The 72,089-nt window shown below is 32.7% G+C and overlaps 2 protein-coding genes, 2 long non-coding RNA genes and 2 pseudogenes across 7 annotated transcripts; 4 read left to right on the plus strand and 2 right to left on the minus strand.

The window, feature by feature from the left end:
• Window positions 1-6,942: 6,942 nt before the first annotated feature.
• LOC101263723 (methionine--tRNA ligase, cytoplasmic) lies at window positions 6,943-16,667 on the minus strand. The gene is made up of 17 exons (XM_004242783.5): window positions 16,395-16,667; window positions 16,157-16,301; window positions 15,231-15,384; window positions 14,908-15,063; window positions 14,380-14,610; window positions 14,036-14,179; window positions 11,861-11,951; window positions 11,613-11,719; window positions 11,398-11,512; window positions 10,610-10,728; window positions 10,064-10,129; window positions 9,764-9,892; window positions 9,478-9,621; window positions 9,269-9,389; window positions 8,160-8,398; window positions 7,980-8,081; window positions 6,943-7,326 (listed from the first exon to the last, which is right to left on the minus strand). The coding sequence occupies exons 1-17, from the start codon at window positions 16,537-16,539 to the stop codon at window positions 7,096-7,098; spliced, it is 2,439 nt and encodes an 812-aa protein (XP_004242831.2). The 5' UTR covers window positions 16,540-16,667; the 3' UTR covers window positions 6,943-7,095.
• A 6,998-nt stretch (window positions 16,668-23,665) lies between these two features.
• On the plus strand, window positions 23,666-32,204 carry LOC138337189 (uncharacterized; annotated as a pseudogene).
• Window positions 32,205-32,519: 315 nt separating this feature from the next.
• Window positions 32,520-37,811, plus strand: LOC138337190 (uncharacterized; annotated as a pseudogene).
• Window positions 37,812-45,063: 7,252 nt separating this feature from the next.
• Window positions 45,064-52,436, minus strand: LOC101264025 (WEB family protein At5g16730, chloroplastic-like). 4 transcript variants are annotated; one of them, XM_010325055.4, is made up of 15 exons: window positions 52,208-52,436; window positions 50,886-51,013; window positions 50,662-50,733; window positions 50,476-50,589; window positions 50,286-50,354; window positions 50,154-50,210; window positions 49,600-49,653; window positions 49,457-49,519; window positions 49,261-49,323; window positions 48,781-48,945; window positions 48,548-48,703; window positions 46,272-46,352; window positions 46,078-46,139; window positions 45,839-45,961; window positions 45,064-45,394 (listed from the first exon to the last, which is right to left on the minus strand). In XM_010325055.4, the coding sequence occupies exons 1-14, from the start codon at window positions 52,350-52,352 to the stop codon at window positions 45,880-45,882; spliced, it is 1,311 nt and encodes a 436-aa protein (XP_010323357.2). In that variant the 5' UTR covers window positions 52,353-52,436; the 3' UTR covers window positions 45,064-45,394; window positions 45,839-45,879. The 4 variants fall into 4 exon arrangements, with proteins under 4 accessions (XP_010323357.2, XP_025887680.2, XP_004242832.2 ...); XM_026031895.2 differs by having other exon boundaries at window positions 45,064-45,725; XM_004242784.4 differs by having other exon boundaries at window positions 45,839-45,964.
• Window positions 52,437-59,159: 6,723 nt separating this feature from the next.
• On the plus strand, window positions 59,160-60,571 carry LOC101264339 (uncharacterized). Its single transcript, XR_742223.3, has 2 exons — window positions 59,160-59,269; window positions 60,145-60,571. It is a non-coding gene; the product is annotated as an uncharacterized lncRNA (long non-coding RNA).
• A 7,531-nt stretch (window positions 60,572-68,102) lies between these two features.
• On the plus strand, window positions 68,103-68,727 carry LOC101267035 (uncharacterized). Its single transcript, XR_011210552.1, has 2 exons — window positions 68,103-68,194; window positions 68,367-68,727. It is a non-coding gene; the product is annotated as an uncharacterized lncRNA (long non-coding RNA).
• The last annotated feature ends 3,362 nt before the right edge of the window (window positions 68,728-72,089 follow it).

The raw sequence follows: 72,089 nt of genomic DNA on the forward strand, positions 1-72,089 counted from the left end.
TCGATGTATAATATCTGTTGTTGTTGGTGATCAATGTTGGATATTTGTTTTATGTCAATATAGATAAATAGTCTTGAGAATTTTTTTTATTCTTTGTAGTCTTTGGCGTGAGAAAAACTTTCACAAAATTAATTATGATATCACATGACAATTTGCATACATATAATCATGATTTAAAATATAATTTTAAGTTCAAATTTCTTTAAATGTATAATATGAATTTTAAAAGTTATATAAAAAATAAGGTATCAAATTATCATAAGATATCACATTAATAAATCATATATTTTTACATTTCTTTTATAAATAAATACTTGCATTATATCTATTATATAGTTTCAAATACACATAAAATTACAAACACTCATTTTGGTAGAATAAATCGACCTTATCAATAACTAACTACTTAGTATATGTCTCTAACGTGGTGTATACAATTTCTTCACGTCGAACATGATCACCTTTGCAGATAAAATTTAAAATGATAGGTCATTTTCAATAGGGGTGGACATAAACACCGGAAAACCGAAACACCGAATCGAAACCGAAATTTTTCGGTTCCGGTTTTTCGGTTTTCGGTTCGGTATTCGGTTTATTTTTTTGTATTTTCGGTATTTCGGTTCAATTTTCGGTACGTATTACTTTGGAATTCGATATTTCGGTTTAAATCGAAATATTATATTTTAATTTATAAATTATATTATATTTAACAATTATTAATATTAGATAATTTTTTTTAAAAAAATAAAAAACCCTAAATCCCTTATACCCTATCCTCTTCACTCTTCAGCACAACTTCTTCAACTTCATCCTCTCTCTTCAACTTCATCCTCTTCCTCTCTCTTCAACTTCATCCTCTCCTCTTCACTCTTCAGCACAACTTCTGCCTTCTTTTCTCCTCTTCCTCTTTTACTCCAGCCGGCGTCCACCGCCACCAGTAGCAGCGCCGCCAGCCGCCGTCCTCGAGCAGCAGCCAGCAGCAGCAGCAGCCAGCCGCAGCAGCCAGCAGGTCAGCAGCCGCCCGCGAGCCGCGACAGCAGGTAGCAGCAGCCAGCAGGTCAGCCGCAGCCAGCCGCCGGCGACAGCAAGTCAGCAGCAGCCAGCCACCAGCCAATCCACTAAACAGGCCCATTAAAAAACCGAAATAAAAAACCGAACCGAATTAATAAAAACCGAACCGAATTAACAAAAACCGAACCGAACCGAAATATTTCGGTTCGGTATTCGGTACGTAATTTTAAAAAACCGAAAATCGAAAAAAAAAACCGAACCGAACCGAAATACCGAATGCCCACCCCTAATTTTCAAGAATATATAATTCAATTTTTTTTTTTAAAAAAAAAGTCACAAATTTAAAATTCAAATTCAATTTTCAATTAATTCAAATATCGTAAACAAATACTACAATAACAACAATACTAACAATACAAATCCAATATAATTTCTAAAGCAAGGTTTGGAGAGGATAACTAGAATGTACGCAAAGAGCAAACATCAGATCAATACAAAAGTAAATAGGACAAAAAAAATAATAATAAAAAACTTAATATAACATACTAAAAAAAGGACAACGATTATAACCAATTAATTAATGTGATAACTAAAACACAATAAATAACAATCGAAAAAATAACAAAAAATTATAAATAAATATCAATTTCAAATCAAAACTTCAAATTTGAGCTCCTAATTACCTACATAATATGAATCTTCCCATGTGGTGAGACTGAAATTGCAATAGTTGGCAATGGATCTAAAATAAGCATAAATTGACAAAGGCCAATTTAGTGCAAGTCATGATTTACAATTTGAGATTTTATAGTGTAATAAAATAATTAAATAGACAACTCACCAATCTTGTCACACTTAGTAGATAACAAAATATATTAAATTTAAGTAGATATTTCAGCACAATCTTTTAATTAGATTTTAAATTTATGTTTAATTTTATCCTTCAAGAAAGTAAATTTCAAAATACTGTTTATTTTGGGAAAATCTTGGTTTTAAAGTTTTTTTTTTTTTTTTGTTTCACAGATTTATAGTATTGTCCAAAATTTTAAAGTGGATTATTATTAAAATAGAAGAAGACAAATGTGCTTCATGCAATGGAAACATGGGTAATCCACTACAATTAATTAGTTAAATATTGAAAAACAAAATAAAGAGCTGAGGTACTTTTGTAGAAATTTATCTAGAAATCTCACATCTAATCATAGAGAAATTAAAAATTGTATTAATTATATTGATATGTTGATCAATATTGATGTATTGATCGTATTAATCAAATATTGGTAGATTGATGAATAATAATGTTAAGTACATAATCTGAGTAAATTATAGTTGAAATATAATTCTAATTAACATGGTAGTCTAATCCTAGTGCGACTCGAATTTTTCAGCAGTGTAAACTCGCCATTTAGCTTCTTGTTTCTTCGACATTTTTCAAGTTTCAGCCTTCCTTCTTCATTAACACTTGTTGTAGACAAATCAGTCAGTATCGTCAACTTCTTTCTTCTTCAACACCTTTTCGCGGAAAGTATTATCTTTTTTTTTTTGGTGTTATTTAACTCAACTCAATATTTATTTATTTTTAGGAAACATAAACAAATTTAAGATTACATAAACTCAATATTTATTTATTTTGTGTAAAATCAATAAATGTATGATTTACGTATATAAATATTTTAAACATTTCTTCAAACTAGAGATAAAAAATTATCAGGTTATTTTGTCGAAATTCAGTATTTAATTCCCCTTTATAAGATTTTATTTTTTCTCAATTTGATAAATTTTGTAGATAATTGAATATAATTTTCTTGATCGTAGAATTTATCAGAAAAATATTTAATGGACTTTATGATTGAACATTCACTATGGAAGCAAGTAAAAAAATCAATCAACTTACATTTAAGCAATTAGTTAATTTTTTAAGTGCAAAATATATGTGTGGACAAATATCATTGCTCAAAAAATATATTTTTGAGGTTAAAAAAGATTCTATTCACTTATTCCAAAATGTATAAAATTATTATTTTTTCCCCAACAAATTGAACACGTTTTTGGGGGTAAATCCATACAATTAATTATTCTTACCAATGTCATTAATTGAATAGAGGTAGGAAGGATCATAGATTTAATTAGTGAAACTTATAATTGTGGTATTAATTCGTAATATGAATTATTCTATCATAATAAATTATAGATTGTTTCATTATATATCTATAATTGCACTTCTTAATTTAATTTAGGTTATTTTAATTCGGTGCTACAATTATTAAGAATATTCAAGGTACTTATCCAAATTCATCCTTAAATGTGGATATAATTTATAAATTATAAGAATCAATAATTTAATATTACATAGATGACCTGAAAAACACCGTATAATGTATTGTCTACTACATAAGTAAATAGATTAGCACTCATGAAAATAAAATATCTATTTATAATGAAACTTTATTGCATTCTAAAATAAACAATTGTTTCTATAAAAAATAAAACATAATACTATGGCTAAATCGTAAAATTAATAGCGTAAAATTTCACTGAATATAATATTATTATAATTAGAATTTTGAGGGTGGCCATAATTAGATTATTTATAAAGGTTAAAAAGGACTTTTTAGTAATTGTCATGTGAAACAATTTTGTGGCTTCACTCTTAAATAGTTCCTTAAAAAAAGTTTCAATTTATTTACTTATAGTTATCATAATTTTAATTGAATATTTATCCATTTTGGTTCAGTATTTTATCACTCTCTTCGTTTTATATTATTTGATTATTATATTTAATTTTCAATTATTATGATTATAATATTTTAAACAAATTTTTAAATAATATATGTTACTTTTCCTGTTTCAATTTACATGGAATATGTAAAATTTTAATCAAATTTTGAATATGTCTTTTAAACATTTTAAGTTGATAATTATTGCTATTTATATTACTTGTTATGGCGTGATTTTAAATTAATTTGTATTACTCCCTTTGACTTGATTTACATGCACAACTGAAATTTTTAGAGTTAAACAACATTTAAAATATTTTATTTTAGAAAAATATTTTAAGTTGTTAGCGGGTTATTTTTACTATGTAGTTTGCAAGCTATTGTATATGAGTGGGGGTTTTACACTGTGTGCATCCAAATGTTAGCGGTTATGATTTCCCTAGTTATTAAAAAAATACGACTTTTAACTTACTAAAAACAAAAATAAGACAAACAAATTGAAATTGAGAAAATATTAAATATAAATAGAGGAAATTGAAGTAGACATACAATTACTCTAATATACAATATAGCGAAACAAATGTTGAACAACTCAAAATTTCATCCATGCCACATAAGTTAAAACATAGGAGAAATATATATTATGTGAGACTTATGCAAACAATGGAATATTTTAAAACCATATAATTTGATTGATTCTCCTAAAATTAATGTGTCATACAAATTAAGACAAATAAAATAACATATATTTGGCTCGTGCTTGCACGAGCTACGTTATCTAGTATATATATCATATATACTTAAGTATTGAATTACCAACATTGGTTATGGTGTAGTGGTGAGACTTAAGTATTGAACTACCAACATTGGTTATGGTGTAGTGGTGAGACTTTCTCATCCTTAACAAGAGGTCTCGGGTTTGAGCTTTTAGTAAGGAAAAAATCATGTTGGAAGCGTCACTCAAAATGAGTCCTGCAATGCGCGATTTGAATTTAATCGAGCTCCAGTGTAAACTCCAGATACCAGATGAGATAGAAAAGTATATACCAATATTGGTTATGGTACAGTGGTGGGACTGTCACCCTTAACCAGAGCTCTCAAGTTCTGGCCTTGGATATGGAGAAAATTATATTAGGACCGTCACTCCTAAATGAGGCTTGTACTGTGCGATTTGAATTTAATCGGGCTTTAATATAAACTCTAAACATCGAATGAGAAAGAAAAAAGTATATTGAACTACTAGTGGTATGGTAACTTTATCTTCTAAGTAAGAAGACTAGGTCTAGTAGTATAATTACATTCCAACATTACAAGGAATCTAGGTTGACATGGTCAAATGGAGACACTATACCAAAAAGCATGGGATATGGTTGTTTGGACATGTTAGATTTAATAATTTAATGCAAGAGCATAGTACTCATGTAGAGTAATTTTATTTTTTTTCATTCACATAATTACCATTCATATTTTTTACTTTTAGAATAGTCATGGATTTACCAGCCTAGTAATTTAAATCTTATTTCTGAAATAGAAAAAGTGAAAAAGCTAAAAGTAAGTAATAAGATTTGAGCAATGAAAGAGAAAAACAAAATAGAAAATTTTAGAACAAAAAAAATAAAGAACCACAAAAAAAGTTAATGGACCTATAATTAATTGCTTCAATTCATCAAATAGCTAAAAATAGGAAATTGGGTTGACCCCAAATGAAAAATGCTTCCTCATAACATAGGAAAAACAAAAACACTAAAATAATTAAGACAATAATAGAAAATGAAAAGCTTATATTGTCAAAACAAAAACACTAAAATAATTAAGACAATAATAGAAAATGAAAAGCTTATATTGTCAACTTTTGGTCTAAGAAAAGGAACCATCTTTTAGTATAAAAATATGACCATATTTTATCTAGGTCATGGCTGAGCATGGAATAATATATTTGAGATCATTAGTTTTATTATATTGTCATTGGGTATATAAAATAGTTAATTAGTTAAAATTAGCAATGTTTGATTTGTTAAGCAAATTTCATCATCGATGGATGATACTGCTTCTCTCTTAACCACAAATCTCATATTTAAATTCTGAATATGAAAAAATCTTTGATAGGAAGCGATTTCATATGAGACTCTAAATAATTAAACAATCCTCATTAATCAGACTGTAATATGGATACCAAATTAAAAAGAATAAAAGCATTTTAAATCCATTTCATTACCTAGTACAGAGTGATTACTTATGTGGTGTAGGGCTATCCACATAATTATTAGCATTTTGATCTAGTTTAAATCAAGAATCTAGACACTATACATGTACTAGGCATACCAATTATTGACATTAAAATAGGGATGGGGATTAGGTGGCAATAATTTTCCCAAAAAAATAAATTCCAAGTGAATATTCTCACCAAGATTTCACTCAAGGTAACCCACAACATCTTTATGTGAAGCAGCCTAGTAGAACCATTAAAGTGGGTTTGACCCATTAGGTCAGTACAGCCCAATTGAATAGGTGAGGTTGAGCTGAGATTTTCATCCCCATTTAAACCTGAGATTATTAAGCCCAACCCATGTTAGCCCTCCGACCTCGGGAGCCTGGGCTCGCAGGCCAAAAAATTAAATTAATAATGGGCAAACACCACAAATTTCACTAGTTTAGGAGCAAATTACTTCCCTTAACGTGAGTTTCTTAGATGTAACATATTTCAAATGTAGCGCATCCAAGTGAATTCAAATGTACCCGACTCTCTCCTCTCTTCCCATGTATATGTATATCAAAATGTATCTGATATACTAGATACGTGTACATATATCTAGGCTATATCTGACTTGAAATTGATATGAAATTATTAATTAGTTAATTAGTGAGACAATATGTAACCATCTCAACCATAGTTTTTCCTAATAATTGACTATAGGCAAGAATTGATCAAGAACATAAATTACAATAGTAAAATCCCAACAATAAGAAAACTCAACTTGAGGATTATTTTCTGTTTATCGACAACCTCTCTACCCTCCAACGCAATAACATTTAGATCTACCTACATCGTACCCTCTCCAACAACATGGGATTACACTCTAATGTTGTTGAGGATTATTTTCAGACATCGATCGACCGGACCACTTGTAAGTGAAATATTGAAGGTAGGGCAGTTTAGATTCATCTAAATTGTGCAACTTATGTAATTGAACAGAAAATCAGACACATAGCAAGAGACGAGAACACTTCAAATACTCATTTCCCTTCCAACTCCACTCAATCATAGTGGAAAGTTTGATTGTATAACATTGTGTAGAAAAGAAAAATGTGAAAAGAATTAAAACAAAATCCTTAAATCCCTCTCTAGTTCATCCGCCAAAGAAAAAATTTACCTAATCGATCCTTCAGAAATGGATGTGACCTTGCAAACACCAACAGAAGTGGTGAGTGGCAAATCTTTATAGCAAGCAACCAACTCCTTATTTGTGTGCAGATCCACCTGAAGAGTTTCCCAAACCTTCTTCTTAGGATTCAAGACATCATCCGCCTTGCCATCAAACCCAGGGAACGTAACTCGTTCACCAATTGCAGCATCCTTAGGCGGCTCAACTAGTTCAACCTGACATGCAAATCATCATATATTTGCATCACTTCACTTTTCAACTTTTCCTCTTTTGGTCCTCCAATAGTTTTTCTATGTTTTCTCATCTCAACAAAACTTATCTATAGTTGATGCATTAAACAATAGGTGTTATTTTAAATAAAAGAAACAGATATTTGCAACGTCTGAATCAAAAATAGATTGTGGTGATAATCAAGGAGGTCTATGCATACGAGACATCATGAAAAATGAAGAATCTTTTCTTGCTTTTCCTGAACTAGACTTTGGAAGCAGTAGGAACAAAGTACGCAGTTCGCGGGTAGAAGGTGTTAGGAAGGGAAGCACGAGGATTGTGTAGTAGGAGATGGAGGAAGAGAAGCAACGAGGAAGAATAGAAAGCCCCTACCTAAAAAAAAAGAAGAAACAACTGCACATTCTAGAGGAAACCAAAGCAGTTAGAACCAGGGTTAGCTATTAGACAATAATAATTTACAGTTACTAAAGCAAAAGCTTTAAAATCCTAAGGTTAAACCCGACAACATATTTTGCTATAGGAAAGTGGGACCCCCTAGCATTATGTCCTAAAAATTCTCTCCTTTTATGTAGCCTTCTAGCAAGGTATGTAGGCAATATGTCGATAAACAGAATAGAAGCATTAGGCTGCCACTCACCTTAGTGTGATCACTATTAGAAGCAGCAAGAACCATTGCCTGGGATTTTATGCCCCTCATGCTGGCTGGTTTTAGGTTGCATAGAACACAGACCTTTCGATTCTGAAAAAAGATATAGTTGTGAAAATTGCTAGGTATGACAGTTTAATCAACATGTAGACAGATTACAAAAACGCAAACCTGCATTTCCTCCAGAGGAATATATTTTACGAGGCCACTAACGACAGTTCTGGGCTGAGCTTCACCAACATCAATCTCTTCAACATACAAAGAATCAGCATCGGGATGCTTCTGTGCTCTTGTAATGAGACCAACACGAATATCAAGTCTGCTAATCGAAATTTCTGCTTCAACAGAGGCTGAACCCTTAGCTTTGGCTTCAGAAGATTTTGTAGCACGTTCTTTCTTCTTATTAGCATCTGATAGACACAGAAAAACTCAATGTGATCAACAGTCTGCAATAATTTTGTAAAAACTTATTCTAACATGTAGCTATCAACCCATGGCAAGGATCCCTCGCCACTTCCCACAAAAGAATAGGAACTTTTGAACAAGAATATGATAATATATCAAAGGTAAGATATAAATGATTTAGGAGTAGCCATAACAAATTAGAAGATAGGTATTGCTATTCAAAAGAGTGGGGATGGATATAAACGATTTACATAATCGATCCCAATTGATTAAGGCATAGTCAATTGATAGATTATTGATGAGTCCATATTTAAAGGTCTGGCATCAAAGAACAAGGGCCTAAAGTGGTGATGCATGTCAACTCATTCTGGTTTCATGATATAAGGAGATTATGCAGGAAAGACCTACAAGAAGAGGAGCTACCTGAAGGTGCAGGCTTAGAGCAGATTACACAGAAATAATGCCTAAAGTTCCCCTACTCAATATTTATTTGATACAACCTGAGAGACTGATAGGAAGACACTGCATTTTCTGTTATCCAAGACTCCATCCAACCCAGGACAAAGGAAAAAGAGCTACATATATACTGACAGAAAACATACAGATAATATTTCTCAAGAATAAGTACCAAAAACATTCCCTAAGAATAAAAAGGAATCACCAATTGATATGCCCAACAAGATCCACCGAATAAGGTGAATAACTGGACACTTTCCCATTCATCTTTCTGAAATTTTCTTTCCTTGTATAATAGTACTTTCTTGTGCCTCTTTTGGGTGTGTTTTTCCGTTTTACTCAAAATTCTTATGATAGATTACTGTACTTAAATTCTTACTTAATAGATGAGGGCGTATAAGAAAGTTAACATAACTAACCTGATATTTTTGCTTTGTGCAACTGATCAGTGATCTTCCTTGCCTCAGTTTCAGCCTTCAAATTCCTATCTGCCTGACTTCCAGCAAACTTTTCTCTGTAGAATTCAACTTCTTCATCTTTCTGTGCATAATCAAGTTCGGTCTTAAGACTATTAGCAAATGAAAGAATGAGAATATATGCAGTAAAGAACAAGAATACAATGCATTACCAGTTCTTTGAACAATGGTGTTGGTATTCCAATTTTGTGACCTGCAGGTAGGATATGCCATGGTCTTTTGCTCTTTTCTATGTCACCTCTGTCATCAGACAGTGAAGGTTTTGTTTCAGGAGGAAAGTTAAGCTGCTTAAGCACCTGTGAATCAAGTCGTGAGAACATCAATCCATTGAGACAGAAAGAACCTCAACCCACAGTATGATGTACAAGCATCAAACATGAGCAGATACGGGACCTCAGACACAGTTATATGATACAATGATGGCAACAGAGTTCTTACCTCCCGTGAAAAGGATGGCATAAATGGCTCTAAAAGACATGCAAGAAGATATACTAGGCCGGAAGCAGTGCTCATCACAATGGAACAAGAAGGCTTATCTTCCTTGTAAAGTCTCCAGAATTGGCTCTCCTACAAAAAGAAGTATGGACAGTCTGAACTTATGAGATTAAAGTAACCATGAAACTGTCAACAATTATTACTGAAATTCAGAAGGCAGTTTCTAAATTAAAATAGAAAATACAATCGCACGAGCAACTGATAAATCAAAACAGATGGTTGAGAAGTACTTGACAGGCTTACTTGCAAATAACCGTTTCCTTCTCCAGAAATGGACATAGCAATCTTCAAGCCCTGCTTTAATTTAACCTAAACCAGTTGTGCAGCATATTAAGGTTATTCAGACCATATAAAGGAAAGAAGAAACCAATTGAAGATATAAATAACATGTAAGATACAATAAGTCAGTAACAACAACTACCACTATTACTACTCCTATGTCTCAACCTCAAACTGGTGGGATCGGCTATATAACTCCCCACTATCCGTGTTGCTTCATTTAGATCTATCTCAATCCAATATCCAATACTTAAGTTCTCGACTCTAGTAATACTCCACATTTTCTACTGGGCATACAGATCCTTAACAAGATTAGAAGAGTTCTAATGAACACTTAACGTAAAGTGTACTTAAATGATTAAGCGTTAATCCCAAATAATTAGTGAGGGAATGCTAGACGTTTGCAATTTCTCCTTTGATCATGACCATTGAGGTGGCTAATCCAGTGCATATAGTATGGACATCCCATTTCACTAGAACTGGAAAAAGAACATATAGTTTTGTGGTTACCTTCTCCATGGCTTCTATATATTCTTCCACATAATTTCCAACTTTTTCACCTAATGCCTTAGTTAAAGGGTGTGATTCAGCTCCTTCTGGGTTGGGAATTATGGAACCATAACCTGAAGCTGTACAACATTTTCATAAGATCTGTTAGAAATTCAATTAGAAAAGGAATGGATTATTTCAAGTCAACACTCCAGAAGCAAAACAAAAAACAAATCAGTTCCGTTTGTATCTTTTTCTAGCTAAAACAAGAATCTTCCCTTTTGAGTTATCCTTATGAATATACTAGTAACAAGATTAATTTTTTAATCAGTGACCAACAACAAGATATCCAAAGTAAACATGAAGGAACCAAGACACTTATCCAATGACAAACACCTTTCTACCAAAAAACTTTTCCCCTTTTTATCTTTCTAAGAAAGAACAAGAAATATTTCCTTTCAATTTTGTCATCTCAATGATATACTAGCACAACACTCCAAGGACCTAGGTAAATCATTTTGTTGATTCACAAGAAAGAGAAACAATAATTTTCATCAATCAACCAGAGAAGGAGTCAATTAGAAAATAAGTAACAGAAAAGCATGAAACAGCATAACAAACCATGTCGTCTAATACATGAATCAGGGATACTGGTGAAATAAACACAGATGATATAAGCTGCCAAAGCTTGCTGTTGTCTATATGTATTAAGCCAACCAACACGGAACTAGCTGACAAGTGACAACAGCAAAAGCATATCAAGAGGGGAGACTGCGTAATATCTCATAGAAGACATCTAGCAGACATACCCGGATCTTTTGCAATGAAACTCAGGACTCTATTGACGAAATTGCCTAAGTTGTTTAGCAACTCGCTGTTCAGCTTTGCTTGTAAATCCACCCAACTAAACAAAGTGTCTGACACCTATAATAACTGATATCCATTAGTGATCATACCAGCATAAAAGAACATAACAGAATATGGACTTATCAGGCAACGGAAGCTAAAACTGCCAAGACCCCACCTCCGGCCTGTTTGTTAGCAAGTAATATCTCCAAACTTCTACAGGAATGTTTGTCTCTTTTGCATCATTACCAAATACTCCTACGCCCTTGCTCTTTGAGAATTTGCCTGATTATGACAACCAATATATTAGAAGTTAAATTTCAAATCAGAAAAGAAGTAATTAGGTAGTACGAACTGTGGTACAAATATACTAAGTGGCAAGTAGCATTAACATTTGGAAAACTCACAGCCTTATTTCCAACTAACCTGCTTCATAGTTCAAGTATTCTGTTACACTAATAGTCTTCATAAGAGTCCAGTTTTCACGAGTTCCAAGAAGCGTAGATGGAAAAATCACCTGGAAAATACAACATTTTTTTTCTTATGTGCAATAGCTGCTTATAGAAATAATATCACTATGGTTAAGCTTATACAACATAGCAACTGAGCAGGATAATTCGTGGCAATAGGACTCCTAAGCATATTTGTCCAGATCGATCAATCAATTAAACAACCATGCTTTAAATTTAAATTAGGCAGGCAGAACAATATGCTTTCTCTTAATCCAGTATGCTCTTTTCAGTAACATTCATCTAATATAAACTAATTTGTCTAAAGTGACAGAGCAGGGGATCTCTAAAACTAGAGATCCTCTGAATCTAATACTTAACCCAACAAGAAAATCCCAGTCGCTTAAGAAACTCTAAATCGTTTTTAAGTACAACAGTTTGCTGTCCAAAATGAGGGGTGTGCATAATTTTTTGATATCTTTCTGTCAGGTAACAGGCATTGCCTTGTCATATTTATTGGGGATATTAGTACATAGCATTATTATTCAATACTAGTATGACTTCAGATTATTATTTTTGGATAAGGTAGCAAGGATACAATTTTTTAGGAAAATATATAAATCCGCAATTCCATCTTGAAACTCACTGCAATAATGGACCCGGCACTCTACCTATCACCATTTAAATATTCAACTTGGTTTCAAGCAAGACTTCAAACTCATGAAGTGCTTCAAATCCACTACTTATTCAAACTCATGACAGTTAGAATCCGCTTCTTATCTCATAAATAACATGTCTCTATAAATACTGCAGAGTCAGTAAAAAAGATCAAATGGCGTGGTATGAAGACCTTCTGTTTTTGGTGTAATGAGGATGGTATAGAGGATGCTGGACAGATTTAAACTTCTTCTTTATAAGCTTAGTAGCAATTTCTTGAGTTGTTTTTTTTTGGGTCACTGATGCAAATCTTTTTGATGGTTGCCAGCATACCCTCATTGCTGAGAAATACAACTTTATTTTATCAAAAATAAAAAAATAAAAAAACAAAAAAACATGTTTATATTGAAAGCTATCTATCTCTGTTATGTCACAATGTAAATGAACATTTATTAACACCATGAAAACGCCGAATTAACATCTTCTAATTCTCCTAAATTGGAACTTGATTAACCTCCATCAAAGACACCTCACATGCAAGAATTAATTGGTATCCAGGCATCTTTTGCTGAACAACATTTCCGTAAATGAACAAATCAACATAGTTTTTTCAAAAATAAGGTGCTGTCTCATCATGTCATGAGATATTATATTCACTAGGCAATGTATGTCTTATTATATTTATTAGTTTTTAATAATGTCGGTGCCTTCACCAGATAACATGCACCTTGACTAATCCGTGCACCTTGACTAATCCGGCAGTTTACTCATTTTATTGTTTTTTATTTTAGAAGTGTGCCAGCATTTAAGAATGTCTTAAATAGAACTATATGATTTGATTCCTTCTCAACAAGTATATGAATCAATATCATTGCCAAAAAAAATAAATATGAATTAATTAATATGGATGGAGGTAATAAAATATAACATCAATTCAATAGAACCTTAGTCCTTGACAAAATGGAAAAATATCTTCTATGTTAGCAAAAACCCTATATTAGAAAAACATCTTCCTTTTTTTCATTATAGATGAACCGATGATTGAGCCCTTCCACAGAAGACGCTCGATGCCAATCAAGAATGAATAAAAATAGAAGGAAAAGAAGACTCAAAACAGCGTTCTCGCTTGAATTACAATGTGTGGTCAAGTTCTTTCTTCTTCTTTTTCCTTATCCTATGTAAACTTTGATATGCTCTAAAGTCAAAAAGAGAATTTAAATATGTCAATGCCAAGCTGCTAGTAACGTTCCAGAGATGGGCAGCCCAAAGATAATGCAAGAGTATTACACAATTATCAAGTTTCTAAGTTGACGTCTAACAGTGTTTACTTCTCTCTTTGGTCAGGTCTAAACAGTCAAGGGGATAACACAATCTCAGCACCATAATTTGTCCTCATTATCCGTCATACAAAGTACAGTAACTTGACTTCATAGTATTCAACTTCCTTTTTACCACCAAAAGAAAATGAAACTGTTACAGAGTTCCTGAAACTTACAGTGTGAAAAGGCACATTATCTTTGCCCATAAACTGATAGAGCTCCACATTCTCTGGATTCTTCCACCACTTCTCCCACTCAGTTGTGTAGCATGAGGTTATAGATACATATCCAATAGGAGCATCAAACCACACATAAAAAACCTATTTACAAATAACATCATTAAGCAAATATAAATGTTATTGAACAATAAAGGAGAATTTTTCTGCTTTAAATTGTGCTAGCACATGAATTGGTAACAGCAAGTGGGCTAATTATCAGTAAAAGTAACAAACTGTGACCAATTATTGTTTAGCTAGAAAGAAGGATAACAAGTTACAACTAACAGTTTTGTTCAATCAACCTTGTCCTTATATTTTTCATGTGGAACTGGAACCCCCCATTTCAAATCTCTAGTTATACACCTTGGCTTCAGTCCTTCTCTAAGCCAAGCATGTGTAGTGTGGATAGCATTCTGACTCCATCCTCCAGCCACTGACAGGTCGTTGACGTATGCTTCTAATTCATCCTTCAGCAAAGGGAGCTCAAGAAACAAATGATCTGTATCTCGGATGCATGGAGTGTTACGGCAAACCTGTAGAGTAAGCAAGCTAAGCCTTCAGTATGTAAAATCATTACCACATTCATGTATTGTTAATCCAACATGCTTTGAGTCCTTAGAGTTTTTAGTATTTTAGAATTTCCAAATACTAGCTGTTTATCTTTGTCACAAGTAAGTCTAGTCTCTTGGCAAAGGAATAGTCACTTTTAAAAGAAACTAGATGATGATAAGTATATTTAAGAAGTATTTTTTTTACAACCAGATGATGCGAAGAATTAGAACTATACTGTATTAAGAAATACACATCTGAAATGAAGAGGACAAGCAAACCTTGCATCTTGGATCCTTCAATTCGGTGGGATTTAAGAGCTTCCCACACTTCTCACATTGATCTCCTCGTGCAGAATCATAGTTGCAACCTGGTGTCGGACAGTTACCCTCTACAAGCCGGTCAGCCAAAAACTTTTTGCATGTCTCACAGTACGGCTGTGAAATAAACTTAGCTTCAGTAACAAATATGTCAAATTTGATCCATCATTAGGGTTTGTGCAAATTCAATCTATGAGATATTTTAACCCAGGGCTTGAAGCCTGACAATTACAGCGCAGAACCAAGCTGCTACTAGAAAATAGTACATATTAAGAATTCTATACCTGTTGCATGGTGTTCTCAGAGAGCCAATTATTCTCCCAGAGTTTTTTGAAGATCGCCTGACAAACTTCGGTCTGTTGCGGAGTTGATGTGCGTCCAAAGTGATCAAAGCTTATATTAAACCATTTATACACTTCTCTATGGATTGCATGATATCTGCAAAACCAAGAAAATGAAGGAAGGAATTGAGAACAAGGCATGCATGTTTACTCCAGTGATTGGAAAGAATGGTCACAAAAAAATAAAGTGAAAGGATTCATTTGCAAGAATTTCGCCAAAGAGAATGTCAAACTATTGTTATTATTATTGTTATTATTACTATACTACTATTATTTTGAGTCAAAGAACTCCCTTTCCCTCATTTTTGTTATACAGAGACAACTGCTGAAGCTGATGAGGACCTTGTCAGTTAAGAGTGAGTAAAACAGACAGCAAAGAAACTCTAAGTGCTGCTTTATTAGTCAGTATTGCGAGTACTTCCATTATCATGACATTTGTAAGTTTATTTAGATTTCTTGAAGTTAAAGGTTCTGATGAACATATGAACTCAATTAAGTTGTGTTACGTATAATTGACTAGTAATGGGTATCACACCACCACCCCAATCCTAATTAATTTGGCACCATTCATTCTTTTGTATGTCCAATGTTTAGGAACTCCTAGTATACCTGTTTCTAGCTCTTTCTTTCTTCTTCTTCCCTCTGTTTTCCATTTTCTGCCCAGCTATTTGTTTTCATCTCTCAGTTCCATTTACTTTATTTCTGACCAGTTCAGTATAGGTGGTTTTTTTGCCTATAAACAGTAACTTTTTTGAAATGAAAAACGCCCAAAAGGATGGATCGTAAACAGCTTTCATATTGCAATTCGAACTAGATTATGATCAAGGCACACTATTCAATTGATCTAGTATCAAAGAAAAATGAATTACTTGTCACAAATTTGCTTGGGAGTACAATTTTCTTCCAAGGCTTTAGTCTCTGTAGCTGTGCCATATTCATCAGTACCACACATGTATATGATATTGTAATCCCGAAGTCTACAGTATCTCGCGAAGACATCCGCACTCAACACACCTACAACAGCACAAAGAAACCACAATTTGAATATGAAATCAACATCAAAAACAGCGAAGAGAGGGAAAAGGAGGATTGAATTATTGTGATTACTTCCGATGATGTTTCCGAGATGAGGAACGTTGTTGACATACGGCAAAGCGCTTGTGATGAGGATGTTTCTTTTGCCGGGAATCGGAAGTTTGGGAGAGACCGGCGGGAGATTGTCTCCGTTGCCGGCGGTGGAAGAATCGCCCATCTCAGATAAGTTTCCGGCTAGGGTTTTAAATGACAGTATTTTTGTCTCAATATTTAGTGTGTTTTTATCATTTTGGTATATTACAAGAGGGATATATATATAGGTGGTAAAACTTTGCAATAAAAATACTTGGCACAAAGTTATTTTATTTGGATACAACGTATATTGTGTTGACATTCATTTTATAACGGTATTTATATAAATTGTAAAAGAAGAAATTAAGTAAAAGAAATTTATTTCTCGTCTCATTTAAATTTTTTATCAGAAAAAACTAGTGAGATTAAACTTGATTAAGAAAAAAAAAAAGTGAAGCGTGTATTTACTTCCCTGATGAAAAATATTACTTATAGATTGAAGTAATTGGCAATGTCTTGGTGAATACAAACTTTTGGACATTTATTTCATCCTTATTTTGAAGACTATAAGCAATAAGAAAAACTTTAAAGAAATATATTTTGTTCAGTCTCATTTGATGTGTGCTTCTCTTAATTAAGCAAATGTAACAATGTCTTCGTATAACGTTGTTGACTAGCTCTTTTTAAAGGAAGGTTGCATATTTTCTAAATATGTTTATTGATCTCAACTAAATGTATTTTTGACAATTACTCAATTTGTTATCTTGTCGGTCGGAGTAGTCAAAATGCTTATTTTAATTGTTAATAGCAATAACCAAGCACTGATAGACATTTTTGCTTGTATGACATTGGCTATCTTGTGGAATGACAGTATTTCCCCGTGAAAACAAATAACTTTCTTGAAATCAAACTTCATAATTTCCTGCAATTTCATAATTGATAAACTTTTTTTCAATTGGTTAGAATAAATAAATTTATGTCAATATTGGTTTACTTTAATATTTTCACCGATAGAGTTATATTTTATTTTGCATGCACATTAACAAAATTATCATACCATAAATAACAATGGCAGAACACAAAAGTGCACTAAAAGCACTATGACATGGTAATTTCTAACCATTTTATGAAATCAGAATTGATCTTTATATCAAGCGATCTCGCATCTATTGAGGTACTATACAATGAAATCACTTTAAAATCTTTTAAATCCTTCAAGAATTTACATATAACATTTAATGTCTAGCTAGACATGATAATCATTCATCACGTGTATTCAAATTTTTCATATATTGTCAGATTGATAGAAATCTCGTTGCATCTACCTATGGAGAATACATATCCATATAATAATGTCAGGACTTTTGTAAAAAAAAAGAAGTTATTTTTCAATACACAAGTCGTACTTTTTGTTTTATGATTTTTCTTATCGCACAATAATTCATTTATACCCCACTGACATTATGTCTTGGTATATGGACAAAATTAGTCCAAAATATCACTTTTTCAAGTGAAATAAAATATATTTGAATTGTATTTATTTTGGCTAATCATTTATCTATCAATTTTTTTTTGACATGTTTAATATCAAGATCCTCGTCACCATTTATAATTTTGAGCACTACATTATATTAAAGACATCGTCGACTGTTCAGTTGATATTGTTTCTATCACGATCCCGACCATCATGATTGACACCTACACCAACTCTCCGGTGGGAGAATCACTATTACAACCCTAACCCAAGCAACTAAATAAAAAACTAAGGCATTTAAGTTATGGAAGAAAGTTATATACTAAGGAAATAAATAGTGTTCTCATAAACTCTAACAAAAGTCTATCAACTAAAACAAATGCGGAAGAATTAACCTAGAGTATGAGAATCAATGTATCAAAACATCTAAAGAATGAACCAAAGTCAAAAAGGAAGATGGTTACAAGCCAACCAATATAAGAAGCATCTAAGAACTAGTTTAAGTCCGAAAACGTGGATAGAGACTTAAAGAGAATTCAAGGCAGCTCGGAAGAACTAGCTCACCCTTGAAATCAAAACGATCACTGATCTTCTAAACGAGGTCTGTCAATAGTAGCTCGAAGATGTCCTATACTAAGCAAAAATAAGAGCAAGTGTAGTATCAGTACACAATCACAATGTACTGGTAGGATCACATGGCTATCCTACTAAGTGTAATATAAGCAAGTCAACAAAATTATAAAAACATGCATATACCGACATTTACAATATTATCAACATTTATAAACAATGTACATTTTCATAATTTTCAAGATGCACATTTATGTTAAGTAGTTGGTCCTCTCATTTAACCCAAATCCAAATTGTTATTGTATTCGATCCCCTAGATATGCCGGAACATGAAAATCGATTTCATATATTTATGTCGAAACATGACAACCGATCCAAATTAGTTATGTCGGAACGTAGCAATCCGATCCCTTCAACACACCACAATCATAATCACAAGTATATTCTCAATTCATACAATAAAGAAGTGTTTCATGGCATATAGTCATTCATCTATCTCATTTACAACAAATATGACCAATAATGCATCATTCACATACATATAAGTATCATAATGAAGCAACAAACATACATCACACAATCATAGAATCACAATCATCATCTAACTCGAAACAAGTTTGAAACCCTAAGAATCTTGATTCTTCTCTTTCTAGATTCGTTCCGCTTGTTTTTTATCTACAAACAATCAATATAATACAAAAATCAATAAACAATTACTAATTACCTAGATTACCAACAATTCTAACAATCCTAGATCATATTCATGATCCAGTACCCAAATTAGGGTTGTTTCCACCATAATTCTTAAATCAAAATCTTTTCCCATCGATAATAACCCAAGAAAATAGGTTCTACGGATCGAAAAACGAAAGCATACATTTACCCTCAATAATGGTGTAAAACCAAGAAGTCGTATGGGGTCATTCCTCAGCTCTCAAAGTCGAAAAGTGCAGAATAAAGTTGTTTAAGATTTTATTTACGACGTTAAGTCGCGTTTGATCCGCTATAACGACACACACCCCGCTTCAGCGACCCCGCCAAAGCAATCAAAAACATTGTCAAAGCGGCTTACATGAGAAAGTGAGCTATTTTAATAACTCCAAGACACCTATTTCACATTACACCTCTGACCAACGACATTCAGAAAATTTCTTTCACGCTAAGATCAATTCCGAGAGTTCTACTCACTCGAATTCAATTTTGTAAAGTCATATGAATTCTTTAACGAGTTATCTATCCCCTCATGTAATCAAAATTATAAATAAATCACCCGATTATTACCAGATTTCTCTATACCTCAACGACTTCAATTTCGTCTAAATTTGGACTAGGTAATTGAGAAATTTCAAGTTACTATGAAAAAAATGTCGACCCAAAGTTTTTCCTCACTGATTTTTCTATAACGACGGAAACCGATCGTTCTATATTCTTATATGACGTAACTCAAGCTCTCTTTGTTTTTCATTATTTTCAGGTATCTGAACCTTTGCCGTGATTTGTATAAAGTGTTATCTCATGGTGTTCTTTCTAAAACACTTATCTTATGATTATGACTATCTTGTTCATTTGCTCATTTTCTTCTTCCAGAAAATTTATCGTTCGAATAGATTAAACTATCAAACTTCAGACGTGTTATAAATTATGTTCTTTAAGGTCTTTTTCATTGAAATATTTATAACTATATTATAATATAGGGTCAAAAATTATGTCTGACATTGACTTAAATTATCTCTTCAACAAGGATCATAAAAAATAATTTATTATGTAAAACTTATCTTCCAGTTGCTTATCTTCCATATAATATAACACATATTTAAATTATAAGATGAAAATTGTTTACTTCATGAGTCAAAATTAATTGTGATAGGGGAACCTTACCGTGTTGCCTACTTTAAATGATGTATCTCATATCAAATTTCTTTTGGGAGTTTTGTTCTCATAACTAATGGTTTAACAATGATTGAAGACATGTATTTTCTGCTTAAACCACTTGGATATAAACATCATTACTATAATTTTATAATTTGAAATATATTCTTGATTTAACAATTCGATCAAAAAAATCTTTGTAAAAATCAAATTGCAAGTTGATAATAGAACACATGTAACCATAACATAAATGCATCTATTAAATCATTTAATAGCAAATGGTGCACATTTTGGGTGAATCGGGTCATATTCACTTTTTTATATATTTCAAAATTCAAAATTTCAGGAGACAAAATCTCAATCTTAATTGGAACACCGATAATTTATCATGAGAACAAACAATATAATAAAATTATTGAAGAATTTATTATTTCTTCAAAACATAACATGAATTCTCATTTATTTTTGTATCATATTTGAATGGGGATGATCGTCAACCGGTCATGTCAACTTATTTTAATAAACTTCTATTTTATTTTGTATGTGATTCCATCATCATACTCATCTTTAGTGTAACAACCTGTTTAGTCGCTTCGAGCAGTAGAACTATTTTTTATAAAAACTGACTGGGTCGACGGATGACGCGACGGACCGTCATGGTCACGACGGACTGTGATGGACTCCGTCGTCCCATACTTGTGTAATTTTTTCTGGTGCTCTCCTCATTACCCTCGACGACAGGTAGGACGAACCGTCATAGGCACGACGGTCCGTCGAGGGTCTTCGTTCCAAAATGCTTCAACTCTGAAAATCTGGGTACTGGGATCGGCTCTCTGAACTCTGTGACGGACTTGCAGGACGGACCGTCATAGATACGATGGACCGTCACAAGTAGCGTAACCTCACTACTGAAATTTAACTCTCTGAACTCTGTGACGGACTTGCAGGACGGACCGTCATAGATACGACGGACCGTCACAAGTCGCGTAACTCCACCTTGGGTCGGACTTTCGCTAAATTTTAAAAGGGTGGTTTGGACTATTCATGATTATAGTTATGAAATTAGTGGGGTAAGTTTAATTATTTATTTACTTGGGGGATAAAGAAGATAATAAGAAGATAAATAGTGGGGTACTTTTATCATATTGAATTATATGATAATTAGGGTAAAAGAAAAAGAATCTGGAGAAGAAAAATAAAAAGAAACAGAGAGGGAGAACGAGCGAGAAAGAGAGAACGAAGAGGACAGCAAAGGCATTGAGGAAGTAGCTTGCTTGATCACGATTCTTCGGTGGAGGTAGGTTATGGTTTACTTCTATGTGATAGATAAACTCTAAATAGCGATTGATATGTATTGGGTGGTATTGTAAAGTCTTCTATATGCTTGATTGTGTGTTTGTATGTTGTGATTGTGTAACTGTGGTGGATTAGAATGATGAGATTGTTGAATCTTTAATCCTAAATCCTCTTTATTAAGATGACGCCTTAACATAAAGAAGACTTGATGAAATAGAATAATGATATAGTATTGGATCGGAGTGTCACATTCTGACACGTAGGATTGGATCGGAGTGTCACGTTCCGACACGTAGTATTGGATCGGAGTGTCACGTTCCGATACGTAGGATTGGATCGGAGTGTCACGTTCCGACACATATTAGGGGATCGGAGTGTCACGTTCCGACACATATTAGGGGATCGGAGTGTCACGTTCCGACACAATAATAATGAAGAGAATGAATCTTGAATTATGTTAACATACTCAAATTCGAAGAATCTATTTCCCAAAGGAGTATGGCATGGAGGCTTGAGTCTTCATAGGTGTGCTTGGTGTTGTTGCCAATGGTTCTTGTACTTGTTGATTGTCACCTGTTAAGTATTATGGTTGACTTTATATTATTATTCAGTATATATTGCTTTCTATTTTGAGTTGGCCGATGATACCTACTCAGTACGTGTTCCTTGTACTGACCCCTACTTGTAATTTTCTGTTTATGTTATTTGTGGAGTGCAACAAGCATGCCATCGACTTCGACTCATCCTCAGATCTAGCCAGTCTTCAGCACATCAGAATTCAGAGTGAGCTATTATTCCTAGCTCGTGCTGGATTCTCTCCTTCACGTCTTGATGTCTTGAAGTTCAGACATGGACCATCTTTTTACTATTTTTAGCTTCTTAAATACTCTTAGATTTAGAAATTCGAGGATAGATGTTCTTGGTGTGATGACTTCCAGATTTTGGGAACAAAAGTATTAAATTGTAGGAGTTATTTACTTGATTTCGTTAATGAGTTTTGGATCTTCCGCATTGTTTTTACTATTTATGATTGATTTACTGGTAAATGTTGGGGTTTAGATTTGTTGGTTCGCTCACCTAGTAGGTTAAGGGTGGGTGCCACTCACGACTCGTTTGGGTCGTGACAAACTTGGTATTAGAGCATTAGGTTCGTTGGTCTCATCACACAAGGACAAGTCTAGTAGAGTCTTGAAGAACGGTAGGGGGACGCCCTTACTTTTCTTTGAGAGGCTATAGAACTTTAGGAAAACTCCATTCTTTCTTCCTTTCGTGCTATTACTTGGATCCAATTGGTATCTAGGTGATACAAATTGGTATCTGACATCCTCACACTATTTCGCAGATGGTTAGGACTAGAGCAACAACTGTGTCAACACCAACACCGGCAAGACAGGGTGCGTCTGAGCCAACCATTGGGGCTGTAGCTCGAGGAGGAGCAGTGGCAAGAGGCCGTGGTAGAGGTCGCAGGAGAACGCCCTCCAGGGGTAGAGGACAAACACCTGGTCCAGCTAGTAATAGGGCGGCGACTCCTCCACTGACTGATGAGGTAGTGAGAGAGGGTGAAGAAGGGGAAAACGAGCAGGTTCAAGATGAGGAATTACCACCCCAGCCTACCCAAGAGATGATTAACCAGGTTCTTGCTTATCTTAGCGGGTTATCCGATCAGGTCCAGACACCCCCAGTGCTTTCTACACCAGCACCTCAGGTTCCGGGAGTACAACATGCAGCTGCTGTGGCTCCCCGCATGGATGCCTCATTGGAAGTAGGCACGTTTCCTCGATTTACTATAGGGTCTATAATGACAAGTGATCAGCATGAACTCTTCACTAAATTCTTAAAGTTGAAGCCTCCAGTCTTCAAGGGTGCTGAATCTGAGGATGCCTATGATTTTCTGGTTGATTGTCATGAGCTGCTACATAAGATGGACATAGTGGAACGATTCGGTGTTGAGTTTATGACCTACCAGTTTCAGGGGAATGCCAAAATATGGTGGCGGTCTTATGTCGAGTGTCAACCAGCACAGACACCACCTATGACTTGGGCAACATTCTCTAGATTATTTATGGAGAAGTATATACCCCGAACTTTGAGAGACAAGAGAAGAGACGAGTTCCTGAGCCTAGAGCAAGGGAGGATGTCTGTTACTGCTTATGAGGCTAAATTTCGTGCACTATCCAGGTATGACACCCAGCTTTGCTTCAGTCCACAAGAGCGGATTCGCCGTTTTGTGAAAGGATTGAGGTCAGATCTGCAGATCCCAGCCTTACAGGTAGCTGCTGCAGCAAAATCCTTTCAGGAAGTGGTTGATTTTGTGATAGAGGTGGAGGGGGTGAAGCCAGACGACTTCACCATGGCGTCGACATCTAAGAAGTTCCGTAAGGGAGGTGAGTTTAGTGGTTCTTACTCTAGAGGGCAGAGTTCAGGAGGTTACCAAGCCCGTCCTATTCAGTCTTCACTACAGGCTGTAGTTGGGAGTCCATCGCAGACCAGTCAGTATTTTTCTGAGTTTGGAGGTTATCCCCAGACTTCGTCATTCTCACAGAGACCTATGCTTGACTCCAGAAATTGTTATGGATGTGGAAAGACTGGACATATTAGGAGATATTGTCCAAAACAGAGTTACAGACCCCCAATATCTAGAGGTGGAGGTAGTCATGGTAGGGGCCGCCATTCTGGAGGACGTGGTGGCCAAGGTAATGGTAGTCATCAAATCAGTCGGGGTGGCGGACAAGTTGGAACTACTGCAGCGCAACATGGTAGGGGCAACGGGCAGACAGGTGTAGGGCCCATTGTTATGCTTTCCCCGGGAGGTCCGAAGCAGAGACATCTGATGCTGTTATCACATGTAATCTTTTGGTCTGTGATTGCTGACTTCTGTATTATTTGATCCTGGATCCACATTTTCATATGTATCTTCCTCATTTGCTACTGGTCTTGATTTATATTGTGATTTGCTTTACATACCTATTCGTGTCTCTACTCCTGTGGGTGAGTCTGTGATAGTTGAGAAGGTGTATAGGTCTTGTCCTGTGACTTTTGTGGGGAGCGATACTCATGTAGATTTGATTATTCTAGAGATGGTTGATTTTGATGTAATTCTGGGTATGACTTGGCTTTCTCCAAATTTTGCAATCTTAGATTGTAATGCTAAAACTGTGACATTGGCCAAGCCTGAGACAGATCCGCTAGTGTGGGAGAGTGACTATATTTCCACTCCAATTCATATCATTTCTTTTCTTCGTGCTAAGAGACTGCTTAGTAAGGGTTGTTTAGCCTTCTTGGCACATCTCAGGGATGATACTTCCCAAGTACCTTCGATTGAGTCTGTCTCGATAGTCTGTGAGTTTCTAGATATGTTTCCTGCAGACCTTCCTGGTATGCCACCAGATAGGGATATCGATTTTTGTATTGATCTGGAGCTGGGTACTCGCCCCATTTCCATACCCCCTTATAGAATGGCTCCAGCTGAGTTAAGTGAGTTGAAGGCCCAACTTCAGGAGTTGTTAGATAAAGGTTTTATTAGACCAAGTGCATCCACTTGGGGTGCTCCTGTTTTATTTGTGAAGAAGAAGGATGGAAGCCTTCGGATGTGCATAGACTACAGGCAACTGAACAAGGTAACCATTAAGAACAAGTATACTATTCCTCGCATTGATGATATGTTCGATCAGCTACAGGATGCTTGTACCTTCTCAAAAATTGACTTGAGATCTAGTTATCATCAATTGAAAATACGGGCAGCAGATGTGCCAAAGACTGCTTTTCGAACCAGGTATGGGCATTATGAATTCTTAGTAATGTCGTTTGGGCTTACGAATGCCCCTGCTGCTTTCATGAGCCTGATGAACGGGATTTTTAAGCCATATCTAGACCTCTTTGTTATAGTATTTATTGATGATATACTGATATACTCAAAGAGCAAGAAAGAACATGAGGAGCATTTGAGAATTGTATTGAAGTTGTTAATAGAGAAAAGGCTTTATGCCCAAATTCTCCAAGTGTGAGTTCTGGCTAGATTCAGTTCCTTCTTGGGACACATGGTTTCTAAGGATGGAGTGATGGTGAATCCTTCTAAGATTGAAGCAGTGAAGAGTTGGGTAAGACCTACTAATGTTACAGAGGTAAGGAGCTAGTTGGTTTAGCTAGCTACTACCGTCGATTTGTCAAGGGATTTTCTTCTGTCGCTTCCCAATTGACAAATTTGACTAGGCAGAATGTTCCATTTGTATGGTCGGACGGATGTGAAGAAAGCTTCCAGAAACTCAAGACCTTGTTGACTACTGCACCAATTCTTACCTTGCCAGTGGAAGGTAAGAATTTCATTGTTTACTGTGATGCATCTTATTCTGGGTTGGGTGCAGTGCTAATGCAAGAGAGGAATGTAATTGCTTATGCTTCGAGGCAATTGAAAGTGCATGAACATAACTATTCGACCCATGATTTGGAGTTGGCTGCAGTCGTATTTGCATTAAAGCAATGGAGACATTATCTATATGGGGTCAAGTGTGAAGTCTATACAGATCATCGTAGTTTACAGTATGTCTTTACTCAGAATGATTTGAATTTGAGGCAGATGAGGTGAATGGAACTACTAAAGGACTATGACATCACTATTTTGTATCACCCAGGAAAAACTAATGTGGTGGCAGATGCTTTAAGTAAAAAAGTAGGGAGCATGGAAAGTCTAGCCCACTTACAGGTTTCTAGACGCCCATTGGCTAGAGAGGTTCAGACTCTGGCTATTGACCTTATGAGGCTGGAAGTACTAGAGAAGGGAGGATTTTTGGCCTGTGTGGAGGCAAAATCTTCTTTTCTTGACAAGGTTAAGGAAAAACAGTTTGCTGATGAGAAGCTGAGTCGAATTCGAGATATGGTATTGCGAGGAGAGGCTAAAGAGGCAGTAATTGATGAAGAAGGCATCTTGAGGATTAAGGGGAGGGTATGTGTGCCCCGTGTAGATGATTTGATTCACACTATTCTTACAGAGGCTCATAGTTCAAGGTATTCTATACATCCTGGTGCAACCAAGATGTATCGTGACCTAAAGCAACATTTTTGGTGGAGTAGGATGAAGCGTGACATTGTTGATTTTGTTGCCCAATGCCCGAATTGTCAGCAGGTAAAGTATGAACACCAGAGGCCCGGAGGAACACTTCAGAAAATGCCCATTCCTGAATGGAAATGGGAAAGAATTGCAATGGATTTTGTGGTTGGTCTTCAAAAGACATTGGGTAAGTTTGATTCTATTTGGGTAATCGTTGACAGATTAACTAAGTCTGCTCACTTCATTCCGTTCAAGGTGACTTACAATGCAGAGAAGTTAGCCAAACTCTATATCTCAGAAATTGTTCGATTGCATGGAGTTCCACTTTCCATCATATCAGATAGAGGTACGCAATTTACTTCTAGGTTTTGGAGAACATTGCATGCTGAATTAGGTACAAGGTTGGATCTTAATACTGCATTTCACCCTCAGATCGATGGTCAGTCTGAGCGAATGATTCAGGTGTTGGAGGATATGCTTCGTGCATGTGATAGAATTTGGTGGTCATTGGGATAACTTCTTTAGCAGAGTTTTCATACAATAATAGCTACCACTCAAGTATTGATATGGCCCCATTTGAGGCACTGTATGGGAGGAGATGTAGGTCTCCCATTGGTTGGTTTGATGCATTTTAGGTGAGACCATGGGGTACCGATCTTTTGAGGGAATCGTTAGATAAAGTGAAATTCATTCAGGAGAAGCTTCTAGCAGCTCAGAACAGGCAGAAAGAATATGCAGATCGAAAGGTTAGGGACTTGGATTTTATGGAGGGTGAACAATTCTTGCTGAAGGTTTCACCCATGAAAGAAGTGATGCGGTTTGGGAAGCGAGGTAAGCTTAGTCCGAGGTATATTGGTCCATTTGAAGTTCTGAAGCGCGTGGGGGATGTGGTGTATGAATTGGCATTGCCTCCCGGACTCTCAGGAGTGCACCCGGTATTTCATGTGTCTATGCTGAAAAAATACCATGGGGATGGAAACTACATTATTCGTTGGGATTTAGTTCTTCTTGATGAGAATTTGTCTTATGAGGAGGAGCCTGTTGCCATTTTAGATAGAGAGGTCCGCAAGTTGAGATTAAAGGAGATTGCATCCATCAAGGTTCAGTGGAAGAATCGGCCAGTTGAAGAGTCCACTTGGGAGAATGAGACCGATATGCAAGAGAGATATCCACATCTTTTTACAGATTCAGGTACTTTTTCTCGCCCTTGCTTTTCTTCCTGTGATCGTTCGAGGACGAACGATGGGTAAATTGATATCTATTGTAACAACCTGTTTAGTCGGTTCGAGCAGTAGAACTGTTTTTGATAAAAACTGACTGGGTCGACGGACCGTGATGGACTCCGTCGTCCCATACTTGTGTAATTTTTTCTGCTGCTCTCCTCATTACCCTCGATGACAGGTAGGACGAACCGTCACAGGCACGACGGTCCGTCGAGGGTCTTCGTTCCAAAATACTTCAACTCTGAAAATCAGGGTACTGGGATCGACTCTCTGAACTCTGTGACGGACTTGCAGGATGGACCGTCATAGATACGACGGACCGTCACAAGTGGCGTAACCTCACTACTGAAATTTAACTCTCTGAACTCTGTGACGGACTTACAGGACGGACCGTCATAGATACGACGGACAGTCACAAGTCGCGTAACTCCACCCTAGGTCGGACTTCTGCTAAATTTTAAAGGGGTGGTTTGGACTATTCATGATTATAATTATGAAATTAGTGGGGTAAGTTTAATTATTGATAATAAGAATATAAATAGTGGGGTACTTTTATCATAATGAATTGTATGATAATTAGGGTAAAAGAAAAAGAATCTGGAGAAGAAAAATAAAAAGAAACAGAGAGGGAGAACGAGCGAGAAAGAGAGAACGAAGAGGACAACAAAGGCATTGAGGAAGTAGCTTGCTTGATCACGATTCTTCGGTGGAGGTAGGTTATGGTTTACTTCTATGTGATAGATAAACTCTAAATAGCGATTGATATGTATTGGGTGGTATTGTAAAGTCTTCTATATGCTTGATTGTGTGTTTGTATGTTGTGATTGTGTAACTATGGTGGATTAGAATGATGATTTGTTGAATCTTTAATCCTAAATCCTCTTTATTAACATGACGCCTTAACATAAAGAAGACTTGATGAAATAGAATAATGATATAGTATTGGATCGGAGTGTCACGTTTCGACACGTAGTATTGGATCGGAGTGTCACGTTCTGACACGTAGTATTGGATCGGAGTGTCACGTTCTGACACGTAGTATTGGATCGGAGTATCACGTTCTGACACATAGGATTGGATCGAAGTGTCACGTTCCGACACGTAGTATTGGATCGGAGTGTCACGTTCCGACACGTAGGATTGGATCGGAGTGTCACGTTCTGACACATATTAGGGGATCAGAGTGTCACGTTCTGACACATATTAGAGGATCAGAGTGTCATGTTCCGACACAATAATAATGAAGAGAATGAATCTTGAATTATGTTAACATACTCAAATTCGAAGAATCTATTTCCCAAAGGAGTATGGTATGGAGGCTTGAGTCCTCATAGGTGTGCTTGGTGTTGTTGCCAATGGTTCTTGTACTTGTTGATTGTCACCTGTTAAGTATTATGGTTGACTTTATATTATTATTCAGTATATATTGCTTTCTATTTTGAGTTGGCCGATGATACCTACTCAGTACGTTTTCCTTGTACTGACCCCTACTTGTAATTTTCTGTTTTTGTTATTTGTGGAGTGCAGCAAGCGTGCCACCGACTTCGACTCATTCTCAGATCTAGCCAGTCTTCAGCACATCAGAATTCAGGGTGAGATATTATTCCTAGCTCGTGCTGGATTCTCTCCGTCTTGATGTCTTGAAGTTCGGACATGGACCGTCTTTTTACTATTTTTAGCTTCTTAAATACTCTTAGATTTAGAAATTCGAGGATATATGTTCTTGGTGTGATGACTTCCAGGTTTTGGGAACAATAAGTATTAAACTGTAGAAGTTATTTACTTGATTTCGTTAATGAGTTTTGATCTTCCGCATTGTTTTTACTATTTATGATTGATTTACTGGTAAATGTTGGGGTTTAGATTTGTTGGTTCGCTCACCTAGTAGGTTAAGGGTGGGTGCCACTCACGACTCGTTTGGGTCGTGACATTTAGTTACCATAAATAAAATGAAAATATGGGTAATATCTCAAATAAATATCTATAACCCACTTTGATTATATGAGGTTCTTGGGAACAAGTGATGAAATATTTACAATTTCCTGAATTGTTCAGACATTGGATCATACAATGTGTAGGAACGGTTTCTGATTCCATCTTGATTAATGGGAATCGTAGTAATACCTTTTAATGCTAAAAATGGTCTGAGATAGGGCAGCGGCAGATTTATGCTGAAGCAGGGGGGTTCATCCGAACCTCCATTATTGAAAAATTACTCTATATATATACGGTTAAAATTTTAATTTATGTGTATATATTTAATGTTGAACCCCCTAAACTACACCAAAGGCGTAACTCAGTGGCTTTGGGGTTCAAGAATTGTCGCTGGAGAAGACGAGGTTGCGAGTTTGAACCCCTGTAAGGTAATTTTTTTCAGCTTTACTTTTAAGCGTTTTCTAACTTTATTTTTAGGTGCTTTCCCAAATTCTATTTTAGGCGTTTTGCTTTTATTTATTGAAAATGATTATAGAATCAAAAAATCGACTTTTAGTTCCAAAAAAGAAAATTTAGGATTTAATAGTTTAGTCCATAATTATAAAGTCAAATATTAAACGACCCTTTTCTTCTTCTAGGATTTTTTTCAGTTTTATTTTGTCATCATCTCTTCCCAGTTCCTTGCTACGTTGCTGGCTGTTGATGGTTATCAAAAACATGAAGTCTATTGCAATTGTTTTTTTCATCTTCATTAATAACTACTTCAGTAAGTTTTTGGTTCCCTTTTTTATTATTAGATTTCTATATACCTTATTTCGTTCTTTCTTGATGTGCTTTCTTTTAGTTGGCTAATTTATTAATATCATTAAAGTTTCATTGTTGGCTAATTTTATATATTTTCTTAATCTAAATTGGAGAGATAGAGAAATATAATTTAATAATCAAATAACCGTTGCTTAAGTTTTTTGGTTTTGGTCCTTACTGTGTGTGCACTTTTTCTTTAATATTGTGTGTTTGATTTTCTTAAATTCTAACTAAACTTTCACTTTACAATTCAGTCTTAATTAAAATCAAGTTTAGCCTCTCATAGTCAAAGTTAATCTAACCAAGAAGAAAATGTCAATCATTCAGAAGAATCATCACATTCTTCTCAAGAATTTGATTTGAGCACTTTAAAGTTTGATCCCGTTGAAAGAACTCCAATATTGAATTATCATCCAAATCATCGTGATGTTACTAGAAGAGCATACCCTGTGAATGGTCCTTGTCAACCTCGCTTGGAGGTGCATAAGTACCCTCAAACAAATATTTATGGAGTAATGCGTTGTTTTAATCATGAATAATTTGATGATGTATATCATGATTGGTTGGAGTATAGTGTTAGTAAAGATGCAGCCTATTGTTTGTATTGCTATCTATTTAAAGATCATAACATTAATCAAGGTGGAGGTGAAATATTTTCATGTCCAGGATTTAAGAATTGAAATAAAATGAGTGGTCTTGACAAGCATATCGGTCTGCCGAATAGCCACATAATCGATCAAAAAAGAAATGTCAAGATTTACTACGACAACAACAATCTATTCAATCTGCATTCGAGAGGCAATCTAATCAAATTGGACATAGATATTATATTCGCTTAAGTGCTTCGGTTGATGTAGTCAGACTTCTTATAATTCAAGGACTTGCATTTCGAGGTCATGATGAATCTAAATCATCACTTAGAAGGGGTAATTTTCTTCAGATTCTCTTATGGTATGTCAAAAGGTGTGATAAAATTCATAATTATGTACTTAAACATGCCCCTCAAAATGATCAAATGACTTCTCCAATAATTCAAAAAGTTATTGTGACTGCATGCAAGATAGAAACAGTTAAACTATTCTCGAGGAACTGAATAGTGACTACTTTGCCTTACTTGTAGATGAATCTTTTGATATTTCACGCAAGTAGCAAATGCTTATTGTATTACGATACGTTGATAAAATGGAATTTATGATGGAGCGACTTATTTACATTATTCATATTCAAGATACTAGTGCATTATCCCTGAAAGAGAAAATTATTAATATACTTGCTCAACATTTTTTGAGTCCATCAAGTATGCGTGAACAATGTTACGATGGGGCAAGCAATATGCAAGGTGAGGTTAATGGACTTAAATATTGATTAGGCAAGAAAGTAGATCAACTCATTCTATACATTGTTTTGCTCATCAACTTCAACTAACTCTTATTGGGGTTTCCAAAAAGTGTGTTGAAGTGGGAAAACTTGTAGTATTGATTTCAAATTTTTTTAATGAATTGGGATCTTGTTTTAAGCGTATGGATGATTTACGAGATTCTCAAAAAGTAGCAATTCAAGATGCAATAGATATGGATGAACTAACTGTTAGGTAGTGGAACCTGATTAATTTTAGGTTTTTCTATTTATTCTCTATTTTAGGTTTTCCTATTTATTCTCTATTTTAGGTTTTCCTATTTATTCTCTGTAACCAAAAATACTCTGATTTATTAGTATAAATATACCACACCGTCGTGGAAGTTTACTCACGGGGTGTTACCACGAAATATTGGATTTTCTCTTTCTCTCTCTAGATCTCTCATCTCTTTCTCTTGAAAGTTCCTGTGTTCTTCATTCATCTAGTGTGTGTCCGTGAATTCGATCCTAACAACTGGTATCAGAGCAAAGGAGATTCAACACGATCACAGAAGATGGATAGTTCGAAGCTTGGAATCGAGAAGTTTGATGGATCTGATTTAAGTTTCTGGAAGATGCAGATCGAAGATTCTCTGTACCAGAAAGATCTTCACGAACCGTTGACCGGGGTGAAGTCGGAATCCATGACGGAGGAGAAGTGGAAACTCAAGGATCGCCAGGCTCTAGGGTTGATCCGGTTGACTTTGTCAAGAAACGTGGCGTTCAACATTGTAAAGGAGAAGACTACGTCCGGTATGTTGAAGGCACTGTCAAACATGTATGAAAAACCATCGGCTATGAACAAGGTATATTTGATGCGTAGATTGTTCAATTTACAGATGTCTGAGAATGGATCCGTTTCTGATCATATAAACGAGTTCAATATGATTGTGAGTCAACTCAATTCTGTGGATATTAATTTCGAGGATGAAATTAAGGCGTTGATTTTGATTTCATCTCTGCCCGAGTCTTGGGATACTGTTGTTGCTGCGATTAGCAGTTCTCGTGGATCTGAGAAACTGAAGTTTGATGAAATCCGTGATGTTGTTCTTGGCCAAAGTATTCACAAACGAGAAGTGGGAGATTCATCGGGCAGTGCTCTCAGCGTTGATCGAAGGGGGAGAAGTAAGACGAAAGGCCAAAATCAACATGGTCGATCAAAATCAAAGAATCGAGGAAAATTCCTGAACAGATCAAACGTGACTTGTTGGAACTGTGGAGAAAAAGGGCATTTTCGGACGATCTGTACAAAGCCAAAGAAGAAACAAAATCAGAAATTTGGAGATGACAATGATTCTGTAAATTCAGCAGAGGACATTGGGGATGCTCTAATCCTTAGTGTAAACAGCCCGGTTGAATCATGGATTTTGGATTCTGGTGTATCTTTTCATTCGTCTCCAAGCAAGGAGTTGTTCCAAAACTTCAAATCTAGAAATTTTGAAAAAGTATATGTTGCTGACAATAAAGCCTTAGAGATTGAAGGATAGGGGGATGTTTGCATAAAGACCACCTCAGGAAACCAGTGGACATTGGAGGATGTCAGATATATTCCTGGGATCAAGAAAAATCTGATCTCTGTTGGTCAGTTGGATAGCACGGGATATGCAGCAGAGTTTAGGAAAGGTTCGTGGAAGATCGTGAAAGGTGCTATGGTAGTAGCTCGTGGCACTAAATCTGGAACCTTGTACACCACTGCAGGGTGTATAAACATGGCCGTTGTTGCTGAAGGTGCTTCCGGTTCATGTCTGTGGCACAACATACTTGGACACATGAGTACTAAAGGAATGAAGATGCTGGTTGCAAAAGGAGCATTAGAGGGTCTGAAGTCTGTTGATATGGGTCTTTGCGAGAGCTGTGTTATGGGCAAACAGAAAAGAGTAAGCTTCACAAAGACTCCTAGAGAGCCAAAGAAAGTACGGTTGGAAATGGTCCATACAGATGTTTGGGGACCATCTCCAGTATCATCACTTGGAGGATCCAGATTCTATGTTACCTTCATTGATGATTTCAGAAGGAAAGTATGGGTTTACTTCTTGAAGCATAAGTCAGATGTGTTTGCAACTTTCAAGAAGCGGAAAGCTGAAGTTGAGAATCAGACCGGTTTGAAAGTCAAATGCCTAAGGTCTGACAATGGAGGAGAGTATGACAAATCAGAGTTCAAGGCATTCTGTGCAGCTGAGGGAATCAGATTGATGAGAATAGTTCCTGGTAAGGCAAGGCAGAATGGAATTGCTGAGAGGATGAACAGAACATTGAATGAGCGTGCAAGGAGTATGAGGATACACTGTGGGCTGCCCAAAACACTTTGGGTGGATGCTGTGAGCACAACTGCATACTTGATCAACAGGGGACCATCAGTTCCTTTAGGGTTCAAGATTCCAGAGGAGGTGTGGACAAGAAAAGAACTCAAGTACTCACACTTGAGGACTTTTGGCTGCACTGCTTATGTTCATGGTGATCCAGAAAAGAGAGACAAGCTTGATGCCAAGGCTGTGAAGTGTTACTTCATAGGATATGGTTCTGATTTGTTTGGTTACAGGTTTTGGGATGACAAGAATAGAAAGATCCTGAGACATTGCGACGTGACATTTGATGAGTCTGTCCTGTACAAGGACAGAGAGCAGAAGGTTCTAGAGATTACAAAGCAAGTGGGAGTTGAGGTTGAGTTGGAGAAGAGTAACCCCAGAGATGTTGAAGCAAATACTCAACCAACTCCTACTGAAGAATCTGAAGTGGAGCAAGTTACACTTGAGCAGGTGTTAAGGAGATCATCCAGATCCATCAGGGCACCAGATAGGTATTCACCTTCATTACACTATCTATTGCTGACTGATGAAGGGGAACCAGAGTCTTTTGATGAGGCCCTACAGGTGGAGGATTCGATCAAGTGGGAGCAAGCCATGGATGATGAGATGAGGTCACTTGAGAAGAATGACACATGAGTGTTGACTGAGTTACCTGCAAGGAAGAAAGCTTTGCTGAACAAGTGGGTGTTCAGAATTAAGACTGAACCAGATGGCAAAAGAAGGTTCAAGGCTCGTTTAGTGGTTAAAGGATATTCACAAAGGAAAAGTATTGATTATGCTGAAATATTCTCTCCTGTTGTGAAGTTAACCTCTATTTGAATTCTGTTGAGTATTGTTGCATCGAAAAATTTGCATCTAGAGCAAATGGATGTAAAAACAGCATTTTACATGGAGATCTGGACAAAGAGATCTATATGCAGCAACTGGAAGGATTTGTGGTTCCAGGCAAGGAACACATGGTGTGCAAACTCACCAGGAGCTTGTATGGACTAAAGCAAGCACCAAGGCAGTGGTACAAGAAGTTTGACTCCTTCATGACCAAGAGTGAATTCTGCAAAGCTGAAAAGGATCCTTGTTGTTACTTCAAGAAATACACTGATTCATATGTCTTTCTACTCTTGTATGTGGATGATATGTTGATTGCAGGATCTAGTATGAGGGATATTAACAATCTGAAGACAAGGTTGTCTGTAGCGTTTGAGATGAAAGATTTGGGTCCAGCAAAACAAATTTTGGGGATGAAGATTTCTCGGGATAGATCTGCTGGCACTTTAAATCTATCTCAGGAGTTGTACATTGAGAAGGTGCTGAGCAAATTCAGGGTTAATGATGCTAAACCCAGGACTACTCCATTGGCAAATCACTTTAAATTGTCAAAGGAGCAGTCACCCAAGACTGCCGAGGAGCGTGATCACATGGCACTTGTTCCATATGCTTCAGCAGTTGGTAGTTTGATGTATGCTATGGTCTGCACTAGACCTGATATAGCACATGCAGTGGGAGTTGTTAGCAGGTACATGGCGAACCCTGGGAAAGAGCATTGGGAAGCTGTGGAGTGGCTTCTGAGATATCTGAGAGGTACATCCAGTACTTCACTTTGTTTTGGCAAAGGCAAGGTGACTCTACAGGGTTTTGTAGATGCTGATCTTGGTGGGGATGTTAACTCGAGCAAGAGTACATCCAGGTACATTTACACCATAGGTGGAACAACAGTGAGTTGAATATCCAGGCTTCAGAAGTGTGACTCTTTCATCTACTGAAGCTGAGTATGTGGCAATAGCTGAAGCTGGGAAAGAGATGATATGGCTGGCAGATTATCTTGAGGAATTGGGCAAGAAGCAGAGCGAGAAGATTCTCTACTCAGATAGCCAAAGTGCCATACAATTGGTGAAAAATCCAGTCTATCATTCGAAGACAAAGCACATCAGAAGGCGATATCATTTCATTCGCAGGGCAGTGGAGGATGGTGATATGTGCTTGGAGAAGATAGAGGGTGAAAAGAACCCGGCAGACATGTCGACGAAATGTGTTGATGTTGGGAAACTGAGGTTATGTAAAACCTCGGTTGGTCTTCTGTAGTTGTTGCTACAGATGTTGCGGTGCGATAAAGATGTTGATGATGAAGAGATTTTTTTTGAGAATGTATTTTTTGGATGACTGAGTCAGTCTCCAAGTGGGAGAATTGTTAGGTAGTGGAGCCTGATTAATTTTAGGTTTTCCTATTTATTCTCTATTTTAGGCTTTCCTATTTATTCTCCATTTTAGGTTTTCCTATTTATTCTCTGTAACCAAAAATACTCTGATTTATTAATATAAATATACCTCACCGCCGTGGAAGTTTACTCACGGGGTGTTACCACGAAATATTGGGTTTTCTCTTTCTCTCTCTAGATCTCTTATTTCTTTCTCTTGAAAGTTCATGTGTTGTTCATTCATCTAGTGTGTGTCCGTGAATTCGATCCTAACACTAACAACCGGTGGGGGCTTGAATCAACAACTTGGTCTTTCAAGAGCTTGTGATACTAGTTGGGGATCTCATTATAAATCCTTTAACATTTTATTCTTATGTTTGACTCTATTCTTGAAGTTCTTGAATCACTTGCTCTTGATGCACGAAGTATGGATGAAAGAGCCAAGGCAACGGGACATCTTGAATCTTGTAAAACATTTGAGGTTGCGTTGTTACATTTGATGAGAGATGTATAAGCAATCACAAATGAGCTCAATAAATGCTTACAAAGAAAGAAACAAGATGTTGCAAATGCTATGCTACTTGTCGAAGTAGCAAAGAAAAGATTGCAAGTTTTAAGGGATGATAAAGAAATTCTCTTATTGCTAAGGTATCTATATTTTGTACCAAACATGAAATTTTGATACCTAACTTTGAGGAGCCATAAGTTATCTCTTTAAGGTCACGATGAAGACTTGCTCACTAAACAGTCTTACATCATTACCGTGTTGAAGTATTTTGCAATATTATTGATTGACAACTTCAAGAGCTTAATGATCATTTTAATGAGGTAGCTACTGATTTGCTCCATGTAATTGATTGTTTGAATCCAATTAACTCGTTTTAAAGTTTTGATAGCAAAAAAATAGACTGAATTATATCCAGATGATTTTGATGAATTTAATATAAAAACTCTTGAGAATCAACTTGCAAGTTACATTGTTGATGTTCGTGATGTTGATGAAAGGTTTTCTGATCCAAATGGACTCTGTGATCTTTCCAAAATTTAGTCCAAACAAAACATTCAAATTATCCTCTGGTGTTCCGCTTAGTGAAACTTGTTCTACTTCTACCAGTTGCCACTTCATCCGTTGAAAGAGCTTTCTCGGCAATGAAGTTTATCAAGAATGACTTGGCGAAGTCAAACGAGTGATGATTTTTTTAGTGGTTGTTTGGTGCCTTTTGTAGGAAAAGATGCATTTAATAGTATTTCTAATGATGCTATTATTAAGACATTTCAAGATATGAAACCTCGTAGAGTACAATTGTAATGATCTATTCAAGTTTTTAAATACATCTGCTCTAAGGTAATATTTTTTGTCCAACTCATTTATATCCGATTCGATCCATTTATTTGTGGATATTATTTACGTGATTAATTTTTTTGAACCCCTTTAATGAAAATCCTCCCCCCGCCACTAAGATGGGATGATCCTTTAATCACCATTCCTATTTGTTTTCTCTACAGAGTATCTCACAAGACTTTTAAAACAACTTAAACACAATCTAGATTTTAACTATCATCGTTGTCGATGGTGAAAAAATCGCCCATCTAGGATAAGTTTCTGACTAGTGTTTTAGATGACAGTATTGTTGCTTGAATTGCATATGTTAGAGGATGTTTGGAGTTAACCAACTTTTAAATCATTTTTTGATTTTTGAATTTTTTTTGACAAATATATAAAAATGATTTAATATAGGTAAAAAAATAATTTAAAATAAGTTATAGGTGTTTCACAAGTTTAAAAATAATTTAGAATAAGTTTAAAATGACTTAAAATAAATCAAAAATCAAAAGTTGGTTTTGACTATTTTAAATTATTTTTAATCTTGTCAAACACTTTTAATTTTAAGTCTTTTTTTCCTTTTTATTTTAAGTTATTTTATAAATTTATCACTACACTTTTATAAATAAAAAACTGTGATACAAAAATAGGTTAAATAGGTTTGATTATTTTTTAAGTCACTCCAAACACCCTAGAGATGTCTTATTCAATCTTAAATCTTGGTAATGCATTTATTGACGTGACAAATTGAACATGAGGTGTCATAATGTATTTATTTGTATTTAATATAACTTTGATTTATGGAAATCATGATAGAGTTTATGTTAAGTTAAATATATGAACACTGATTCTAGAGTCTCAGTGATTCATGTTGAATTAGGATTAAAATAGAATATTTAGAGTGTAAATTCGATGATGTAACTCATGAGGCTCGATATTAAGATTATTTAAAAGATAGAAAGTTCTAAGTATTTTGAATATGTTATTTAAGGTGATGGGAGATTGCTAATGATGTCATATATCGTACTGATGCTAGATTGATAAAATGGAGGCTCACATCTGTAGTTTAGTGTGACAAGAAGGTGATCAACTATCTTGTACAGAGTGGAGTATTAGCTAGCAAAGAACTCTCACGTTCAAAAGATAAAAATTGCGAAAATGAGAATGCCGATATGGTGTATGCACATACATACTAAGAGTGATAAGATTAGAAATAAAGATATCTAGAACAAGGTAAAAGTAACATTTGTGGAGGACAAGTCATGAGAGGCTCGGCGAGGCTCGACTCATATGGTTCAAACACGTGGAAAGAAAACGCATGGATGCTCCAGTGCGGCAGTGTGAGAGCTGGCTTATGGATAGTTTCAACAGAGGCAGAGGTAAGTTGAAGAAGTATTGAGAAGAGGTAATTATACAGTACGTGGTGCAGTTCCAACATACAAAAAATATGACCTTAAACAAGAGGCTAAGGAGGATATAAATTAGGATAGATCGATGGTTAGCAGATAGTTGAGTATTATAGCCTCGCTTATCCTTCAATACTAATATTTGTAGTATTGCTCTTATTCCTTTGATTTCTATTACTATATATCATCCTCTTTAATTCATTTATCATATTATAATTCATTTTTTAATTATTTTGTATAATATTTTATCTTGATTTCTTCACTCATGCTATACTTGCAACTTCAGTCTTATTTATCTGAAATTGTTCTTGAATGAGAAAACTTGTAAAAAAGAATAAGAAAAAAAAAAAATACAAACTTCATTAATCATGTTATCCTAAATTTAGAAAAGGCTTAAGTCATCTACAGCCACTTAAAGTTGTCCACATATTTCATTTAGGCACCTTATTTTAGACTTGTTTCAATTGAACACCTTTTTTAGTTAAAGAAAATACCTATCGAACATATTTTGTCAATCAACTAAAAATAAAGATGGTGTGTCATACACTCGCGGCTGACATGGCATGGTAGCTAATAAAAAAGAGACATCTGGCATTGGGCCCAGAAAAACACAATTAAATAAATAAAAACTATTTTTTGAGAAAAAAAAATTTAAAAAGAGCAACCTTCCCTTTTCTTCTTCTTCTTCTTCTTCTCAGAACCACTCCCACCCAACCTCAACTTTAAAATTCCACATTTTTTTACCAAAAGACACAAAATCGAATCACGTTTCAAATAACCATTTTCACTTTGACGTTTTTTCTTTTAATTTGAAATTATATGTTTTTTTTTCGATCAACCCACCTACCCCTCTCCTTGAATTTAATTCAATATTGGAAATAATATTTCTTCCAATCACATTTTTTCTTAATCATTAATTAAGATTTGTTTAAATTGAAAAATAATAATAACAAGTTTTTGTCCAAAAAAAATCTATTCTTATCTTTTTCATCATAATTAATAGGACTTCGTCAAGATATTTGAAACTTAAATCAACATAAGAAAGAAAAAGGAAAAGCAGAAGAAGAACGATAGAGGGTGAGAGAAAGAGAGAGGTGGAGGTGGTGGTGTGTAGTGTAGTGTGCGTATGTAAAAAGATTATGAAAAATGGTGGAAGAATAGTTGCAGCAATATTGGGGAAGAAGATGTATGTTTCTTCTTCTTCTTTTTTTGTTAATTTTTTATAAAAATTAAATTAGTGTAAAAGTTAATGAAAAAAAAAAGAAAATATATTATTTTTCATAACTTAACGCGCTCAAAGAAAGTGAACTACACATTTTTTGCCATGTCAGCATTTTGTGTTTAATGGAAATGATTTTTGAATAAATAAGGTGTTCAATCGACATATGGATGAGATAAGATGTCTAAGTGAATTTTGCGGACAACTTTAAGAGGCTGCACATGACTTAAGCCTTTAGAAAAAATGGGAACAATATTTTAGGACCTACTATGTGCTAGTTATAATAAGGGCATTGAAAATAGCAATAGCAATTGAAGCATTTGTCTTGGTAACTGCATTATCAAAATACGTATTAATTAACTCGTCTCATGATGATTCAAATTCACAATCTAAAAGTGAGAGGTATGATAGAGAATGCGTACCATCTGAACAATCTCTCTTGTTACGTTAAAAAACAAATGATTTGGGAATTGTCATAAGGCGAGTAAATAATAGAGGATTATTTATTGAAAGGACATTTATGTAATTTTTGTATTCATGTATGGATTGTATATTTTACTTTTTTCAGTCTGTTTTAATCGTTGCACTTGCTAAAAATAACGGATCCTAGATATAGTTGTTATTTTAGAAAACTAAGATGTATAATTAATTATTCATTTTTTTAAAATCTTTTTAACTCGATAAATGTGGACAAAAAAGAAGGTAATATTAAATTGAAACCAAACAAAAAATAAGAATATAATTTAGTCTAAAGACTTTCTTAGTTAATGTTTTTTTATGAGGGATGCAAAAGAAAAACATAACAGGTTAAATGGATCGAAAAAGTGTATTAAATTTTCCAACTTATAAATGTAGATTGTTGTATAATTTATACTACTATTTACTTCTGTTTCTTTTTAATTGTCACAATTTTTTTTTATAGTTAAAAAGATACGGTTTTTGACTATTATTTTAACATGTTTTATTCATTGATCATATTAATATGGAAAGAACGACAACTTATAGTTTTTTTTTTTCGTATAAGTTTTTAATATATTTTGCATATTTATTAGTTATGCAATGAACAGTGCTGCAGAGACTCTACCTGAGGTAGATGGATGTCATCTGCACAAACCAAAATCAAAAAATGAAAAGAAAAGAAAGAAAGAATGATCTTAATTTTTTTTTATAAAAAAAGTAATTGACAAAAATCAGTTATTTTCATATGATTTTTCTTAAAAAAGATTATTTTTTCTGAACATTTAATAAAATTCAATAATACAGAATGGATTCGTATAATCTCTACCAACAAACAGAGAAAACACATCTCGATGTATGCATAAAGCTATATTGTAATGAATGTAACAAAACTTTTTTGTATAATAAGCTATAAATACATAAGGGTAAATCACATAAATGTACCATATTAAAAGAATATTTACCATTTATGTCAATATAATTTTTCTAATTAAATATACCAACTTTTAAGAATTAAAAAAGTGTACAGTTGATCTTTCTTCGCCTCTTTCTCTGTCCTTTGTTTCTTCCTCTTCTTCTTTTTATATTTTTATAACTTCTTTTCCATCTCTTTCTGTGTCAATCGCTCTTCATCCTTTTTTAAAAAATAATTATTTTTAACTCAATTTTATTCCATATTTCACAATTTTTATTCAAAAAACATGACAAAAAAAAATTAGAAAAAACAGAAAATTGTAGAATATAATGTTCTCAAATAGAAATTTCAAATTTTTAAAATTTTAGAAACAAGATATCATGATTGCATTAAAAATTTTAAAATTTTGAAACTCGAAAAAGGTGAAGTTTATGGAAAGGTATCGTGATTATATTAAAGTTGTGTTAGATATGGTTCATAATTGTATTAAAATTATATTAAAATCACGAATAATACATTTCTAATACATACTACAAACTTCTCTCTTTTTTTAGTTATATCAACTAAAATAAATTAACACACTTGTAATACATATTGCAAATATCACTCATGTTCTCATATAATACATATTGCAAATAAACTAAAATAATTTTATAAGACAATATAATACATGTATTATTCATGAATAATACAAGTTTAGTTCAATCTATAGATTATTTTCTTGTCTTTCATTAGTTAATTTTTCAATTATTATTATTTTTCTCTTCTAATTCAACTTTAATATTGTGTAATACACTTTTAATGCAAGTTTAATTCATTTTGTAGTTTATTATTTGTTATTGTTAGATTACTTGTTTAATTCATTATTAGTATAAGTTTAATTCACTCTATAAATCATTGTATGGTGTTTCATTAGTTAAATTTTTTTATATATGCTTAATTCAACTTTAATATTTGTATATGCAGTTTTAATACAAGTTAATTCAATTTGAAGTTTATTGGTTGATTTGTTATGTTTGAATTACATGTTTAATTCATTATTGATTCAAGTTTTATTCAATTTACAAATTACATAATGCTCTTTCGTTTGCTACATTTTGCTTTCATAGTTAATTCGCTTCTAATTTAACTTTAATATGTGTGTAATATATTTTTTATTCAAGTTTAATTCATTTGACAATTTATTATGTTTCTTCATTTGTTACAATTAGATTATTTGTCTAATTAATTGATTATCTTAGTGATAAAAGCAAAGATAATCTATAAGATACATATGATATAAGTTTTATTCATGGATAATATGAGTTTAATTCAGTTTATAGATTGTTCTCTTATCTTTTGTTAGTCACATTTTTCATTCATTCTAAATTATCTTCTAATTCAACTTCACAGTTTTAAAGCAATTTAATTTATTTTATAATTTTTTGATTTATTTATTACTATTGGATTACTTGTTTAATTCATTATTAATACAAATTTAATTTACTCTATAGATCATTGTGTGTAGTACAATTTTAATTCAACTTTAATATGTGGATAATACATTTTTAATTCAAGTTCAATTCATTCTGCAATTTATTATGTCTCTTCATTTGTTATGATTAAATTATTTATTTAATTAATTAATTTTTGATATAAATTTTATTTATTTTACAAATCATTGGCTACTCTACGAAAGAAAATAATATAAGAAACAAAAGAAAAAAAAAGTAACAGAAAGAGAAAGAGAGAGAGCGCAACAAAAAGAAAATAAAACAAAAAAAAGTAAGAGAGATAGAACAACAAAAAGAAAAGAGCGAGAAAAAGAGAAAAATAAAAAAATTGGGAGAAAAAAAAGAGAAAGAAGAGAGAGAGAGAGAAATCTGATAATAAAATATATAATACTATTATTTTTATATTGCTATAAATGGTAATATTTAAAAAGTATATCTAAAATAAGTAATTATTTTTTAAAGGGATAATGCCCAAGTATCCCCTCAACCTATGCCCGAAATCTCAGAGACACACTTATACTATACTAAGGTCCTATTACCCCCCTGAACTTATTTTATTAATAATTTTTTATCCCTTTTCGGCCTACGTGGCACTATCTTGTGGGCCCAACGATGGTTGATTTTTTTTCCAAACCAGTGCCACGTAGGCTAAAAAGGGGTAGAAAATTACTTATAAAATAAGTTCAGGGGGATAATAGGACCTTAGTATAGTATAAGTGTGTCTCTGGGATTTCGGGCATAGGTTGAGGGGGTACTTGTGCATTATCCCCTTTTTAAAAAGGACTCACTCAAGTAATTAATCCAATAAATAATTAACCTTGAAAAAAGTTATTGAAGCTTCTTCCCTTGAATAACCTTTCTCACCAATGTATTGAATATATGAGTTCGGAGTTTAAAGGGTACAGATATTAATAAAACTTTTAAAACGGTATGTAAAATATTATACTAACCAAAACGGCAAAATCGCTGCAACAACAACGATTTACTCCACCGAAAAAAGTAAAATCGCTGTCTCTGCAGCGATTTTACAAAATGTGATTTTTTTTAAAAAAAAAAAAATTGAAATCGCTACCTAGACAACAATTTTTAATTTTTTTTTACATCTCTGCCTAGGCAGCGATTTTCAATTTTTATAAAAAGAATATTTATATATAATATTTTTACTTTATAGAGGCAGCGATTTTACTTTTTCCGATGGAGTAAATCGCTGTTGTTGCAGCGATTTTGCCGTTTTGATTAATATATAATTTTATATACCGTTTTGAATTTTTTTTTAATATTTTGTACCATTTAGGCTCTGGACTCTTGAATATATAATAATATAATTAAAACATAACTCACAAACCCTTTTAATTATGTGATCATATCTAAAATGGCATAAGATAATATATGAGAATCATGATCTAGAATGACATTAATATATAATCATTACATATTATGATATATATGTGGTAAATTCTCATAAATCAAAATCGATTCGAAAAGGTAGTAAGATAATATATGAGAATCATGATACAGATATTTGATGCAAAATGCTAAAATTTGTTTTTATAAGCTGTTTGTTGTTTCTTCTAATTATATTTTTGAAGTTAATAAAGCATCATATCAGGCTATCATCTTTGTGCTAATTGTTCATCTAAATGAAAATTTAAAGCAATTTAGCTTTACATTATGCATATAAACATGCAGTATCACACACTAATAACCATCAGTAGTAAAGAAAAAAAATCTTTGATTCCACTCTTCATTGTTGAAAAAAAGAAAAGAAATTGATAAAAGATGTCCAAATGTATGGACAATAATTGTCTTCATTGTCAAGAGGGGAACAGATACAATGTCATTACACAACACAAAGGGTAAACTGGAGATGATGCATTAGAGTAAGCCTAAATCCTCTAAACTATAGATTATGTATTAAATTTGCTAAATCCTTATGTTTTCTGTCCAAGAAAACTGTATACACCATTTCGTTCTAATTCGATATCCAAAATCTCTGGATGTTGTGTTTAGCATCTCAAAAACCAGGAGGGCATCCAACCCCCTGGATATTGCAGTGCGATGGGACTGAAACATGTGATCTGTTTAATAAGCATGAAAGAAACGAATTATAGACAGAGCCAAATATATTTCAATTAGAAAGACCTATAAATAGAATATCAGAGCAGAATTGGTTGTTCCAGAACATTTCTATGTAAAAAGATCATGGTGCGGTTGAAGGCACAATTTAACATAGTCAGCTTTGCATTATGCTTTCAATATATCAACGTTATCCTCTTCTCGTCATAAATCAGGCCAGAGAACATACTAATCTACTCAACATATGCACAACTTGTCTTAACATTTTAAATCATGCCACAGTTTCACTTTCATTCTTTCCCGTTATGTTGATTTAGTGGAGGCATTATCGTCCTGTTGATTGGTCGTAGGAACTAGGTTAGACAGTGAAGCAGTTGCAACCATCATGACATAGCCCTCAAATTTTATTTAGTAACGTTAGGCAAAAGCAAACAATAGAACTTTACCTTTGATTCAATTGGAAAATGTAGAGTGGTCGCATAGAACTTCATTTGTCAGAATGTGCTCTTTTAGCCCTGCGACGTGTGTGGCTTGTATGGTGTCTATGTGAATGCTTCTTTGGCTTCTTACTGCCAAAATGCGTAGGACAATCACATTGAAGTTGCAAAAGGGAAGAAAAAGTTAGAGCTACTCCAAATAAAAGTGTAGAATCATGGTTAACCAAAGCAAAGTCGTGAAAACAAACCGCCCAAAATCTGATACCAAATTTAGAAGAAAGATCACAGGTAAAGCCAGCAAAGCTGAGGCCTGGAATAAATACAAAAATGAGAACTAATGACTAAATGTTAAGCCAAAATATCATAAGAACTAGAACATAATCCAACCCTCATTCAATATCTGATGTTAAATTTGAGATTATTACGATATAGCATTACATACCAGATACCAAGCCAACTCCTTTGTAGCATATGGCTTGGTGATGTGGTGATTCTTCAACATGTGATGGATGTTTTCTTGAGCCTTCAAAACCAAAAGCAACAATGATCCATATAAGCCGATTGTCATCATCCTTTTAAGACTAAGAAAAACTATTTTCAAGCATCACAAGAAGAAAAAAAAAACAATTCCTGAAAGATAAATGAAATACTGAAGTTGAATTTTACCAACACATTCGAAAAAAAGGTTTATCATTTGAATTGAAAAAAAAATTGAGTATGCTTGAATTTTCTTTCCCTATATTGAAATGAAGTAGCCATATTAGCCAAATTCTGCATCATTCAGTGTTACATTCCCCAATAGTTTTCACAATTTTTCTCAAGGTAAGTCCTCAAATCGTCTTAGCTTTAGTAAACAAATCACGTTCGGGGTATTCTTTAAAAATAATTAAATGTTCCTACCAGAAGAAAGCCAGAATAAACTTAGATTTTCACCTAATTATAATAGTGCTAATTGGAAAATCAGAAATACCAGGCAGCCATTCTTGAACCCATCAGCGGTAAATTGCTACTTTCCCCCCCTTTATAGGTACAGTAAGGGCATATTTAATGAGAAAGAGAGATTGCTATAGAACTTTTGAACTCCATTAAAATTATTGTTCAATATTAGGTCAGTGTATAATAGCACGAGAAACTCCATATTGCTATAGAATGAAAGCTAAAAGCCTAAAACACATGAATTGGCAATAAAGTTTACATTTCCCTTGTATTAATTTTTTTTAACAAATTAAGTTGACATGCAACCAAAACTGGTGTAATATAAGGGAAAGGCATAAAAGTACTCCTAGATTAGTCAAGGATTATCAGTTACAGTTTACACACTAATACTTTAAGGGAGTCCTATGACCCCCTTAGACTATTTTAAACTAATACTAGTGAGAAGCACAAAAAGTGTAAATTCTTCATTTTTATAATATTTCCGTTATTAAATACATGCATACATGCATATATATATATATATATATATATATATATATATATATATATATATATATAATATATATATATATCCATTTTCTTTTCTCCTCTGCGGTGAAAGAAGCTGGCAAAAATGAAAAACAAAGGAAAACAAAAAAGAAGCAGTCAGCAACAATGGGAAGAAAGATTGTGGAGCTATTTGAAGGGGATGGTGGGGCTCGCTGGTGATGAAGGGGCCAATCGATGTCATGCTGTCGGTGATATAGCGCAAGGAGTGAAAAAGAAGAAAGAGAAAGCAAAAGCAAAAGAAATAGAATAAAAAGAAAAAGAAAAAAAAAGGGAAAAAAGAAAAAAGTTGTTTTTTTTATCAAATGTAAACGTGTCAGGTGTGCGTACTTCTCAATCCAACAAGATATGAGATTGGCATTTTAAGGGTGTGTTTGTTCAATCTTAAAATGGTCCAGGATGATCATAGGACCTTCACAAAGTATACTCTAAATGAGACACTCATTTGAAGCAAGTAATCGTACATCCAAATCCTTAATTGATGGAAAAAGAGAACAAGGTGTTAAATGATAGCATATTCACCAGAATACTAGTTGTTATTCTGGTTTCTTATAGGTATGCACCAATGCAGAAATCCTTTACCCCGCACCACATGGCCCAGCTATTTTATGACAAAAAGAACCACAGCACGGAGTGAGAGAACACGAGCATGTGTATCTTCCTTTACCTATTTGATGTCTGCCTCGCTAAGCAAGAATACACCAGTTTCTCTTACTAAGACCAAATCAGATAACACAATAAACTAGAAAAGAGGCCTCTAATTAGGTCTCATATTGATCTATACATCATTAACGGTTAATTATTCTTGCAAAGCTAGGTTTGGCTCATGATGATCACTCACATAATAACAAAACATGGGTTTTCATGCAAATAAATTTTTCTTTATAATTCTGTAAATTATCTCATTAATTTTATTTGAAGTCCATCTTCTTTCATCTCTCCCTCATTCCATCTTGACAGTTAACTTGTCCAACAAGTTCATCCTCCATTCGTTCCTCCAGACAGTGAACTCCACGAGATAAAATCAGTCTTTTTGTTGGTAATGTCGAGGCAATAGTTACTGTAGGATTTTATTTGTAATGAAAAGTACGGGCGGGAACAATTCTAGATCTTACGTGATAACAAAAGAAAATGAAGGGAGAAAACATCAAGGATGGCACATCAAAAGTAAAACAGCATTAACACTTAACAGGAGACCAAGATAGGGAAAACAGAGAGGGGGAAGAGACATCATGCCTGGTGATGATATAAACTGACAGTTTTCTTGGCCTTCCTATAATGACGATGAACTCTCTTGGTGTAAGGTTGCAAGAGAATCCTTGCTTTGTCAATATGAGGTTTCATCACCAGTGAAACTTGGTCAACATAAGGGTCTGCGACTTTCCTAACTTCCTGCCAAATTAGTAGGCTGATATGAATAAACCATGCTGACCATAGTCATTGAACATAGATGGTAAAAACAAATATACCTTGACATAGGGTTGGATGACGTCCTGTGCATTCATAATATGAGGTTCCATAAATTTCTTGGATTCGTGATAAAGGTGGATACTCTTAGTCTTGAGCCTCTGTATATGAGGCCCGACATCACGAACAAATTCTACTGAGCGCTCTTTCATAGCTGGGATCCATTCCTTCAAATGAAACAACAGGGAATCAAGGAATAGTTGAACATAGAGAAGAAAAGCATAGCATACAATGTTATTTCAATTCTGGGAATGAAAAACCAACAAAAATCTGAACTATAAATTATCATCTCCCAGACCTATGTATATATTTAAAGCATAGAGGAATGATAGGGAATAGCTGTGCAAATATAGGGCATACACTAAGAAGGGGGAGTCAAGGTGACCACAGCGACAAACTAGATAACAGAACTAAATAGATGGACTGTCAAAGAAGAAATGCTTCCTTTGGTAGAAAGGAGAAACTAAAAAGGAATGGCTTACTGTTTTAAATGAATGAATATGAGGCTCTGCCATCTTTACTACTTCAGACTTGGTCTCCAGGGCCTGAAGCAAGCATTGCTAAAAGGATTGACATCTATAATGCAGAATTGATATCTCAAGAATAATATAAAGAACAAGCATAATTTGACCTAAATGAAGTACCAACTAATTAGAAGCATTAGCAGAAGAACAAGACCTTTTTTAAGGTCAGATCCAAAGCTGGCCTTCCGTGCTCAGTCCAGTAAGTCATAACAATTGACTGCACAATCACAATAAGTCAAGGAAAATGGATAAAAAGAGAGACTCCCTTATAATATGCAAAAGAATAAGTATAATCACCCGAAAATGTACAAGATGAACAGCAAGCCAAGGTGGAAGCCATCCTTTTTTAACCTGGTTTCACAACAATAATACACTCAATCAAATTCCAAAAAGTAGAGGACATGTGATCCAGTGAATAGTTAATTGATTTTCCTGTTGAGTCACACTGTGATTTTATCAAGTTGCAATCAGTTTTTTTCTTATTATAAAATATCAGAACCCCCACCCTAATTGATCCAATGGGAAACAGTTCAGTTGGAAAAATAGAAAAGAAAAAAGGAGGATCGAAAATATGTCAAGAGTAAGAAGCAGAAAGCAATACAATATGATATTTTGGTCTTCAAAGTCGACTTTGATTAGTTAATGCCATCACCCAGAGTTTAGATGGAAGAGAGTATAAAACCAGAGGATTGGAAACTTACAAGATAAAAATGGAACAAGAGAGGATAAGAACCTCATTGCAGTAGAAAGACATCATTCCAGATAACTATTTCTAGATATATTTGAAATCAATGACAGACTAGAAGTACAAGTAGAAAAAAAAAAGAGAATTTCAGAAGTACTGATTCTACCTCCTCAAGCTGCTCAGAAACAGAAGCAGCGTCCAATTTAGCCTTCATCATTTCTTCCTGAAGCCACCAAAAGTATTAGTACTCTCAGCTAATCAGTATTTCCTGTACTCAAAGAAACTAAGTAATGGAAACCTCTGCCACTTGAAGAGCACGTTTGGTTTTACGGATCCTCGCATTCTGCTCCTCATTTATCCGTTGTAGCTAAAATCAAATATGCATACAATACAAAGTGATGTCAATTCCTAAGGAAGCGATTGAGTGAATGCAAAAAGGATTATATTTGTAAGTCCCAAATATGAAAATTCAAGTAAACAGCACATACACTTTCAAGTTTTAGATTCAGTTCCTGTATTTTCTTCTCTGCTTCATTTGTACTGACTTCAAGAAGATTTTTCTTCTTGTTTTGTGCATCTGTTTCCCTTCTAAGAGCATCTATCTGCACATCAACAGAATATTAAGGAATGCAGCATAATATCTAAACAATGAAGCCAGCTTAAGCATAACTAACCTGACGTTCAAGTTCAGTTGCACGAACATTAGCCTTAGCAACCAGCTCTTTTGCATTAAGGGAACCTTTTTCCTAGCGAAGATAAGTATATATATATCAAGTTATGACCACTCTAGAGCACATAATTTTCTCTGTTTTTTTTTATCACTGTTATGACTGTCTGAATTCTTTAGCTTGCTCAGATACTAAAAATGACCACTCTCTTCAAAAGGTGTATCTCAAACCTGAAATAACTGAAGTTCACTTTGTAGAGAAGCCAATTTGGCTAATTTCAAGTCAACCGTGTTCTCCAGCTCTTTGATTCTTTCATCCTTCGTCCTCAGCTCACGAGTACTGTCGTCAATACGCGACTCTTTCATCCAAAGAAAAGGAAAGAAAATTAAGTTGTTAATTAGAAGGGAGCTATAAAAACAAGGGGAGAAGACAATGAAGAGGAATGAATTATACTTTTGCACATTACCCAGATTAGTGGTCGTTACACCTACATTAGGTCAGCATTTGACTGGAGCTTATTAGTTTGGTTAAAGATTTCATTGTAGGAACAAGTAACAGATTTGAAGAATATATACTTTGTTCGAAATCCTTATTTGTTCCCACAGGACAAATTATTGAGTACTGGAATGGCATGGGCTCAAATAGACTGGATAGATAAAAGAGGTGCCGTATAGCAACGCACAACTAGTTTCGACGCATACTTGATTGATTGAGATCACTCAATAATTTTCCAACTAACAGAATAGCCAGATCCGAAAAAAGAGAAAGGGCTAATATAGTTGACAATAAGATATCCACAGAAGTCTAAACCCCACATAATTGATATTCTAAATAGTTTTATACTAAGAAATGTTCCCAACAGCGGCAAATAATTGTTCAGTTCTTCGGTTCTTCCTAATAATAAAAAAATGCTAAGGATCATAATGTATTCCTATTTTCTATCTCAATTACAGACCTTTAATCAAAAGGTCAACATTCACTCAAATTTAATCCATAGAAATCAAATGCACCAATTTTGGGTTATGCAAGGAAGGTTGGGTTACGACTGTTTGACACATTTTGACTCAAACAATTTTTTTTTAATGACCGTGGTGTTCAGGCCTGTTTTCATACAGCTCGACTAATTCCACGGAATACCCGACACCTCCTACCAACAAGAGGTACCAAATAACTCTTCCACCAAGGCTAGCATAAATGGGAAGAATCACTAGTGTCTTTTGTCTCCACCGAGTTTTGAACCTATATACACAACTACATTTGCTACCCCTACAACAAAGGAACTACAACACATCTTCAGAATTTTAGGTGCTCTTGAGAGATCAAATCAACACTGATATTTTCACATAAACTATCAAAAGAATCAATCTTTAACTTCGTTCTTAATCTCAAATTAGTTCCGGATGAATCATCTTACATCTGTTTCACTCTACTTGGAACAGAAAAGAAAAAAAACTACATTAATGAGTAAACCCCAGATGATAAATTTCCAATATACGATAAACCCAATTCCATTTTAGAGTAAAAAAAGCACAAAATTGAGTACAGAAAAAACCTAAAATGGAAATTTTGGAGTTGAGTTGGTCAAGTTGGAGTCTGATAGATGAATCTGCATCTGAATCACCAACTCCATTTGATGAAATTGTTGTCAAAATTTGGAGAAATAAAAATGAATACAGAAGCAGTTTCAACAACGCCATTTTTGCACTCTTGACCTTTTTTTTTTTTTTTTTTTTTGACAAAGAAAATGCAGCGACAGTTTTGGACTCTTTTGGGTTTTTCTAGATTCACGAGTAAATTGAGCAACACCTCCGATAAAAAAAGTCTTCAAATTAAAATTGATTTAAAAAAAAAAAAGGTTGAATTTTTTAAAATTAGTGATTAGGATAATTCGATTCTAAAATGTAATATTTAAAAAATTTAAATTTATAAAATATTCACAAAAAAACTTTATTCTTAAATTTCAAAATTTAAAATCTCTCTTAAATTTTCTTTCTCCCTCTACTTCCTTGTTCTTTATTTCTCTTTTCAGATTTTTTTTTATTTCTTTCTAGTCCTAGCGTGAAAATTTTAATTTTTTAAAACTAACCAAGTTCAGTCTTGATCAATATTAAATTTCTAAAAACGTAAGAAAATAATAGGGTAGCTAAAAGACTAAAATATCCTTAAAAATCTAGGTTGGACATTTTCTTAATTCGGCAGCCCAACTATAAAAAGACATAACTTACTCATACAAAGTCGAAATTGCGCAAACTTGGCGGTGTTGGAGATATCGTCTCAAGTACTTTCTAAGCATATCTGGAAATACCTCTAACTCATCCTGAGCTAGAAGCTTTTGATCGTTTGAAAATGACCAAAACTCACTTTTAACTTACTTAAAATTTTTCAGATATCCTTACACTTTCCAAAATTAACTATTTTCATATTTTACACTTCCTTTTAGTTTTTTCTAATTGTGAGATGTTACAGTGTGCATGACTTTGCCATGACAAACAATTGTGGACAGAGGAAGTAATTAATATTCCAATGTTCAACGAATAAAAATTAATTATGATTTGATCACATACAATGAATGTAGCAAAAACATATTTACATACTATATAGTAGAGTTCAGAATTAAAAGGGCAACAAAATTTTTTGAAAATTTCAAAAGGGCAACTCAATTAATTATGATATCAAAAGGGCAACTTTTTCTAGCTGTGTTAAAAATAAATTTTTTGGAATAAGACTCAAATACCCATGAGTCTTACAAGGCTCAGCCACCTTTGAGGCTTGCAAGACTCAAGTGTGTCAGCGCCTTGCGGTGGTATTCTAAAAAAATTGTATTTTATTTTTGTTGTTCGTTTATATATATATATGCAATGGTCACCGAGTGCCAGTCCTGTCCATGGTGTAGGCTCGGGCATGACACACACCCTTCAAGAAAAATGTAGTACAAAGTGTAATTTGACTAATATAATCCTATTATACCAAGAATATCAAAAATCTACATCACTTTTCAATTGAACTAGACTATCATTAAGGGCAAATTTTAATTTTTTTTTTTTATTTCTTAATTATTTAAATTGATAATTAATCTTAAATATCTATTTTTAGTATAAATGTTAAACATTCGTAGACTTCGGAATAAACATACTACAAAGACATAATATAATGTGCCTAGGATTCAGTATTATTGATTAGGTCGCCAAGTATAAGTTGAAATAAGAAAACGAAACACCAAAATACAAATTGTATTAATCATTAATTTAAAGTAGAGTTGACTCAGTCTGTAACAAGATATAATAATGTTTCAAATAGAATTATTTGGTCAATTTGAATTATATTTCTATTAAATGTCAAAAGGTTAAAGGGTGTGTTTGGTAGAAGGATCTTTTTTTTATGAATTGTTATTTATAAAATTTATTTTTTCAATGTATTTTGATGAATTGATCACCAAATTAACATAATATAATAAAAGTATATTTTTTTTACCAATCGTTTGATAGAGTGCATTAAAGATATAACGTATGAATTAGTTTTATATATCATTAATATTTATCTGGTATATAACTTCTTCGACTTAATTACAGTTTTTCACTTTATTTAGTATTAACTTTATTATTATGGTGTGTTTTGCTTTTGTTTTCTACCATATATATGTTTCGGTTATTGCACTATTTTATTGTTGTTGTTATTATTTTGTATTAGTTGTTATATTTTCTTTATTGTCATTTTTCCTTTTCATGTTTACTATTGTACTCGTTTAATTCAGAAACAAATTCTCTACCTTCATAAAATAGTGATAAGATTTGCATACACTTTATCCTTCTTCTATCCCTACCTATGAGTTCCACTGAATATATTTATTATTCTACGAGAAACTCTGGAATAAAAATAATATCCATGAATTTAATTTATGATTTTCATGTGCACAAGGATAACTTTAAGTTGATTAAGCAAAACAATTAATATAGAGTAGTTTCATTTGCATGAGATATAGTCTATTCGAATTGATTTATTTTTGGATATTTTTAAGTTAAAATAATTTTTTAAAAGTATTTTAGATGTATTTGGATAATATTAAAAAGTGCTTTGAAGCACTTATCTTTATGTCAAACTAGCAAAAATAAGTTAAAAGTCATAATCTAAAAATTCTAATCTAGGATTGTTGGCTTATAAACCGAAAACAATAAACCATAGTCAAGTTTTCATTTACATAAAATTAAGTAAAAAAGGCCCCAAATCAGCTAACAATATATCTTTAACAAAATTTTCATATATAAATATATTGTATATCTATAATATCAAAGATGTATATACATTATTGATACAATAAAATATACATTGCAGACCATTTATTTTGAATCTCTAACTAACTTTGAATCTCCTCTATACATTCTAAAAATTTAGATATCAGCTTCTTTCAGTTTTTAATTCTTTTAATATATTATATTCACTTAAAATAATTTATATTTGAGATAAATCTAGCTCGTAATTTGTTTGTTAATTATGCACAATATGAGAACTTTTAAATCATAAATCGACAAAAAATTATAAAGGTAATTTCTATGATAATCAACTTATGTACATTTTATTGAAAGACACCCATCGCTTTAAGAAGCTAGCTATCACTAAAGAAGCAAACACATTATTTTTAAATGTTGAGTTCGGAGCCTAAAGGGTATAAAATATTTACAAAAATTTCAAAACGGTATATAAAATTTCATATTAACCAAAACGGCAAAATCGCTGAAACAACAGCGATTTCCTCCGCCGAAAAAAGAAAAATCGCTGCTACTGTAGCGATTTTGTAAAATATGATATTTTTTTTAAAAAGAAAATCGCTGCATTTTTTCGATTTTCATTTTTAAAAAAATACTTTTTTTTAAAGAAAATTGCTGCCTAGATTAAAAAATAAATTAAAAAAATAAAATCGCTGCATAGGCAACAATTTCTTTAATTATTTTTTTTAAAATCACATTCCGCAAAGTCGCTGTTTTTTGCTTTTTCCGGCGGAGGAAATCGCTGTTGTTCCAGCGATTTTGCCGCTTTGGTTAATATAAAATTTTAAAATGTTTGTGTTGCACCACTAGGGATGAGTTACATAGAACAACTCATTTGCAAATTTATTAATGTGAAAATATACAAATCTGAAAAAGTTAAAAGATAATTACATGAAAGAGAAAAAAGGGGCAAAGCCAAAGACTTAATAAGACTATACATATAGGATAATGAACCAAACAATTGAACTAAATTTAGCTAGTTCAATGATCGAATGGTTATTTTGGATAGTAAACTAATATTTTGAATAATTTTAATCGAGTTTATTATTATAATGGGTCAAAATTCAAATGTTATTTTCTTCCAAGTACATAAATTAACTTAGTCTTTTACCCTAAAAGGAATTGTCTTATATTTTTTAAATGGTTATATAAATGATAATAATATCTTTCACTCACAATTTAATTCACAATTAGTTATGATTTTGTTCGCAAAATCATCATACTCCACATCTTGATACAGACTTGGTTATCGTCTTTATCATATCTCTATTTTTCAGTATCAAATGTAGTTATTGTTGGGCTCGATCTATTCACTAGACAATCAACGCTTATTGTTATTTTAATTTCCTCATATTTTGTTGTTTAAGAAATCTGGATAAATTATGATTTAAAATAAAATATTAGTCATTGTAGAATAAAATAAATTATGATAAAATACACTATCTATTGTAGTTGATTCAATATTTTTGCATCTATTGAAACATCTTCAACAATCATTGCATATGTTTCGGCATTTACTACAACAATTATAAAAATAGATATAATGATTGTTGTACAAATACAACAAATGTTGAATCATGTGCAATAGTTTTTGAAACAAATGCATCAATTGTTGTAATAAACTCAAGAATTGCATTTAGTTGTTATAACATTTGTTGAAGGAGTTCCTTAAAACAATTGTAGAGTAAATTTAGATGAACAATATACACAAAAGAACATCATTCACTTATCAAAATGATAAAAAAATTACCTCTTAAACATTGTCAATTCAATAAGAGAGAAATTCAATCTACAAAATGCATGAACAAAAAAAACCAAAAAAGAAGAAGAAGAGGACGAAGATGAAAAGGAGGAGAAAGAAGAAGAGGAAAAGAGAAGAAGAGAAAGAGGAAAAGGAAGAGGAATAGGAAGAGAAAGAGGAATACGAGAAGGAATACGAGAAGGAATACGAAGAGAAGGAGGAAGATTAGGAAAAGGAGGAGGAGGACGAAGAGGAAGAAGAAGAAGAAGAGGAAGAGGAGGACGAAGACGAAGAGGAGGAAGATGAAGAAGAGAAAGAAGAAGAAGAACGAGGAGGAGGAGAAGGAGAAGAAGAAGATCAACAATAACGACAACAACAATAACATAATTAAGCTAGAAATGGAGAGGAGGAGGAGGAGGAGGAGGAAGAGAATAAGAAAAGGGAAAAACGTCTGATATACCTCTCAACTTTGTCATTTAGAGCTGATATACCCCTCGTTATAAAAGTGGCTCATATATACCCCTACTTGTAAACAAATAGCCCACATATACCCTTTTCCTCTAACGGAAATGAAAAAAATAATAATTTTAATCTGAAATTTTAATATTTTTTTCTAAAAAATATAATCCCATATGAGTAAATTTAATCCTTGTCAAACATATTTTTTTGACTTTTTTTTGTTTTAATGACTAATTTATAATTATTATTTTGATAATCAAATTTATTTATGTTTCACTAATATTCTTGTAAAACTTATTATAGATGACCAAATTTTTTCTTCGAATACGAAATTAAATTACAATACACACAAAAAAAAATAGTTTAAATTTTTTTTCTTCAAACTAAGGAATGAAAGAAAAAACAAAATAAGAATAAGAAACTCAAATAATTATAATAAAAGAAGTCAAAAAATAATTTATGTATGAAAAAAATTAAAATATACCTTGAACTTTGATAAAAGAATCATATATACCCCTAAATAATTTTTTAAAAAAAATTAGAAGTAACAAATATAAATTTAAAACTATTTTTTTAATTTCCGTCAAATGAAGGGTATATGTGAGCCATTTTGTAACGGCAGGGATATATGTGAGCCGTTTGTATAACGGTAAGGGCATATATTGGCCACTTTTATAACGAGGGGTATATCAGCTCTAAATGACAAAGTTGAGGGGTATATCAGACACTTTTCCCATGAGAAAAAGAATGTTCTAAAATAATATAGTGACAAAACTTTTTTGCTCAACCTTTACCTATATGATTTGGACAAGTCCATGATGATGACATATCTATTAATTATTGTGGTTGCTGACCTTTCGAGAATAAAAAATGAAATCTTGAAAAGTCAATCACTTTAAAACACAATAAGTGTTACTGAATATATAGTTGCGTGATGATTAACCTACATTAATATGTTATAGTATGTAAATAGCTTTTGCAATGACAATTTATGTACTAAATCTCAATTATTTAGTTGTTCAACATTAGAAGCTTAATTACCTAAAATGATTTGGAACAAACGTACTACAAAGACATAATATATATATAATAAAGAACCATTCTTGAGGATTATTGATTTGAATTGATCAAGCTCAACAGTAGTTGCTTCTAGTTTTAGAATTGATATGGTCACCAAGTACAAGTTGAAATGGGAAACCAAAGTAGTAAAATACAAATTGTAGAAAATAATACTTTATCTTCCTCAAGTATAATGCTACATCATTTATGAAAAGTAAATTTTGATTAAGCATGTATCAAGATAAAATAATGTTTCAGATTTCTATCGAATGTCAAAAGGTTAGGTGTGTTTGGTACGAAGAAAAATATTTTACATGAAATGTTACTTATGAAGTTTATTATTTCTATAGAAAATCTTTTTCAATATATATTAATCAACCAAACATGGAATAATTGGAAATGATTTTTCTCGTACCGTACACATTGTAAGGGGGTCATTTGGTAATGCGGTAGGAAAAATAATACATGCATTAACTTTGCATATTACTAATATTTTGTTTAATACGCTTTTCTACCTATGTATAACTAATATATGAAAAATACACAGTAATAGCATTGCAAGATGTTATAATTAATAAAGATAACAATTGTTTATCAAATTAACCTTTTCCATTTTCTTTTCACCATATTTGTAAAAGGTATGTTTGTAAACAATATTTTCTTAGAAATTTTACGATGCATATTATTTTCAACACATCAAATCAAACATTAATTGTATAGGAGATAATTTTAGCATAACTAATAATAACATTACTACAATACACCATATTCAATATTGGGTTTTTGCTTCTACTCAACATTCTCATTGTTCATTCATAATATTTTAATAGCAAATTGAAGGTTAAACCTAGAATTATTCTTTATACTTGTTCATGTACTAAATAATGATGTAACATTCTTGAACTAGTCAAAAAAATGAATTTAGTTGACAATGTTAAGCTTACACCATGCTATAAATATCATATTTTGTAGCCTAAGTCCTTCACCAAGAAATAATTTATTTACAAAAGAAAAATTGTAAGCTAGCAAGACATGGCAAAAAATACAGTCTTCATTTCACTACTCTTGTGTGTTCTCCTTGTTGCTGCTACTGGTAAGTCTACAAGTTTGTAATAATGCTTCTTAGTCTCGTACACGTAGACATATTCAGATTTTAAAGTTTATAGATTTTTACAATGAATTTAAATTGATATAAAAATATATCTAATGTCTTATTAATATGTTATGTGGTCATCTCACCTAAAAATTTAAATTATTTTAGCCAGATATAGCACACCTCAGTGTTGTTTCATCACATCACCCCTACATGTGTATAGGTCCAATGCTATTTTATGGACCAAACAAACATGTGATAATACATTTTTATTTTGTGAAAACAAGATTTAATGCAAGACTACAAGTCTACAACCATGCTCAGACATCATGTTAAATTGTATAATCATCTTATCTAAAAAACTATTAGAGAAAGTAAATTTTATTTGTTAATAATTAGTGGACAAAAGTACTTTTGCAACGAAATTGTATGTTACATCACCGAAATGTAATTTTTGTACGATTTACTACACCAAATTAAAGGCTTTTAATGACTTATTGAAGCTATCGAAAAAGTACTAAGTGCTGACGGTGACAAAGGTTATCCACTTTCGATGGACGTAGAGACAACGAGTTTGGTCGAATGAATCTAAGGTTACAAAAGTCTTCGCTATGTAGTTCAACCAATAACTTTATCTTAGAAATAAATTGCTCCGTTATAGTCACTTTTGTACCTGTATCGACTTGAGCAATCGAACTATTGATATTGAGATATTGGGGTCGAATGAAACCCTCATAAAAAGTGAATAACTAATGACAAATCCAGCATCGTATCTAATAATTTTGTAGCTAAATATCAATTTTTTTTCATAGCTATATCTCAAATACATTACATGATCCTTATTCCTTGGTTTCCAAATTTCTTCTTTCATGCAGAAATGCAGATGGCAGAAGGACATGATTGTGGGAAAAAAAGTGACAAGTGGCATGGGCCTTGCAAATATACTTTCAAATGTAATAAGCACTGCAAGCATTGGTTTGGACATAAATATTATGGAGTTTGTAAGAAATACAAAGGGGGACATGATAATGATTGGTCTAATTATGCTTGCTATTGCTATTCTCCTTGCCATTAATCACAGGGAACATCAAAGTCTCAAGGTCTAATTATACATAAATAAGAAGTTGATGAGATTTGTTAGTTGTTTGTGTGTGTGTGTGACAATGTAATAAGACATGTTAAGGCTCTAGCATGACTATTTTGGTAGAGCTTTTGTGTTAGCTTTTTCATTATATGTGTTTCATTGTATTGGTGTTTTATGCGAACTATGGTACTATATGAATAATACTGGTGGTTTTATTACATACTAGCGTTCAAATTGAATTATTCTTAGATGTTTTTAAGTTAAAATATTTTTTAAGTACTTTTGAAATCTTAATAGAGCTAAAAAGTGCTTTTATGCACTTGTTTTTGAATCAAAATAGCAAAAATAAGCAAAATATGATAAGTTAGAAATTCTAACTTTTTGACTTTTGTCATATAAGCTAATTCAAATGATAGTCAAGTTTTCATTTACATTAAAAAAAAGTAGGCAAAATTAGCAAACAACAAAAATTATCTTCATATATATATATATATATATATATATATATATATATATATATATATATCTAGAAAGTCATATATATACCTTAAAGCTAAGACTATCTTTAACTTATACATATAAGAATTCAGTGAAGACACTATAGAGAAGAACAACATATATATATATATGCATATATATATGCATATATATATATATATATATATATATATATGGAGAAAATTATATTTGGAGCATCATCTTCAAATGGACTACATATTATATAATTCATATTTAATCAGAACTCCTAATTCCGAATAGCAGGTCTAATGGGAAACAAAAAAAATGTTGAAAACTAAAATTAATATAATTTAATCTTCAAAAATTTACATTTAAAACAACAACACTATTCATGTTTAATACATACAGAAAACAAATTGTAAATTAACCTATAGTGAAAAATTGTCAAATTTATTAGTTACAATTTTGTTATAGTTTTGACTATTTTCACATCCGAAACCCATAGTCAAATGTGATTAATTTCAATGGAAAATAAAATTAATGATATTGCCACATGTTTTTTATTTTTAATAATTATTTTATATATTTATTTATTTAAAGTCAAATTAAAGTAAATATCATATTTTTAATTAATTTATGTTTTTTTCGATTTATGTGTGTAATCATACAAATAATATTGTATTGTAAATTACATATATTTTGAAAAAATAATCGTCTCATAAAGAAAAATTAATACAGAAGTTCTTTCACTTATGACATATCTATAATAAGGTTGTAATGAAGTCATTGTACTTTATTTTACTTATTTGGATTCAACATATCTTAATAATTTTTAAAAATAAAAACTGAAAGTACATTTTTCATAATATTAATTCCAGTAAAATAATTATTTTCAAAGTAACCTACCTTGTTTCTTATTTCAACAAGTAAAACAAAATCAATTATGACTAAACAAAAGAGAAGAAAAATGGACCTTGATCAATAAAATCTTTGTAAACATATATAGCGCCCTCATTAGAGCTATCAATATGAGCTAGCCCACCCCATCCGGGCTAACCTATACAGGCTTTGATATTTTACGGGTCAGGCCGGGCTAACCCATTTTTTGAGAGGGCCAGAAAATGGTCGGCCCAGCCCACAAGTACATGGGCTACAGGCTTACTGGGCCAGCCCACTTTTGAAAAAAATATATTTTTTATAATTATTAAATTAAATTATAAATTATGATTTAAAAATATTATCATAAATATTGACAAAACAATATTATATTATGTTAGACATCATTTGTTTGCACTTAATGGGATTTGTATCATAAATATCGACAAAAAAAATATTATATTATGTTAGACATCATTTTTTTGCAATTAATAGGGTTTTGAATCTTAATCATTCAGGTTTGCCTCATTAGGTTTGTTTGTTTTTAAGAACTGAATCTTAATTATTCAGATTCAGTTCATTAACTTCGTTTGTTTTATTTTTTTATAAGCCTCTTAATGAGTCTGAATCTATCTGCATGAATCAAAACTGTAACACACCCTTAACACTATTCATACTAAAAAATAAGACTTCTATCTTAATTCAACTAAATCACAACAACTCATAAAAGTTGTTTTCTTATTTAATTAATATTTAATTATATGCTTGCCATAATAATTTCCTTTATTCATATTAACTTAATATACATCTTTTACTTTCATAAATTAGTCAATATATTTGAATTGATAAGCACTCCCATGATATAATATTTAGCATGGTTTCAAAAAATAAGAAAGTATTAGTTATTTGATCGATAACAATAATAAATTTCTAAAATAAAATAAAATAAAATATTTTTCTAAACTATATATTTACTACTCTATATAAACTATTTTAAATTGCATTATATTAGATCCTCAAAGAATTTGAGTGGAAAAAAAATCATATTAATGATGTAACTTGATGTTGAGTTCTTAAAAGATAATTCATATTACCTTGTTACGGTAAAAAAAGTTCAAAATATTATTTTATATGAAAAAAAATTATTTTACTAACAAGGTTTTAATAATATTTTATTGATATAACGTTTAATTTCATATGTGCATTGATATATTTAAAACAAACTGTCCCAATAATTTAGTGTTCAGATTCAGAGACAATATTTTAATATTCAGATGTTTATTCAAATTTACACATTTAGATCTTAATGCACATCTTAATATTTAAATGCGCATTCAAATTCAGATGTCTTAATCTTAATAGAAACAAATGAGACCTTAATGTCACTACTTGTTAATCAAATCCACAAATAAAATTATATTTATAATATTTAGGAAAAATGCAAAAGTACCCCCTAGACTATGACTGAAATCCCAAAGATACACCTACTAAGGTCGTATAACCCCCCTAAACTTTTTTTTTTATATAATTTTGTGTACCTCTTTGGCTTACGTGGCATCCAAATATCTCCGACGCACCTCAATTGCGTGGAGAAACATAGAGTGCCACATAAGACAAAAGGTGTATAAAATTACAAAAAAAAAAAGTTCAGGGGTAATAGGACCTTAGTTTAGTTAAGGTATGTCTCTGCGATATTAGTCATAGTCTACGGGGTACTTGTGCATTTTCCTTAATGTTTGTTAATTTTTTTTCAACTAAAAGTGTAAATATCTAAATAGAAATATTAACCTAATTGTTTTGATTTTGGACTCTCTTTATTTTTAAATTTTAATATTATATTATATTTTTTAATTAATTTTTATTGGCCCACGGGCCGGCCCTACCGATATTTCTCAAGCCCCCCAAATGAGCAGACATATTCAGGCCGGGTTAAAAAGCCCTTTTTTTAAATGGGCTCCAAAAATCTTAGTTCAGCCCTATTAAATCCCGAGTTAGGCCAGGCCAGCCCAACAAGTCTAGCCCATATATATGACTCTTTTGTTATATTTTAGTTCAAATATATCCTCACAATAATATTTTGACATAATTTTACTCTTAATTAAACATAAAAATATGTGACAAGCTCAAAATCAAATTATTCATTCACTACTCAAGTTAACTTTTTAAGAAAAAACAACTAACTATTTTGAATCGTGAACTAAAAGTATTTAAATCAACCTTGTAGCATGCATCATGGAACAAAAGTAGTACCCAATTAGTACGAATGAAAATGTTTTTTACGGTGTTTTTGGTATGAATGAAAATGTTTTTTATGGAAAAATTTCTTTTTTTTTTCTGAAAATAAGTAGATCCTGACTTATTTTCTCATGACTCATCTTTAGTTTGGTGAGTAGAAAACATTTTTCAAAATATATTTTTTAGTGTTTAATTTGTAAATGAAAATATTTTTTTTAAAACATTATCTTTTATTTTTGGATTAAGAGTAGAAAAATTTTTAGGAAAATAATAACCTGAAAACTAACATGGATAATCGATCTAGGACATGACCCTGACACGCGAACCCATACGCCCGATTAAAATTTCAACCATGAGATATGACTGAGGTGGATGACCCCAAATTTTGACCCGAGCCCTTTATTTCAAATTGAGGCTAGATATCTGATCCAAGACTTGACCCTGACACCCAAACTTGAACATAATCGATTAATTTTTGAATTTCAACTTACGACACTCAAATTAAGACCCGACTTCCAAATCAAAATTTTGATCACAAGTTATGAACCAGGATCCACCACACCCGACTAGAGATTTAACTTTCAAATTTGAATTTAAATTATTTTTTTTAAAAAATTATATTTCTTCTATGTGTGTGTGTGTGTGGGGGGGGGGGGGGGATAGGGTGTGGTAAAAGATTTTCTTTTTTTAAAAAATAAATTGAAAATATTTGTCAAAAATAAACTTTTAAACTGTACTTTTATTGTGTTTGGGGGGGGGGGGGTAGGGGGTTGGGATAGTAAAAAAAACAATAAATTAAATATTTTTTAAAACATACTTTAATTAATTCCCTTTTTTTTGTTTGGGGGGGGGGGGGGGGGGGAGAGAGGGCTATGATTGGGTTAAAATGGATTTTTTTTCTTCCAGAAAATAAAGTCTTAGGGTACTGGGGATATGACGGAGTAAAATAACGAAAATTTTAAAATTTGACCTATTTTTGGTTGGGAAGGGGCTAGTTTGGGGTAGGGTGTCGGGGGTAAAATAATTGATTTTTAAAAAAAGAAATTTTAACTATTATTTTTTTGAATGGAGAAAGTTGGGGTAAAAAAAATTATAATTTGAGATTGGATAAGAGTTTTGAAAAATGTTTTTCTTGATTTTCGAAGAAAAGTCTGTACACATTGAAATTTAGTGGAACTCTACAAGATGCTTTCAATTTGAGTTGGGACTCTACAAATTGTGTTCAACTCAAATTAGGATTCTTGGAGGCTATTCAACCCTAAACCCAAGTTTATGCCTATATAAATGGTACTAAATTCCCTTAAAAGGCATCTCAGAAATTCCATAAAGAAATCAAGATCTTGAATACTCCACAAATTGATGGATTATTCATATAGAGATGTCAAATCCAAATCATCCTAGTTCGAGAAATGCTGTCACTAACGGCCCTCGAATCAGGGATAAATCCTAGGAGAGTAGAATCAAGATATCAACAAAATTGTATCCACTATCTTAATCAATAAAATTATTAAAATTATGTTTTTTCATATTTTATTTGTATGATTTGTTTATTTTCCATATGTTTAAAATTTGTTGAAAACAAAGTCATTTTCCTAATTTGAGAAAAATAAGTTGATTTGGAAAACATCTTCCAAAACATTTAAGTCAACCAAACATGGAAATTGAAAAAAGAATTTCAATAAATATTTTTCTTCATAATTATTCATCCCTCAACTATGACTCAAATCTAAGATACATCCTTATATTATCTAAGTAAGCAAGCGACATCCTTATACTATCCAAAAAATAACAAGAATCACCCTTCCGTCTATTTTTTTCAAGAAAATGATTGAACCAATAAAAAAAATATTTTTCTAGTTTGATCGTATGTTAGCCACGGTGAGAAGATCAAAGTTACCTAAAAGAATAAGGAAATATATGGATAGGAAATGAATCTTTCATTTTCGCAATTTAATTTGTGTTGTTGGCTTTTTGTTTTTACATCATCAAGTAAATTGATTTGCAACAATACAAAAGTCTTGAAATGATTATACAGTAGGTTCCGATGATTAGAAAAATTATGAAAAAAATACATTTTAAAAATATTATGCCCAACTATTTAGAGATTTTCTTTAATAAAATATTTAGTATGTATGCAATTCACATTTTATACAGAATACAGAAATGCTGGAAATTTAGGATAATTACATACACGTTTAGTAATGAAAATAAAAAAAGAATTACTTTATTTGAAATTTTTGAAGTTGGAGTTGTATTTGTCCATACTTTACAAAGAATATTTAGAATTTGAATATACCATGTTTGAATATGATTTAAATCCTCAATTTCTAAAAATTGGAAATATCACCCAACTCAACTAGTTTGACCATGTGAACATATATTTATCTGACTTGACTCATTTTTTTTTGTTGGTGATGTGAGTTTCTTAAAAAAATTGACAAAAAGATAAATCTTGCAACTTTTTGAATAGTGCAAGGATGCTTTTTATTCACTTATATAACACGAGGATAATATATTAGATTCAAGTCATACTTTAGGATGATTTTAACCAAAAACTCTAACAAACACACCCTTAATGAAGAACTTGTAGAACTGTTTCGTTATGGAAGAGAATCTAACATTATGAATGTATCATTTGATTCTGAGTTTACTATGTGTATGTAAGATAAAATTAGGGTAAATTTGGGCTAAAATATTATGATAGGGGTATATTTGCATAATAAAGGGGTATATGTGTATTAAAAATAAAACGAAAAATTCATCTAAATTATTTCTAATACTACAGAGATTATAGCCGTCAAAATGAGTTTACACCATGGGGCTGCCCCAACCCAATCCATTATTGGGGTAGGGTTGGGATAGATTTTTTAAGTCCATTTAAAGTAAGGCTTACAAGTTTAACCAATATAAGCCCTTGGCTCTTGAGGCTTGACCGAAGTTGGGTCGGGGTTGATCCATAGGGTAAAAATTATTTATTTAAGGGTATCCTACAATGCTCTCTCTAATATATGAGCTAATTATTTAAATGCACGTTATATTGTTACCATATTTTGGTCTGTCTAGATTTATTTATCTCGGGATACAAATTTAAAATTAAGTTAGTTTGTTCTAGATACCCTTTATCTAAGTGGATTCACATGTATCTAGGATATATAAACAAATTCCGCAACCTCGCTTCCCTCCCATCTCGCTTGTCATTCTCTTATGTCGCTCACATATCTGAAATATAACATATTAGATACATATATCTCGCATATCTAGATGGGGTATTTACCAATCAAATGACTCTTTGATCAATTGTTGGAGTCTTTACCAATCAAATGACTCTTTGATCAATTCAAATTCTTTTCAATTAAACAAATGCTTAATGATAATGCTAGACTAATTCTTTGTACTTGAGTTTCTATTTTCATTATCCATCTTATAAATTACTGGGAAAATTAAGCAAATTACTTAATTCTTTTGGAGATATTTTTAAGTAAGGAAACAGAATCAAATTCTAGTCTATTACCTATAAGGATTCTTAAATGCTACCTCATCTACTTTTTAAATTTTGGTGTTTTATTTTTCATAAGTCAATTTGACTAATTTTAAAATGCAATTAGATTATATTAATTCGATATTTTAAATAAAAATTTTAGATATTCCAAAACAGTGCGAGAAGTTCTACAAAATTGCCTTTTTTTGCTATCAATATTGATAAAAAAGATACGATCATAAAACATTAATACAATTTCTTATTGTTTGACTCTAAAAAGGAAAATTAATTTATACAATTATAACTCCAAGTAGGTCAACTCACATAATCATTTGAATACTCAATAACCATGTAATTAGTTCTGATGATTGACAAACAATTTTATGTTTTAAAAGGAAACCAATAAATTGGAGTTGATATACCCCTCGTGTCAGTGTCTATTTATGCACGCTCAAAACTTTTTGCTGAGAAATTCATTTATCACTCAAATATCTGTTTGATCAATTCAAATTCTTTACAATTAAAGAAATGCTTATTGTGATGGATTAATTCTTTGTACTTGATGTATCATAATTTAATTATCTTTCTCTTATGACTGATTAATCAAAATCCAACGTAATCCTTGAACAAATCAAATGGAATTAAGTTGACAATATGAGTTTCCAACACTATAAAATACCATCGTTTCAATTGTTTGTTTTGTCACCAAGAAATCAACAGAAAATAAGAGCTATGACAAAACACACTACTTTTCTCGCCCTCCTCCTTTGCCTCTTCCTTGTTGTTGCAACTGGTGAGTCGACATAATTCTATATCCTATCAAACATAATGATTTGTTGAAGTTTACGAATTTTAAAAATATTCATTTTTATTAAACTTTATGACTAGTCAAACTTGTTCGATAAGTGAAATTTGCTATCTCAAGTAAATATCATGATTTTCGATTTTTTTTTTCATTTTTGCAGAAATACAAATGGCAGAAGGGAAATACTGTTGGAAAAAGAGTGACAAATGGAATGGACCTTGCCAATACTCCTACAAATGTAGTTATCATTGCAAACACTACTATGGAGCTAAATATGGTATTTGTAAGAAGTACAAACCTTGGGGTCACAAATATTACTGGGCAAAATATGCTTGCTACTGTTACTCACCTTGCCATTACTAATCAATTTTCAATATATTATGTCTTGGCTTTGACTATGTAAACAAATAATTATGATGCTACCTATTTTGTGTATGTGACAATGTAATAAGAATGATTTATGTGTGCAACTAGTTTACCCAAGCTTTGCGTGATGAATAAATATATTGTATTGTATTCAATTATTATCAAATTTGAGCTATAGCTCACGTATGTCCATGAAAATTGTGTGTAGAATTGGAATCCCTAATGAAACTTGGTTCGGTTTAGGACAATAAAGTGTAGAATTAAATTTGACCATCAATGCTATTGAGACTTATGTTAGATACTATTGACCATCAACACTTCCATATAAGGCTAATAAAAGTGGAAGAGGGGGGTGAATTGCTATTTTTTGATTTTTCCTTAAGAGAAGATTACTCTCTAGTGGAATATTATAATTGACTATGTAAATTCAATTGATAATGTGTCGGATCCACTTATAAAAAGGCCTAACTAGAGAAAAAGTTAAAAGATCATCGTAGGAAATTGGTTTAAAGTTTAAGACATGTAATCATGGCGATAACTCTACCTAGTAGAATGGAGATCCCAAGAACTAGGTTTAAAGAGAAGAACAAAGTTGTGACTGACGGTTCAACATTGTCAACCAACTCAATCCAGTCTCATGATGAAGACAATACTCAGGAATAAGGACACAACATTAAGACTTTTTAATGAGTTAATAAAGCTTAATGGTTCTAATAATTTGCTCTTTGGCAGATTTGACTATTTAGTGTATCTACGCGATAATACGGTTAAAATCACCTATGTGAGTGTTAAGTGTTATTGTTAAAAGTCTATTCTTTATACACTCATGAAACAGGAGGTGTTCATGGTTGAAACGAACACAACCGTAAGAACCATAAATGGTAAAGGGTTAATTGTGTAACATATGGTTGTCTAGATATACACCAAAGCTCGACGTTTCAAAAATATCGCATTTATCGATTGATCGAGTATATCCGACATATGTTCACTACGGAAAGTCCAAGGGGAAACTTACTTTTCCAGTTGTAATTAATTTTTGCTTGTAAATTACACATACTTGTCTGTTTCTCTGTGCTTGAGTCATACCCCATTCATGTGGGAGATTGTTGTGTTTTAAAGGTGTTAATGGAAAATGAAGAGTCGTGACTTTTATGAAAGATTGTGACCTTTTCAAAAGATTGTGATTATTTCAAAGGTTTGTGACATTTCTAGTAAGGCACAATAAGAATCTTTTCATACTATCCTTTATTTTGTATAAATTGAGGAATTTTCTCTCATTTTAAAAAAATTAATTTTCTTGACTTCTTCTACTACTACTAAATTTAGTATTCTAAGTGTACTTTACTGTCATTGATTAGTGCGCTGACATCGTGATTTTAGGTACCGATACCCCATTGAGTAAGTTTGTTCTATCCTGGAAGGATATATTTCATTAATCTCATGTACTTGAGTGGAACATTTTCCTTAAGGGGACACTGTGCATTCAGTGTGATCGATTTTCTTCTTTAAGAAAATATTTCGTTTATTGTTTCTAATCTGTTTTTTATTCTATTTTCTCTACTAGTTTTAATTTTTTAGTTTTGAGATGCTCTTTAAAGTTTGTTGTTTCTTACCAAGTTTTTCAAAATTTTATTCTAAGTATCTTAGGAATACATGATGAACAACAACATATGTTGCTACATTGAAGGCATAGTCCTTTAGAGCATGACGAATCCCATTGTTAAACTCTAGCCTGGGTGTATAATCTGCATTTCCAATATTTGATCATTGAAATCATAAAGGTCCATGTTGTTTTTGTAGCTCAACAACATTGTTATTTTTGACCGATGATAAAAGTGGGATATCGAATGGGTTGAGGTACCGGGAACTAACTTGAAGTTGGTGATAGACCTCTTGTAAAGTTGAACTCTCTCCTATAGAAAAATATTATTATTTGGTATAAATGGAGTTTCTGGGCCTCTTTGGGTTTCTTATTGTTGCAGATTTGCAACATTCAGTTTAAGATGAGACGTCATCTCAAATATTTCAAGGCTACTAGAACCACTTGAGATTCCTAATCGACCTGATGAATGACAAGTAGATTTTCTCTTCCTTGAAACTTTTAAAGTATTGTTACGACAATTCTGTAAGGTGTTAAAAAAGAGATTAATATATAGCAAATCGACATATGTATTATGCAGGATATGTAAATAGATTGAATAATATATTGGTTTATCTAAGAAGTTGTTTTTTTAATTTGCATGACCGCAAAAATTTGAAATAATTTTAAAAAAGTCATTATTTTCAATAAAAAAAATTTGGTGTTTGATATAATAGGTTAACAATAAATATCTCTTAAAAAAGCTATAAACTACAGATAGATGATGATATTATTGAGTTGAATACTCTTTCAATAAATGTTTTAACTACTAAAGGTTTATATTAATGTCTAAATATTTATTGGCTAAAGTTATATAAAGTCTTATTTCATGAAAATGACATCCCAATTTTTTTTCCATATAAACGTCTTCTTGATTTTTCCTTTTACCATATACTCAAAAATATTACATACATAATTCACCGCTTTAAAAATTTAAGGAAATTTGAAAAATATACCTGCAAATGACTAGTGACTTGATACAAAGTAAGACAAGGTACATTCATCGCCTCAAAAATATCACTTCGAAAACATCCTGCAAAACAACTCATAACAATGAAAATTTAATTTTTTAGTGTTAGCATCTTAATTTCAAGTAAGTTGACCACGACTAAAAATAAGAAGTAATAGATAATTATAAAGTAAACTTACTGCCATCATTAAGTTTGTTCATAACTTCTTGAAATGTGTCATGAAGATCTACAGTTTATATAATACAAATCTTCTGTCAAATAATAAACTTAATAGCATTGCTCTAATTTTTTTTCTTTTTAAATCAATTTTTTACCTCTCTTTCTCTTCAATTTGCACTTTTCATTACATCATTTGTAGCCTCATGAGTATCATTATTTATTTTGCTCTGTCTATATCAATAGGCAAATTATTTTCCTCTACATATAGTTAGTTCTTCATTGTCTCCTACAATGCTATTGTTATCAATGACATCCATAGTCTTTTCCTTTTATACCCCTCCATTCCATAATAACTTAAGCTATGAGGTGTTTCACACCTTTTAAAAAAAATAGGTTAGGAAATACATTAAACATAATTTTTCATTTTTACCTTATTAATTATTATCAAAATAATAAACATTAATTATAATAATTAATTTCAATACCAACTTAAAGGGTAAAATTGGAAGGATATTTTAAAAATAGTCTTAAAAATTGAAAACATGAATTGATTTGAATAATAAAAAAGGGCTCAAAGCTTAAGTTATTATGGACAACTAAATCATGAACAAGGTCAATCACAGAGTCCATTGCCCCTTGAGGAACATTCTAGTCTGATTTGATACTTAATAATCTAACCGCAATAGACGATTGCGAGTATGGACTCCCCTTATATAAAGGCCGACTAGCAGCTTCCAATTGTTCAAAG

This window comes from Solanum lycopersicum, chromosome 7 (genome assembly GCF_036512215.1).
Source record: "Solanum lycopersicum chromosome 7, SLM_r2.1".
NCBI classification, from domain to species: Eukaryota; Viridiplantae; Streptophyta; class Magnoliopsida; order Solanales; family Solanaceae; genus Solanum; species Solanum lycopersicum.

Excerpts from the sequence above, each read along its gene's own strand:
- LOC101263723 (XM_004242783.5), bottom strand. The coding sequence starts at position 16,539 with ATGGGCGATTCTTCCACCGCCGGCAACGGAGACAATCTCCCGCCGGTC. Across the intron at positions 9,622-9,763 it reads TGCCATCCTTTTCACGGGAG|GTGCTTAAGCAGCTTAACTT; the intron begins GTAAGAACTCTG and ends CTTGATTCACAG. Across the intron at positions 8,082-8,159 it reads TTCCTCTGGAGGAAATGCAG|AATCGAAAGGTCTGTGTTCT; the intron begins GTTTGCGTTTTT and ends ATCTTTTTTCAG.
- LOC101264025 (XM_004242784.4), bottom strand. The coding sequence starts at position 52,352 with ATGGCGTTGTTGAAACTGCTTCTGTATTCATTTTTATTTCTCCAAATT. Across the intron at positions 50,590-50,661 it reads CAACTGAACTTGAACGTCAG|ATAGATGCTCTTAGAAGGGA; the intron begins GTTAGTTATGCT and ends GTTGATGTGCAG. Across the intron at positions 49,324-49,456 it reads TGGATCTGACCTTAAAAAAG|GCCCTGGAGACCAAGTCTGA; the intron begins GTCTTGTTCTTC and ends TGCTTGCTTCAG.